Genomic DNA, 72,089 nt, shown 5'->3' on the forward strand with positions numbered 1-72,089 from the left:
TTGCAGGGACGAGGAAATCTTTCAGGTGCTTTGGCTTCTGGATCTTTCTTTGAGGGAGATAGTTGTAGCAAAATATGGTAAGATTGTCTGAGAGACATTGTTAGGAGTACCTGAATATTTCTCATGTTCAAATGGCTGATGCCATGAAGTTAGTCTTTACACTTTAGAGATAGTTGTAGCTGTGTGTGTGTGTGTGTGTGTGTGTGTGTGTGTGTGTGTGTGTGTGTGCATGTGAGTGCCATTCCATAGGCTTGAACGTATTCCTGAGCTGCTTTTTCTTTTCTTTCCTTTTCTTCTTTTCTTTTATTTTCCTTTCTTTTGTTGAAGGCTAGTGCTCTATTGCTTGAGTCATACATTTGCTTTTATTTTGTTGCTTAATTGGAAATATGAATTTCATGTACTTTCTTGAAGGTTGGGTGTCTTAGAATTGCAATCCTCAGATCTTAGCCTTCTGAGTAGCTAGGATTACAGGCATGGGCCATTGATGCTGGTGGGTCTAGTTCTTCTGGAGAGATCAATTCTTCTTTTCTTCCCTTCCTTTAATCCTGATGGCTGCTGTTTTGATCCTATTCCTCATTTTTTTTGTCTCATTTACTTCTCAATTTTAAACCCAATCATTTCCTGGATTCCTTTCTTTCCCAATATTAAGTCCATGATAACTTGTTTCCAAAACTCAAACACAGAGGCCAAATACCCAGTTTATTTCTTCTGTCCCTGCACCTTGTTCACCAGCTGAATGAACTTCTGTGGTCAATTTCAAACAAACATACATCCCTATTCTGCCTCCTCTTATCCTGTTCTTTTTTTCAGGTCTTTCAGTCATACTTTCTTTTAAAAATAATTTTTGAATTATGCAATTTAATCACTAAAAATGTGTGACAGCATTTCTATTAGATTTCTTCATCTTTGGTCAATTTTCTCTTTAGTTTATCCTTGGGCACCTCAGTCTAATATTGTTGTAGGAAGAAAGTGAGAATCTTAGATTTACTATATGTTGAATTCCTATTGTAGTATGTCATTAACATGGGTATTTTAGTGTATAAAGAAGACAAAAGACAAAGTCATCCTAATAATATTTCCCTATTGCTATCTGAACTCTAATGAGATTTACCTCCTGAAAATATATCAGTAAACCCAAGGTGGGCATTCTAAATTCTTTCTTATATAAAAGCTTTTCAGTTGGGTGCTGGTGGTTCAACCAGTAATCCTTGCTACTTACAAGGCAGAGGTCTGAGAATTGTGGTTGGAAGCCCTTCCAGGTAGGAATGTCTGTGAGAATCTAATATCAATTTAATCCCCAAAAGGTAGAACTAGAGCTGTGACTCAAGTAGCAGAGCACTTTCCTTGAATGAAATAAGCTATGAGAGAGTTCTCAAGTCCTGAGTTCAAGATGTAGTATCCGTACACACACACACACACACACACACACACACACACACACACACACACACACACACACACACACACACACACAGACATACACACATCTCTTTTGATATTTCCTGTAAATATATAAAATATATAGTCATTGGGGTGGGGGTTTAGCCCAGTGGAAGGGCGCCTGCCTGGTGCATGCAAGGCCCTGGGTTCGGTTCTCAGCCCTGGAAAAAAAATATATATAGTCATTTTTAAGACTTTGTTAAAACTTATACATTTATTTATTTAATTATGTCTGGGACTGGATTTAAACAACTGTAAGTATGAAAACAACCTTGAATACAATGAAGGTAGTTTGAGTAGAAATGGGTACTAGATAATAGGAAATGCTAGAACTCAGGGCCTGGGTACTGTCTCTGGTTAGTGTACTACCAGTTAAGCCACAGCTTCACTTCTGGCTTTTTGACAGTTAATTGGAGATAATAGTTCCATTGATTTTCCTGCTGGGGCTGTATCTCAGCTTCCTGAGCATTTAGAATTACAAGAATGAGATGCTAAAAAAAAAAAAAAAAAAAAAAAAAAAGAATGAGATGCTACTAGATGGGAATTACTTTTAAGCGTCAAGTGGTATGGCTGTTATTGAAAAAATCATCATCAGTTAACAAAATAGTGATAATTGGCTTAAATACTGTGTGTGTTTGTGTGTGTGTGTGTGTGTGTGTCTGTGTGTCTGTGTGTGTGTATGTAGGGTTTTAGAGTCAATTTGGATCAAACAGGTAGGCAAAACGAGGTTGCAAAATGTTAATTGTTGACATTGGGGGTTATTGTACTATGTACTGTGTTTATATATAATTAAACATTCTATAAAGTATTAAAACGAAAGAAATGATATATCTCACATTGACCAAAGAACTTGTTCTGAAGTCAGTTGCAGTTATAAAGCTTTGTCAGCAGATGGCAGAATAGGATAAGTCATGTGCCCACTTGGGTCATAGCTCAGCTTGCTACCTACCAAGAACAGCGATTATATCGCTACCATCCAAGTACATCTATTGTACATCTCTATCATTTTATCTCTGCATCTTCCTATCTCACCATCTATCATCCACACACACACATCACACAGGCTTATTGAAAGGTATACTAAATAGGGAGGTTTCATTAAGTAGCTGAAGAAGAGAATACCATGAAATATTCAGGCAGGAGTAGAAGTTTATTTACCTAACTGCTGTCCTGGTTGGGCTTGGCAGAGAGGCATGGGTGAATAGGAAAGAGGTGGGTGGCAAACGTTCCTGGGCCAGGGCTTATCTAGGCCAGAGACAGGAAGAGGTGTGGCCAGGTGGGGGAAAGGTGTGGGATCAGGATGTGACCTCAAGGTCTAGGACCCTCCTAAGTTCAGATGGGAGGCATCTGACCAGAGGTGGCCCAGATTGTGACCTAGCAGGAGGGGAAGGTGAGTGCTTTCAGGTCTGCAAGTTACCTAGGAAGCAGATACTGGGCAGAGACTTAGCCAAGAGGTAGGGAGGTATCCCTGTGCAGACCTTACACATATATTTATATATGTATATTTCCACCTATCCACATTTAGAAAATTTTGTATTTATTCATTTAGTATAAGATGTTCTTTTCTGACTACAATAACAAGTAATGTTTCATGGCAATCAAATGTTTCCTTTCCCAATACCATTGTGCTTTAACATAGGTTATCTAAGGTAGCTTTAAGGAATAGTTGTGGAATTTGGTGTGTAAGAAAGAACTAAAGATCTGTCACTCCTCGAACGTAGAGTATAATCCTTTTTTCTTGTAATCTTGGCTAACAATACTACCATTTAAATAGTTAATACAGTATGTAATATGTATAGCCTAGAATAGTCATGAAGTCTAAACTAAGTCAGTGGAAAAGGGAATGTTTCCTTTCTCAAAAGGATCACACTACCATGAAATTTGTGTCTACCCTGCTGTGAATGGTGGAGTTTACTACTCCTTCCAAGGTACACAATCTTACCCCTGTGGTATAGCCCAGAGCAAAACCTCTCTGTGAATGGAAGCCAAGATGTCCCCATGTGTTTCTTGTCTGGGAAACCAGTAGAAGAGTTGTTTAGTTCAGTATTCTGGACTAGCTGTGGATAGAATTTTAGCATGTACTTAAATGAAAATGTTATGCAGTATTTACGTTTAACATCTACTCATCCTACTATATATTCAGATCATCTTGGGATACTTATGATGCCTTCTATAGAGAAGTGTTAAACTGATAGGTGTTTTACTCCATTGTGTACAGTACAGATTTTTTTTTTGTGTCAATCGTGGGGTTTAAACTCTTGGCCTGGGTGCTGTCCCTAACTCTTCCTTTCAAGGCTATTGCTCTACCATTTGAGCCACAGCACCACCTCTGTTTTCTGAGTGGTTTATTGGAGATAAGAGTCTCCTGGACTTTCATGTCCAGGCTGGCTTTGAACTGTGATCCTCAGATCTCAGCCTCTTGAGTAGCTAGGATTACAGGCCTGAGCCACTAAGCCTGGTTACAGCACAGATCTTTAAAATATTTTTCAGCATTTCTTGAATATTGGCATCAATTAGTTGTACAGGAGGTTTTATTTGGGTGGATCCATCACTGTAAGCAGTGGGCCTTGGTAGACTCTCTCCCTGCATCACTGTCCCTCCTTGCTCCCTTCCCAAATCAATCTCTGTGTCATTGTTCCATTGTCAAACATGTACATAAAGTATTTCCATCATATATTCTCTCATTCACCCTCTCCATTCACCTCCCCTCTCCCACTTGTAACTACTATTTCTATTACTGTCATTTAAATTCTTAGTGTAGGCTAATATTCAAATGGGCTTTAACCTGATATTTTTGCATATGTACTACCCCGATGGGATTGCACCTCTCACTTGTTGTCTTGTTCCCTAACCCTACTACCCTATTATTGAAGACTTCAGTGAGCCCCATTTTGGTCTCTTTATCCACAGATGAAGTAGATTTAGATATTGTTCATCCTTTAATCTTTGCTTTTCCATATGTAATCCTCTCCAGCAATCCTACTATGACATGTTTATTACTTATGTTCATATATGATAAACATGTTATATGTCTCCCATATTTCTTTGTGCATTTACATGCATATTTATCTTTTAGGCTTAGCAAGCAGACATGAGAGAAAGCATGTGAATCTGGCTTGCTTTGCTTAACATGAAGGCCCCAGATTTACCCATTTCTTTGCAAATGACACAATTTCCAGTTAAGCCAGGCCAGGATCTAGGGAAAAATAATTATTAGACTTCCCAAAGGCCTCTTGAGTCCCACACAGGTCAGGCACAGAATTCATTCAGGAAATCAGCAATGTCCACCCTTCTGAGGATGTTGAGTTTACTATTGCTTCCAAGGTACACAATATCTTACACCTGTGGTACCACAGGGCAAAACCTCCCTGTGAATGGTGGCCAAGGTGTCCCCATGTGCTTCTTGTCTGCGGACCAGCAGAGCAGATGCTCTGAGCCTGTGTTAGGACAAGGTTGGGGAACTCACAATATCAAGCTGCAGCTGAGTTCTGTCCCACAAGGGCCTTGGCTCTACTCAATCACTTAGAAAAAGCCAACAGCAAGAATAGCAGCAGCAACAATAATTTCTAAAAAACTGCTGGTGAGAATGAACTTTTGGCCTGTCCTGCGTTTGAATCATGATTCTCCTGATCTCTACCTCCAAAGGCTAGGATTAGAGGTCCAAGTCATCCCTATTGGCCACATACTCATTTTAAACCCCACAAGATATTCCCCTGTTGTGTGGGCAGCCAGTGTTAGTTTACAGACAACTATTCATTTACACATTCCAGCATGCATGTCTCCATATCTTCCTTCCTAATTGAGGAAACACAATCTTTTCATCAGTACCACTCATATAACAGTGGAACCTGTGATTTTTATCTTGTTTTGAAAATAGTATTTTCTTCTGCCCCATTTTTTTTCTCTTCCACATTGTGGGTCCTCTCCCTTGGACAAAGCACTGATACTATTTTGATGTGCTTGGGTCCTAAATCTTGAGAGCATTCCCCGCTGACCTTCCCATCTTGAGTTTTGCCTTCTGTGGTACTCCTGGCCTTTCAGGGCCGCAAGGTCTGTCATGCATGTCATTCTCTAACATGTCATCCACAGGGTATGATGAGGGCACAGACACATTTTGCAAGCTTGCTTATGCCCTCATAATAGATTGGTAACATGTGATTTAATCGAAGGTGCCAGTCAGTGACGATTCAGAGGACTTGGTGTTAGGCAACCCTTCCCATGGAATGTGCAGTGATGGAAAGTACCATCCAGAAGGGAAGTCTTTACTTCTCTTGTCTTTTCTTCCTCCTTGGTACTGAGTTTTGATCTCAGGGCCTGCTGCTCGCTAGACACTCTACCACTTGGTCCAAGCTACGGTCAAGTTTTTTTTAGGTAAAGTCTTTCATTATTGCTCAGAGTTGTGGAAGATCCTTCTACCTGCAGCTTCCTGCATAGCAGCAACTACAGATATGTGTTATCCAGACAGTTTGTTTGCTCAGATGGAGTCTTAACAACCTTTTCCCTGGGTTGGACTTTAATTGCAATCCTCTTAATCTCAGCCTCCAGTGTAGCTGGTATTACTGGTGTGAACCTACTCTGAGAGGCCCTCTGTGAGTTTTCTAGCGATGCAGGCCAGCCCTCCAGGGGTGATGGATAGGAAGAGCAGAGTCTGTAGTGTCACATTATCCCCACTGGATCCTGAAATAATGAGAACTGTAAGTTTAAGTGCAAACATTATAAGCCATTTTCATGATTTTCCTTCTGCTACTTTCCCCCAGTGAAGTCATTTGTGTATGTTTGTGATTTAGTTTCTATTTACATTTGAAAAAACAACTGAATGAGCAAGGCACATAGTCTCCTCTAGACATCATCTGTACCACCTTCCTATTTCTGTGAGAAATTCTTCATAAGAAAAGAGGTCTTTAAACTTTCTGGAACCTTCCTTTGACTTAGTCTTGTCTATTTGCTTAGAAGTAACATACAGCATGTGTACATTTTTGTTACAAATGCGGTGGGGAATGTGTTGTAGCTGACCATGAATGGGGCTTTGTTGAGTATAGCTAAGGCCCCAGGGGATGGAGACCTCACCTGCAGTTTGTGTCTCTGAGTTTCCCAACCTTGTCCTTGCACACAGACTCAGAAAATCTGCTCTGCTGGTCCCCAGGCAAGCAGCACATGGGCACAGCTGGGCTGCCCCATGCAGTGAGGTTTTTGCTCTGGGCTGTAGCACAGTGTTAGGGAGGTTTGTACCTTGCGCGCAGTAATAAACCCCTTCATCCTCAGGCTTCACGCTGCTGATTGTCAGTGTGAAATCTGTGCCTGATCCACTGCCACCGAACATGTCTGGGATCCCAGTAAATCAGTTGGAAACTGTATAGATCATGGGTTGGGGAGACTGGCCTGGCTTCTGCAGGTACCATTTCAAGTATGTGTTTCCATCGCGATACAGGAGGCTCTCACTGGACTTGTAGGAGATGGAGGCTGGCTCTTCAGGTTTGATGGACAGGGAGAGTGGAGTCTGCGACATCACAACCTCTCCACTATATCCTACAAAGAAATAAGTTAAGTAGGAGTTATATAAACATTTTTGGCTGGTTTCATAAGTTTCCTCCATTGTAGTAAATTATTAATTTAAATTTTATTTGGATTGTAAATATTCAATTTCAAACCAGGAAGTTAAGATTTGCACAAAGAGGTCTTTTTCTTTACTATCTCATTCTATAGAACAATTTTCAGCAGCTTCTATGTCCAGATGCTCTTGAATCTTCTTGCCCCCTATAGCTCTAAGCAACCTGCACTCCGGAAGTATGAGATCCACACACTTCACATGTGGACAGTACACACAACAGCAGCAGTGGTGTGCCCAGACTCCAACCTCAACCTCATCTCCTCCATCTCTCTGTGTCTTTACCAGAGATCCAGAGTATCAGTAGCCCCAGGAGCTGAGCAGGGAACCTCATCTTGAGAAATTGAAATGTGGTGTCCTGAACTTAGCATGAGAGCTGAGCTTTTATCTTAGCCTTAGCAAGGAGGCTCCACCCTAGGGAGCACTATGCAAATTGAATATTGGGTGCAGCAATGTGGCAAGACTTAAAGGATATGGAAAGAGGCGTCTTAGTTGAGTTAAACAATTTCTGTATTGAAAATAGGCCAGCAAAGATAAATTCCATGGTCCTGCCTCAGTGGGCAATAGGAGGCCATGTGGAACATTTGGATGTGTTTGTTGGGGAAGAAGGAGGAGAGAAGGTGCATATGGACCAACCTCTCTAAGACAGGGAAGAGACTCAGTGCAGTGCAGGTGTGGGGACTGGTCTCTTGGAGGGGAGCAGTGCCAGTGTGCTTCCATCCCAGCTAAGTATATAAACAACTTTGCCCTCCCAAGTATTGCCCTTCAGTTTCCTACCTTGACAGCACAGACTTGAGCTATGCTGATAGTTGCCAACTAGACAAACATGTTAGAAAGAAAGGTTGGCAAGAGCTTTTCCTTGGACTGAGTGAATAAAATTCTCTGATGCTCATGTGAAGAAAACTTAGCAATGAGGAAAATAGGTAATTCTGTTTCAGCTAAATAGCGAATTTCCCAGTTCAATACAAGAGCAAAGGTTGGAAATTATCCTTTATTAGGAAATACAAGATTTGTGGGGAATAGATTTACAAATTGGCAAACATTCTGTCATACTTATTTCTAGATATATCAGATTCACTATTTTGGTAGTGGGATTTGGTTTGAAGGGATTTAAACTTGCTATGTTGACACTCTACCACTTCATCCAGGCCTTACTTCCTGCTTTATGCTGCTAGTTCAGAGATGGAGTCTCATATATTTTTCAGCCCAGGTAGGTTTAGAATCACAGTTCTCAGGATCTCAGCTGTATGAGTAGTTAGGAGCCACTGGTACCTAGCAAAAATATTTCTTATTTATTTTTACTTATTGTGCCAGTACTAGAGTTTGAACTCAGGGCCTGCGTACTTCCTCATTCATGGTTGGCACTAAATATATGGAGCTATACCTCCATTTCTGGCTTTTTCCCGGTTAATTGGAGATAAGAGTCTTATGTATTATCCTGTCTGGGCTGGCTTACAACCATATTCCTCAGATCTCAGCCTCCTGAGCAGCCAGGATTACAGGTATGAGCCACTGGTGCCTGATCAAAAATATTTCATAAGAGAAAAAAATCTTGATTTCATCAGATGTAATGAATACTTATGGCATTTTTTCCTGCTCTGAATGAACTTAGAAAAATCCTTCCCATACGCCAGTCCTTTCCATTGTCATGGATATTAGGCAGGTACCAGATTTGAGAAAGAGACTCATTAAAAAAAATCGTGGAATACAGTCCTTTATTGTCTCAGGGCAATTTGAATCAAAGACTGGGCTTCCAAGATAGTCACAGTGGTGACAGTGTTGGGTCAGAGCTGGGAGGACATTAATTCCTGACTTCCTACCTTTAGAGCTGTGAGAGAACAATTTGTGCTGTGATTTGTAGGAGGACGGAGCAATTATGGAGTCTGTCATATTTCCTTTTAGTGTAGAAGTAACTCTGTGGATGGCTTTCTCCAGAAGATAAAGAAGAGTCTCTAAACATTGTGAAAAGCAGTTTTGTTTATAGCTGACATCTGCCCTAGGAACCTAAAGACAAAATGGACAGACCATGACCTTCTTCACAGTCAGCCTGTGGGGGGTCATATGTGTTATCTTAGCTACATGGGTGGTATAAATAAGAGGATTACAGTTCATTTCAGCCCAAGAAAAATATAAGACCTTATTAAAAATAATACTTGGAAATCTTATATCCTCAGGACACTGTTTACAGGGTCAATGTCATGGAAATGGTGAAGATAGAAGTTTCAGGTATTTGAAAATCATATGTATTCTTGTAGTCTCTGGTATGAGTTCTAGACTAGGTGAGGTGAGTAGTACATTTTCCTTGCATTCAATGTAGGGTTGTGCTTGGTGAATAAGGAAATGTCAGTGGATGCTGTAGAAGGGTTCATGATTATTATATCAGCACACAGGGAGCTCTGAAATTTATGAGCACCTAAGCTATATGGTGAATTCTGTTAAAAATAATCAAGCAAACAAAACCAACATAAGGAAAGAAAACAAGAATGTCACTGGCGAGTGTATTATGGGTTTACCGTTTTTGACCTATAATTTGACTTGAAACCATTTGTTTTGTTGTCTTTCTGGTACTGTGTGTAGTTTCTGGATGACAGCTATGCCATCAGCCTGCAGGGAAAACCCTAGAGTACTCGCCATATATAACATGGCTTCTGAGGAGTCTGTGACTATAGGTGGAAGTAGGTGGTGGAATGGTGGATCCAAATGATGGGAAGAGCATTAGAAATCAAGTTTGATGAACTAGGTAAATTTTCTGAGTGGACCTTTTTTATTATATGAAAATAATGAGACAGGTCCTTCACCGATTTGATACTCTGAGTTGCTGAAAGAGGTTATTGTGCTAAACAACTTATGAAGGGCAAAATATGCAAGGTATTTTGAAAGAGGAAAGATGAGGAACAATAATCTCTGAACCCCAAGAAAAGGACTCAAAGGCTTTTCTTTCTTGCTATTGTTTCTAACATATTTATAAGATGATTTCTTTGTTGCTTTGTATGTCCCTCTCCCATGGTATAATCCCTGTTTTCACTCTGTTTGTTGTTGGTATAATTTGGGGAGGGGAAGGGAAAAAACAAATTGTTTGAATAGGGATACAGCTGGACCCATTGCATAAATGAGATGTATAAGACCTTATGTTGAAAATGGGCATTTACCCAAATGATCACAAACAAGACCATACTAAAGCTACCGGCACAGCTATATTTATTGCAGCATTATATACCATAGCTAAGATATGGAACCAACCCAGATGCCCGTCAGTAGATGCATAGATCAAGCAAATGTGGTATATATACACAATGGAATTCTATGCTTCTATCAGAAATAATGATATTGTCCCATTTGTTAGGAAATGGAAAGACTTGGAAAAAATTATATTAAGTGAAGTAAGCCAGGCCCCAAAAAACATAGGTCCCATTTTTTCCCTTATTTGCAGTAACTAGTATGTGTCTGAGACAAGCAGAAAAGGTCAGGTAAATTGATGTTAGGTGAAATGAACCCCAAGATAAGTATTGAAATGTGTTTTCTTTCATGTGATTGTTTCTAACATATTTATAAGATGATTTCTTTGTTGCTTTGTATGTTTCGCCCCAACGATATAACCCCTGCTCTCACTGTATTTGATGTTGGTATAATTTGTGGAAGGGAGAAGGGAAAAATCATTCAAATAGGGATACAGGTGGACCCATTGCAAAAATGAGATGAACAAGTTGTTATGTGGAAAAATGAACTTTGCAACTTTGGCAGGAAGGTGGAGTGGCTGGGGGGGGGGGGAAGGAGGAGGTGTTTGATGGGAAGGGTTGGGTAGGGGAAACAAAGGAGGAGGCAACAATACTTGAAAAGAAATGAACTCATTAACTTGCTCCCTCTGTACAGTATTTTCACAATAAAGAAACATTAGTAATAATTAAAAAAGAAATGATGTTTAAAAAATTCTCCCTAGAGTTTGATGTTCATAATGCTGACCAGCAGGGGCAGCAAGAGACAACATTCCCCAGCCACTGCTCTCTCTCCCCCTCCTGTGCTGGGGTACAACTCAAGTCCTCTTTTTTTTAAAAAAAATCTTTTATTTTATTTTATTTGAGAACATACTGTACAGAGGGGTTACAATTACATGGGCAGGATAATGCATACATTTCTTACCAAGCATTGCAGCCTCCTCCTTTGTTTACCCTTCACCTCCCTTCCCAGCCTCCCCCCTCCCCCCCACCCAATCATACCCCCCTCCACCCCCCCACACCGACATTGTAAAGCTGGTTTTGACATAACATTTTGTACTTCTCATTGTTGCAACAGGTCCACCTGAATCCTTAAATGACTTGTTTGTCCCCATCTCCTCCACATGTTATACTGACATCAAATATAGTGAAAGCGGGGGTTACACTGTGGGGGAGGGACATACAAAGCAACAAAGAAATAATCTTATAAATGCGTTAGAAACACATGCATGAAAGAAACGAAAACATTAAAATACATATTTAAGGGTTCGTTTTCCTAACATCACATTATCTGACCTTTTCCGCTTGACTCATACCTATACTAGATATTGCAAATAAGGGAAACCATGGGACCTATGTTTCTTTGGGCCTGACTTACTTCACTTAATATAATTTTTTCCAAGTTTTTCCATTTCCTAACAAATGGGGAAATGTCATTCTTTCTGATGGAGGCATAGAATTCCATTGTGTATATATACCACATTTTCTTGATCCATTCATCTACTGAGGGGCATCTGGGTTGGTTCCAGATCTTAGCTATGGTAAATAATGCTGCAATAAACATAGTTGTGCTGGTAGCTTTAGTGTGGTCTTGTTTGTAAACATTTGGGTAAATGCCCAAAAGTGGGATTGCTGGGTCATAGGGGAGTTCTATGTGAAGTCTTTTGAGGAACCTCCATACTGCTTTCCAAAGTGGTTGAACAAGTTTACATTCCCACCAACAATGAAGTAAGGTTCCTTTCTGTCTACATCCCCTCCAGCATCTGTTGTTGTTAGAGTTCTTGATTTTTGCTGTTCTAACTGGAGTGAGGTGTTATCTTAATGTTGTTTTGATTTGCATTTCTTTTATGGCTAGGGATGTTGAACATTTCTTCATGTGTCTATTGGCCATCCTTCTTTCTTCTTCAGAGAAGCTTCTCTTTAAGTCTTTCGCCCACTTATTTATTGGGCAGTTGTTTCTTTGAGGATTTGTTGTTGGGGGGTTTAATTTTTTGAGTTCCAAGTATATTTTAGATATGAGACCCTTGTCCGTTGTATGGCTAGTAAAGATCTTCTCCCAATCCGTGGGCTTTCTATTGATCTTGCTAGCTATGTCATTTGCCCTGCAGAAGCTCTGCAACCTTATGCAATCCCATTTGTCCAACCTTTCTTTGATTTGTTGTGTTTCCGGGTCTCTATTCAGAAAATTTCAGCCTGAGCCAAGGAGACCTAGGGTTTCTCCTATTCCATCCTGTAATGTTTTCAGAGTGTCTGCTTTGAGTTCAAGGTCTTTGATCCATTTGGAGTTGATGGAACATTCCTCAATACAATAAAGGCTGTATATGACAAACCTACAGCCAGCATTATACTCAATGGTGAAAAACTAAAGCCATTTCTTCTTAACTCAGGAACAAGACAAGGATGCCCACTCTCTCCACTTCTCTTCAATCTAGTATTAGAATGCCTAGCTACAGCAATAAGACAAGATGCAGACATAAAGGGGATCCAAATAAGGAAAGAAGAAATAAAACTCTCCCTCTTTGCAGATGACATGATCTTGTATTTAAAGAATCCCATAGACTCCACTCCCAAATTACTCAAACTGATTCAAAACTTTGGCAAAGTAGCAGGTTATAAAATTAACCCCCCAAAATCAATGGCTTTTCTTTGTATGCCAACAATGAGAAAAGTGTGGCTGAAATTAGGAAAGCAACTCCATTTGTAATAGCCCCACAAAAAATAAAATACCTAGGAATTAACTCAACTAAAGAAGTGAAGGACCTCTATGATGAAAACTTTAACATCTTGAAAAAGGAAATCAACACAGAACTTAAAAAATGGCAAAACCTCCCATGCTCCTGGATTGGCAAGATTAACATTGTGAAAATGGCAATACTTCCCAAGGCTATCTACAAATTCAACGCGATACCTATCAAAATTCCACCCTCATTCTTCAAGGAAATAGAAGAGGCAATCCAAAAATTCATATGGAACAATAAAAGACCCAGAATAGCAAAAACGCTCCTCAATGGAAAGAACTCTGCTGGAGGAATATCAATACCAAATTTCAAACTCTACTACAAAGCCATAGTAATCAAAACACCTTGGTATTGGCATAAGAACAGACCTCAGGACCAATGGAATAGACTTGAAAACCCAGAAATGAACCTACAGACCTATAGCCATCTAATCTTCGATAGAATGGAAGAAAGACAGCCTCTTCAGTAAATGGTGCTGGCAAAATTGATTAACTACATGTAGAAAACTAAAGCTAGATCCTTATATATCACCCTGCACCAGAAACTCAAGTCCTCTTGTGCTGCTCTTCTCTTACTTGGCTTTTCAGTTGAGGGCTGGCACTCTGCCACTTGAGCCATGCCTCCACTTCCACCATTTTCCTGTTTCCTTTGAGATCAGTGAGTTTCAGATTAGTTTACCAGGACTGGCTCCAAACTGTGCATTCTCAAATCTCAGCTTCCCAGGTTAAACCACTGTTTTCTCCCCTATTGGCTTTTATAATTTTTCTTGTAAAGTTTTTATTTTGTGAACCATTAGCTTTCCAAACCTTTTAAAAATTGTTTAGAAAATACTTTATTAATTTCTCTAATCAAACCCACGTAGATACGACCTTACATATTTAATAGAGTGTATTTACTCCTGTAGAAATAACTTTCTAAATCTTTGACTTGCTCAATGAGATTGTGAACCTTTTCCTAAAAATATGTGGACCATTAATTATCAGTCTTCCATGAAAAAAAATTTTCTTTATTCAACACATTAATATTACATTTCAAAACCTGCTGCAAAGGCGTTTTTTTACAAACAGTGTCTTGTCTCTGGGACATCACTCAGAGTTCATTTCCTATGGAGTTAGTTGCCCCTTCCCAGCGTTCCTGCTAGTTATTCCTTTTATTTTCACTTCTCAATATTGTATAGCTCCCAAAGCCCAGCCTGCTTTCATTTATATACAATATGTCTAATGATTGTTCTGTGTCCCAATTTTGTACCCCAGTTCTGACTGGTTCCTTGAATTTCAGAATTGCACATTAACAGACGCTCAAGGTATATTTTCAGTTGGATGTCTCAAAATTCTAATTAAAATCCAGATTCTCAGCTGTCTTTCAAATTTTCTTTCTGTTGGCTTCCCTTTTCCAGTAAACATCGTTCTAAATTCTGTGTTTTCCAAGTTCAAACACATGCAGTGATCATCTTTGATTTTTTTCTTTTGGCACTTCATCTCCAATATGCCAGTAAATAATTGTATTTGTTTTACTTTCAAAGCATGATGAGTTCTGATTATCTTTCAGCACAGTCACCCAGGGGTTAAAAGCCTGAGTAGGCAGATATATTTTAATGTGCCTATGCTTTTCAAGGAAAGTTAATATGGGACATATATATATATATATTCAAAAGGGACATATATGTATATATATTCAAATGGATATATACATATATATTAATCTTTTTCATAGTCCCCAAATTATTTGATAAGTATATGGTGTCCCTGTGATGAAACTCTTCACTCTCTGTCTTCCTACCCTGCATTTTAGAGGTAGTCATGGCCCTTCAAGATTTCCAGAATTAAGAAACATGTTTTCCTACTGAAGTTTCCACATGTCATGAGGGTGGGGTTGAATTGATGACTACATTGTGTAACTCTTGAACTAGTATATTTTCTTTTGCATGCATAAGTTAAAGGACCAAACGGAGCATAAACCCAATAGATGCTGGAGAATCATCATGAAGAATTATCCATATGTTTATTGGTGGATTACCATTCATTGCTGTGAGTTAAATCTCTGAGCAGAGTCCTATCTCCTTACCATGGTAGTTATGGTAGTGGATTCAGGAGTATCGTTTTTTCTTTTCAATTTTAATTACAGTTATATGAGCAAGATAATGAGTGCATTTCTTATCCAGCATTGTCAGAAGTATCTTGATCACCACATTGTATTTCTTTGCATGTGGATGATGTGTGAGTCAGGGATCTTGTCACAAGTCATAGAAACCAGCCCCAGCAGATATAAATATAAGAGAAATTTGTTAGAAATATGTTGGAAAAAACAACAGAAATGGAACTAGGTACATGGAGTGCATGAGTGGAGAGAGATGGGGACAATGATGAAATGGGAGACATTGATCAAAATGCACTGTTAAGCTGACATGTTAAATTGAAACTCCCTATACCACCCCTTCAAGATGATAAATAAACAGAAATAGAAAGAGAAACAGTGAAGTACAGTTATACTTGTTAGTTCTCATGCTTGTTGGGTTTCTGTTACAGTGACTAACACCATTTGTGAAGAGTTAAAAAGGTCTATTTTGCTCATGGTTTTGGAGGTTCCAGTTGGCTGGTTGCACGCAAGAGGGTGATGGGAGACTGCAAACAAATGGGGAAATGACGTTCAACCCTGAAGTGATTTTCCAAGTGTCTTAAATTTATGTTTTCATTATTCAGTGGGAATTTTAACATATCTCATTGTAACTTACAAGACAGGGATATCATGGGAAATGGAAAAAAAAATCACAGACACTTTTCACTCCTTGCACTCAAGTTTTGTCTTGTGCATTCATGTTTGAGGTTCTGATAAATCATATAATTTCTTCAAATGTCATAGCTTAACACCAATGTATCTTGCTCTTGCAGCATTCTGGACAAGGAGTTGACCACAGGTTCCAGGAATGGGCTCTGCCCCAAATTTTCTTCAGGATCCAGTCAGAGTACAATAACTTTGTATTTGTGATATCTGCCAAACAAGAGCCCCTCAGGTGCTGCTAATTATCCTTCCTTCCCTTCCTTCCTTCCTTCATTTGTTCCTTACTTCCCTCCCTCCCTCTCTCCCTCCCTCCTTCCCTCCCTCCCTCCCTCCCTCCCTCCCTCCCTCCTTCCTTCACTCCCTCCCTCCCTCCTTCCTTCCTTCCCTCCCTCCCTCCTTCCCTCCCTCCCTCCCTCCCTCCCTCCTTCCTTCCTTCCTTCCTTCCTTCCTTCCTTCCTTCCTTCCTTCCTTCCTTTCTTTCACTTCTTTCTTTCTGTGCGTGTCATTCCTAGAACTTGAACACAGGCCTGTCCAGTATTCCTGTTGAGTCATACCTCCACTTTTGGTTTTTTGGTGGTTAATTGAAAATAGGAGTCTCATGGAATTTTCTGCCTAGGATGGCTGGGTTTGGTCTGCAAACCTCATATCTCCACCTTCAGAGTAGCTAGGATTACAGGCCAAATTACTGGCTCTGGTGTCTTTAGTGTGTCTGGATAGATTAATTCTTCTTGTCCCCCTGACTCTCTTTAATTCTAGATGCTTCTATTTTGATCCTGTTACTTTTCTGGTCTCTTTCATTTTCCAGTAGTAAACCCAATTATTTTCTGAATAAATTTCTGTTCCACTATTAAGCCCTTGATCCCTTATTTCAAAACCTCAAACACAGAAGTCCCTATTCCTTGTTAGGATCTCCTTTCCTGCACCCTGTTTTCCAGATGCACTGGGTTTAGATAATGTTCACCATTTAAATTCCTGTTTTCTTCTTTAGTTTACCTATACCTATTAATTTATACATTCCAACGTTCATGTCTTAATACATTTCTTTCTAGATGAGGAAATGTAATCTTTTGGTTAGCACAGCTCTCCTTATTCTTTTATATAATAGTGGAAACTGTGATTTTGTTTTACATTGTTTTGCAAAGAGTATTTCCTTCCTTCTCTTTATTCTCTCAGGTGCTTTCCCTGTGACAAGGTACTGATGCCATTTTATGTGTCTGGTCCTAAGTCTTGGATTCATTTCTGACCCTATGTTTTGTTTCCTGCCGACCTTCTCGGAGTGCGAGCTGTCTTCTGTGGTACTCCTCAACATCAGGGGTCTAAGGCCTGTCTTCTATGCCCTTCTCTCCCACTCCATACACAGTACATAACGAGGGAACTGTGGCCAGCTTGCTTAAGCACTAATGGTGGATTAGTGACATGTGGTAGGACTTGGTGACTGTGCCCAGCGTCTTTAGGAATCATTGAGTCAGTGAAGATTGAGAAGCATTCATATTGGCAACCGTGTCCCATGCAATGTGCAGTGATGGCCAATGCCACCCAGAAGAGATGACTTCACTTCTGTTGTTTATTCCTCCTCTGACATGTTTGAACAAGGGCCTCCCTCCTTGCAGATACTCTACCACTTGAGCCATGCCACCCTGCTCCCTTTTATCTTTAGGTGTATTTTTGGTAAAGTCATTTGTTTTTGCTCAGAGTTGGCAAAGATCCTCTTACCTACAGCCTCCTACATTCCTGGAACTACAGATGTGTGCCTTCATACCAGCTTGTTTGCTAAAATGGAGTCTTGATAAACTTTTTCCTATGTAGGGATTGAACTATAATCTTAATCTCAGCCTCCTGAGTAGCAGGGATTATAGGTATGAGCCACTATGGGAGGCCTTCTGTAATTTTTCTTGAGATACAGGCCACCTTTCTAGGGGAGATGGATCAGAAGAGCAGAGTCTGCAGCATCACATTATCCCCACTGGATCCTGAAATAAGGAGAACTAAATTTAAGTGCAATCATTATAAGCCATTTTCATTACTTTTACCCAATAAATCATTATTTTGTGTTTGTGGTTTAGTTCATATGTCAATGTGAAAAGGAACAGAATTGGCAAGGCACAAAATGCCTTTTAGAAGTCAAAGATACCACCTTCCTGTGTCTCTGAGAAAAACTGAAAAAGATTTCTTCAACTTTCTGGAAACTCCCTTGAGTTAGTCTTTTCTATTTACCCAGAAGTGATATAGGGCATCTGTACTTTTCTGTCACAAATATTATGGGCTGTTTGTTACAGCTGACCATCAATGGGGTTTCATTGAATATAGCTGAGGCCCCCATGGGACAGAGGCCTCAGCTGCAGTTTGTGTCTCTGAGATGCCCAACCTTGTCCTTGCACACAGACTCAGAGAATCTGCTCTGCTGGTCCCCAGGCAAGCAGCACATGGGCACAGCTGGGCTGCCCTATGCAGGGAGGTTTTTGCTCTGGGCTGTAGCACCATGTTAGGGAGCTTTGTATGTTGCTGGCAGTAATAAACCCCTTCATCCTCAGGCTTCACCCTGCTGATTGTCAGTTTGAAATCTGTGCCTGACCCACTGCCACTGAACCTGTCTGGGACACCAGTAAATTGATTGGAAACCTTATAGATGAGGAGTTGTGGAGACTGGCCTGGCTTCTGCAGGTACCAATGCAAGTATGTGTTTCCATTGCTATGCAGGAGACTCTCACTGGACTTGCAGGAGATGGAGACTGGCTCCTCAGGGTTGATGGACAGGGAGAGTGGAGTCTGTGTCATCATGATGTCTGCACTGGATCCTAGAAACATGAAAGTGAAATGGGGAATCAAATAAAAATTTTTATCTGGTTTCATAATTTTCCTCTATTTTACTGAATTATTAGTTGAATTTTCATTTGAATTGTAAATATTGTTTCAAGATATGTGCCCAGAGGGCACATCTCACTCTATAGAACAATTTTAAGCAGAATCTAGATCCTTATGCCCTGGATTCTTCCTCCCCCTCAGAGCTGTAAACCGCATCTGCCATTCTGAAGTATGAGATCCACACACCTCACATGTGGACAGAACACACAACAGCAGCAGTGGTGCATCAGACCCCACCCTCACACGCCATCACTTTCTTCATTTCTTTCATCTCTCTGTGTCCTTACCAGGGATCCAGAGCATCAGCAGCCCCAGGAGCTGAGCAGGAAATCTCATCTTGAGAAACTGAAATGAGGAGTCCTGATCAGTCAACTTAGGGTGAGAGCTGAGCTTTTATCTTAGCCTTAGCAAGGAGGCTCCTCCCTAGGGAGCACTATGCAAATTGTATGTTGGTGCAGCAATATGGAAAGACTTAAGGGGCATGGAAGGAGGCATCTTAGTTGCACCAAATAATTTTTGTATTGGGAAGAATCCAGTAAGAATAATTTGATGATGCCTGCCCCAATGGGCAGTAAGAGGCCATGTGGAAGGTCTGAATGTGTTTGTTGGGGCAGAAGGGGGAGGTGAGGTGCATATGGACCCACCTATCTAGGACAGCAAAGAGACCCAATGCAGTACAGGTGTGGGGACTGGTGTCTTGGAGGTGAGTAGTGCCCATTTGGTTCCTTCCCAGCTAAGAAGGTAAACAACTTTGTTCTCCCAAATATTTCCTTTCAGTCTCCTACCATTGACAGCATAGACTTGAGCTATGCTGGTAGTAGCTAAGTAGACAAAGCATGTTAGAGACAACAGCTAGCGAAGGCTTTATCCTTTGTGTTAGTGAATTAAACTGTGTGATGCTCATGTGAAGAGCACTCTGAAGGGAGGGAAAAAAGAATTTCTGTTTTAACTAGAGAGCTAATTGTCAGGTTGAAGATAAGCACAAAGGTGGGAAATTATACTTTTAGTAGTATATATAAATATTCTAGGAACTAGTTTTTATAAACTGGTGAACATTCTCTCATTGTTATTTCCATATATATACCTATATATCTATAGATTAATGTCAGATTCATGCAAACATTCCCTCCAAAATTAATTGTGCTTGGTTTGAAATTAGGTCTTCAAACTTGCTAGGCTGGTATTTTTCCACTTGAGCCATGCATTTCAAACTATTTTTTGCTTGCATTGTTGGTTGTTGAAACTTATGGACTTTTTAGCCCAGCTTGGTTTATAATCACAATTCTCTGGATTTCCGTTTTCTGAGTAGATAGCTAGAAGCCACTGGTACCTGAACAAGATTTCTTTTTATTTATTAATTAATCTTCATATTTTAACTTATTGTGTCAGAACTGGGGCTTCAACTTAGGGCCTGAACAATGTCCCTTAGTATTTTTATTCAAGATTGGCATCCTACTCCTTGAGCTATACCGGTATTTCTGGCTTTTTTTCTGGTCAATGGGAGAGAAGAGTCTTATGGGCTTTCCTGCCAGGGATGGCCTAGAACCACATTCCTTAGATCTCAGTCTCATGGGTAGCTAAGATAACAGGTGTGATCCATTCTTGCCTGGCCAAAAGCATTCTAAAGAGGATAACGTCTTGATATTATCAGGTGTAATGAACACTTATGGAAATTTTTTCCCTGAATGGTCTTAGAAAATTCCTTCCTATGTCTATTCTTTCTTGTCAAGCATATTATGCAGTCACAGTCATAATTCCACAGTTTAGGGCTGGATGATGCCTCAGTGGTAGAATGCTTGCCTCACATGCATGAGGCCCTGGGTTTGATTCCTCAGCACCGCATACACAGACAAAAGCTAGAAGTGGCACTGTGGCTCAAGTGGTAGGGAGCTAGCCTTGAGCTGAAGAGCTGAGGGACAGTGCCCGGGACTAGAGAAATATTGTAAGCTTGTCTGAGCGACATTGTTAGGAGTTTTTGTGTGACAGGTACCTGAATGTTGCTCATGTTCAAGTGGCTGATGCAATGAAGTTATTCTTTACTCTTTAGAGATAGATTTATTAGTAGTAGTTTTTCATGTGTGTGTGTGTGTGTTTGTGTTTGTGTGTGTGTGTGTGTGTGTGTGTGTGTGTGTGTGTGTGTGAACTCAGGGCATAGGTACTGTTCCTGTGCATTTTCTTTCCTTTTGTTGAGGCTAGTGCTCTACCACTTGAGTCATATGTCTACTTAATTGTGGTTAATTTAAGAGAAGAGTCTCATAGACTTTATTGCTGGCAGGCTGGCTATAATTGACTTGCAAGCCTTAGATCTCACCCTTTTGGTAGGTAGGATTATGTGCAGGAACTCTTGGTACTGGTAAATCTAGTGCTTCTGAATAGGTCAATTCTTCTTCTCTACAAACTCCTTTAATCTTGGATGCATCTATTTTGACCCTATTCCTTTTATTCTGGTCCTTTACTTCCCAATATTAAAACCAACTAGATATCTTCTGAATTTATTTACTTCCCAATATTAAGCCTTTGATCTCTTCTTTCAATACCTAAAGCATAGAAAATCATATTCCTAGTTCATTTCTTCTGTCCCTGCACCCTGTTTTCCTGCTGAGCTTCTGTGGTCAACTTCAAACAAAATGCATCCCTGTAGTAACTGCTTACATCCTGTCCCTTCTATGTCCCTTCATATCTTTCAGTCATCTTTTCTTTCAAAGGTCAATCTTGCATTGTGCAATTCAATCACTAGAAATGTGTGACAGCATTTCCCATTAGGTTTTCTCATCTTTTGTCAATTTTCTCTTTAGTTTGTGCATGGGCACCCAAGTCCAATATTGTGTTAGAATGATATTGTGGGTCTTAGATTTAGTAAAACTTGGGTTCCTTATGCAGTATGTCATTAACTTGGGCATTTAATTGTTGTAGAGGCAAAGTGAAAAATCATCCCAATGTTACTTCTCTATCCCTATCTGAAATCTGTGTGCTAATGATATTTAGTTTCTGAAAAGGTATCAGAATCTGAAAAGATAACCCAAGTTATGCCATTCTGAATACTTTTTTTTTTTGTTGGTCGTGGGGCTTGAACTCTAGGCTTGGGTGCTGTCCCTGTGCTTTTCAGCTCAAGGTGAGTACTCTACCACTTGAGCCACAGCGCCACTTCCAGTTTTCTAGTGGTTTATTGGAGAAAGAGTCTCACAGACTTTCCTGCTCGGGCTGGCTTTGAACCATGATCCTCAGATCTCAGCCTCAGGAGTAGCTAGGATTACAGGCATGAGCCACCGGCACCCGGCTCTGAATACTTTTTGACATTAAAGTTTTTTAGCCAGGAGCTGTTGGCTCATAGTTTACTACTAGCTACTCAAGAGGCTGACATTTGAGAATAATGGTTCAAAGACAGCATGGGTGGGAAAGTGTGAACCTCTCATCTCCAATTACCCCCCCAAATGCTGAAAGTGGATCTGTGACTCAGATGGTAGAATGCTAGCCCTGAGCACATAAGCTAAGGATCAGCACTCAGGCCTTGAGTTATAGTTCTAGTACTGGCACAAAAACACACAAAAATTTTGAGGGTGAATGATAAATATTTAAAATACTGATATGAAGAAAGCCATGCCATTTGTTTATTCAGAATGTTTATGGAGTACTTACTGTGTGTTGAGTTAAAAATACCAAATTTTTATCTTTGAATAAATGCCCCAGGATGTGCCTATGTTTAGTTTCTGAGGAATTGTCAAAGTGCATTCCACAGTAGGTGCACCAGTACCCACCCACAGTGTGTTAGTCTTCCTTTCTTCCCACATCTGCATTGGCTCATGTAATTGTAACCCCTGTGTATGGTATTTTCACAATTAAAAATAAAAAGAAAATGGACTCTGGTAGAGGAGGCCTCTGGACACATCGTCAGTTATAGTGAGGAGGCGCGAGAAGAAGAAGGAGTTTGGGTCCAGAGTGAATGTTTTGAATCAAATTTCTCACCCTGGCCCCATATTAAGCTGTACCCATGTATGGCTTGTTGGGGACCAGCAGGGAGATTGTCTGAGCTTGTGTGTGAGGACAAAGTTGATGAACTCGGAGCAAGGTGCTGCTGATGATCTGTACCCCAGGCACCACGGCTATACTCAAGTACTCAGCATAGCCACCATCCAGAACACCAGCCACAGCAGGTGCTGGTAGGGATGTGAGGAAGATATACCCTTCTAAACTGTTGATGAGAATGAACTCTCTGATTGGCTGTGTTGGAATCATGATTCTCCTGTACTCCGTGTACAAAAGCTCAAGTAACCCCACATGGCCACATTCACATCTTCAACCCTTTAATATAGTCTCCATGTTGTCTGTGTAGCTGGTGTTAGTTTACATGCATCTTTTCATTTACACATTCTGGTGTGCATGTCTGCATATTTTCCTTTCAAAGCAAGAAAACATATTATATCCATCAGCACCACTTTCCACAGTGTTTATTTTATATAATAGTGTAAACCAACTGAAAGTTTTGGTTCATTTTTTTGTAAAGAGTATATTTTCAGTTTCATTTTCTTTTTTCTCCATTGTCTTGATCCTTTCCCTATAAAAAGGCACTGATGCCATTTTTATGAGCATGAGTCCCAAGCCTTGGGTGCCCTCCCTGCTCTGTATTTTGGTCACTGCTGACCTTTCCACCCCAGTGCTGCCTTCTGTGGTCCTCCTTGCCAACAGAGCTCTAAGGTCTGTCTTGAATGCCATTCTGTCCGAGGTCATCCACAGTATAGAATGAGGGCACAGACACCTTTGACCAACTGGCTTATGTGCTGATGTTGGATTGGTAACATGTGATTGGATTTAAGGTGCCAGTGGGTAGGATCTTTAGTAATCATTGAATTAGCAAAGTTTCAGAGGCATTCATGGTGGGCACCACTTCCCATGGAATGTGCAGTGATGTCAGGTACCAACAAGAGAGGATGTCTTCACTAGTGTTGTCTTTTATTCCTGGGTGCTGGGTTTGATCTCAGGGCCTCCTGTTTGTTAGACACTCTACCACTTGAGTGGAGCTACCCCTAGTCATGTTTTGCTTTAGCTATTTTTTAGGTAAAGTCTTTCATTTTTGATCAGATCTGACAAAGAGCCTTCTACCTACAACCTCCTGCATAGCTGGAACAACAAATGTGTGTGTCATCCAACCAGTTTGTTTGCTCAGATGACATCTTGCTAACCCTTTCCCTGGGTTGGGCTTTAACTACAGTCCTCTTAATCTCAGCCTCCTGAGTAGCAGGTATTAGAGGTGTGTGGCACTATGAGAAGCCTTTCTGATTTTTCTTGAGATGCAGGCCAGCTCTTTAGGGGTGATGCATAGAAGACCGATTCTGTAGCATCATATCCTCTCTAGATCCTGAAATAATGAGAATGGAAGTGAAAACAACATGTCATTTTCATGAATTTCCTTGTATTAACTTTTAAAAATGAAATAAGTTTTGTGTGTTTCTGATTTAGTTTCTATCTCAAAAAGAAAAGCATTGGCAAGACACCAAGTCTTTTGTAGAAGTCACATGTTCCTTTGTTTGTGGGAAAATCTTCCCAAGAAAACAGGTCTTCAAACTGTCTGCAAATTTTCTTCACTTAGTCCTGTCTACTTACTCAGAAGTGACTTGTGGAATCTGTACACTTTTGCCACAGATGGTTTGGGGTAATCTGTTGCAGCTCACCAATAATGGGTTTCCTTGAGTGTAGCTTAGGCCCCCATGGGACAGAAACCTCAGCTGCAGTTTGTGGCTCTGAGTTGCCCAACCTTGTCCTTGCACACAGACTCAGAGTATCTGCTCTGCTGGTCCCCAGGCAAGCAGCACATGGGCACAGCTGGGCTGCCCCATGCAGAGAGGTTTTTGTTGTAGGCTGTAGCAAAGTGTGAGGGTATTTTGAACCCTGTTGGCAGTAATAAACCCCTGCATCCTCAGGCTTCACCCTGCTGATTGTCAGTGTGAAATCTGTGCCTGACCCACTGCCACTGAACCTGTCTGGGGCCCCAGTAAATCGGTTGGAAACTGTATAGATCAGGGGTTGTGGAGACTGTCCTGGCTTCTGCAGGTACCAATTCAAATATGTGTTTCCATCACTATACAGGGGACTTTCACTGGTCTTGCAGGAGATGGAGGCTGGCTCTTCAGGGTTGATGGACAGCCAGGGTGGAGTCTGTGTCATCACAATTTCTCCACAAGATCCTAAAACATGACAGACAAGTGCCAGGACAATTTTTCAGCAGGTTTCATATTGTTCCTCTTGCACATTATAGGCTAGATAACTGTTGGAATTTTGATTTACAATTTAAAAATTCATTTTTAAGACAGGAGGTAAGATTTTCACCCAAAGGGCCTTGTCAGTACCATTTCACTCTATTTTTAGCAGCATCTAGGTCTAGATACTCTGGAATCTTCCCCCCTTCACAGATCTAAAGTGCCTCTGCCATCCTGAAGTGTGAAATCCACACATCTCACATGTGGACAGAACACACAACAGCAACAGTAATTCCCCCATGGCCTCACCCTCACACCCCATCTTTTTTCTCCTCTCCTTCATCTGTCTGTGTCCTTACCAGGGATCCAGAGCATCAGCAGCCCCAGGAGCTCAGCAGGGCATCTCATCTTAAGAGACTGAAATGAGGAGTCCTGATCAGTGAACTCAGGGTGAGAAGTTAAACTTAGCAAGGAGGCTCCTCCCTAGGTAGCACTATGCAAATTGTATGTTGGGTGCAGCAATGTGGCAAGACTTAAAGGGCATGGAAGTAGGCATCTTAGTTGTGTCAAATGATTTCTGTTTTGGACGGAAGCAAGTACAAATTCCTTGCTGTTTTCCTCAGTGGGCAGCAGGAGGCCATGTGAACATTGTGGATGTATTGTTACAGAAGTGGGATTGGAAATGCATTTGGACCAACCTCTCTAAGACAGCAAGGAGACCCAGTGCAGTAGAGGTGTGGGAAGTCATCTCTTGGAGGGGAACATTTACCTGTTGGCTCCTTCCCAGCTAAGATGATAAACAACTTGCCCCTCCCAAGTATGTCCCTTCAGTTTTCTACCATTGACAGCAGAGACTTGAGCTATGCTGATAGTTTCTTTTTTTTCATGTTTTTTATTGTGAAAATATTGTACAGAGGTGTTACAATCACATGAGTAAGGCAATGAGTACATTTCTTATCAAGCATTGTTGCTTCCTCCTTTGTTTTTCCCCTACCATCCCTTCCCTCATCTCCACAACTACATTTGCTCCCGCCAGCCCCCATCCTCCATACCCCCACCTACATTTTAGAGTTCATTTTTTGACATAGCATCTTGTACATCTCATTGTTGTAATGGGTCAACTTGCATTCCTATTTAAACAATTTGTTTTTTTCCCTTTTGCTCCCCAAATTATAACAACATCAAATACAGTGAAAACAAGGGCTATCCCATTGGGGGAGGGACCTACAAAGCAACAAAAAAATCACGTGTACCTTATAAATACGTTGGCAACAATAACAAGATATATATAAAACCACTTGTGTCCTTACCTTGGGGTTCATTTCCTTTAACATCCATCACCTTATCTGACCTTTTCTGCTTGTCTAAGATATTTACTAGTTAATTAAATAAGGGAAACCATGAGACCTATGTTTCTTTGTGGCTGGCTTACTTCACTTAATATAATTTTTTCCAAGTCTTACCATTTCCTAACAAATAGGGCAATGCCATTCTTTCTGTACACTGGTAGTTTCCAAATGGACAAAGTTGTTAGAAAGAAAGTTTAGCAAGACCTTTTCCTTGGACCTAGCAAGTTAAACTCTGTGATGCTCATGTGGAGAGAAGGGAGGAATACAAGAATTTCTGTTTCAGATAAAGAGTTACTTGCCCAGTTTAAAACAAATGTAAAGGTTGGAAATTTTACTTTCAATACTGAATACAAAGTTCTTGTTAACTACATTCTGTTCTGTGCACATTCTGTCATACCTATTTCCAATTATGTCAGATTCATGAAAACCTCCCTCCCAGCAGCACAACTATATTTATTGTAGCATTATTCACCATAGCGAAGATATGGAACCAAACCAGATGCCCCTCAGTAGATGAATGGATCAAGAAAATGCATATATACTTATATGTATATATGTATATAATGGAATTCTTTGCCACCATCAGAAAGAATGACACCACTCCATTTGTTAGGCAATGGCAAGTCTTGGGAAAATTATATTAAATGAAGTAAGCCAGACACAAAGCAACATAAGTCCAATGGTTTCCTTTTTTTGCAATAACTACTATAAGTCTAGGATAATCTTACTAAACAAGCAGAAAAGGTCAAAAGCTAGGTAATATGACCATATAAGATGATGTTAAGCAAAATGAACTCCAAGATATGGACACAAGAGGTTTTATCTTTGTTTTTCTTTTTAAAGTACTATGTGAATTTTTGGGTTTATTTTGTATGTTTGTGTAATCCCAGTTGTCATTATATTTGATTTTGGTATCCTGGATCTTGTATATACATTTATCCATTTTGAGGAGGGGAAGGAGGATAACAAAATGCTGAAACAAGGACACAGGTTGACCTATTGTGACAATGAGTACAACACAGTATGTTGAAAATGAACTTCACAACTTTGGGGGGGGGCAGGGAAGGGATAGTAGGAGAAAAGCAAAGGAGGGTAACAATGATAAATAAGAAATGTACTCACTTAACTGTAACCCCTCATTACAGTATCTTTTTTTTTTGTTTATGTCGGACGTGGGGCTTGAACTCTGGGCCTGGGCGCTGTCCTTCAGCTCAACTCAAGGCAAGCACTCTACCAATTGAGCCACAGGACCACTTCCTATGTACAGTATCTTTACAATCAAAACAAACAAAAAATCCTTTCCTACCTTGGGGCTGGGAAGGTGGCTCAGTGGTAGAGCACTTGCCTTGCAAGCCTGAGGCCCTGGGTTCAATTGCTCAGCACCACATAAGCAAAAAGAAAAAAGCCGGAAGTGGCGCTGTGGCTCAAGTGGTAGAGCGCTAGCCTTGAGCTGAAGAGCTGAGGGACAGTGCCCAGGCCCAGAGTTCAGGCCCCACAACTGGACTCCCCCACCAAATAAAAAATCCCTTCCTCCTTTTCCCCTTTAGGCAATACTTGGTTTGAAGTCAGGGATTCAGACTTGAGACGCCTCTGGTCCTGCGTTATGCTGGTATTTTTGGAGATGGAGTATCATGGACATTTCAGTCAATATTTACAATTAAAACTGAAGCTCTGGTACTCCGCCATCTAGTGCTTTGTAGTTTAGGTTGTTAAGAATCATCTTAGAGCTTCTAAATTGATTTACTTTCTTTTCTAGTTGCACAGTTACACTTCAGTTGCCGCTGTTTTTGGCTGTTGATTTACATCAGATGATTTCACCGTCCATTGCTCAGGTGAATTGCTCAGGTGAATTGCTTTCTCCTATGCTGATTGCTTTGCTTAGGCCTCTCCAGGCTGCTTCTCCGCTTTGATAAATGAGTGCTTTGAATTGGGAACTAAGCTGCATCAGGTGGACAGGGACAGCAAGATGGTGTCTTAGATCCAAGTTCTTGTGGTCCTGCTACTTTGGATGTTTGGTGAGATATTTGAAAATGTTGCCATAAAAATTCTACTGCATTCCCACTTATAGATTAATATCTGTATAGAGATAAATACACTGACATAATACTACAGTGTTGATTTTGATGAAGAATTTCAATATTTATATTCATGTTATAAAGTCTGTGTGTATATAGGTATGATCAGTGTACATTTCTGAATGCTGGTGCTTGTAGGAACATTGTGGATTCTCAGTCTCCAAGGTCCTGTGCTGTGTCTGCAGGAGAGAGGGTCACCATCAACTGCAAGCCCAGTGAGTGTCTGTTATAGAGCAAGGATAATGAGAAGGACTTGCCTTGGTATCAGCAGATATTGGGGGAAGCTCCTCAGCTGTTCATGTATTGCACATCCACTCAGCCACCTGGAATCCATTAACAGTGGATCTGGGGCAGACTACACTCTCCCAATCAGCAGCATGCAGGCTGAAGATGTGGCAGATTATTACTGCCAACAGAATTATAACTTCCCATTCACAGTGCTTCAGCCTCGATCACAAACCTCCTGTCCAGGCCATGGGTCAGTGAGCCTTGCTGTGTGAACAGCTGCCTTCCCACACAGCCCTGAACTGTGCTTCAGCCTCGATCACAAACCTCCTGTCCAGGCCATGGGTCAGTGAGCCTTGCTGTGTGAACAGCTGCCTTCCCACACAGCCCTGAACTGGCATCCTTCCTCCCTGTGTGAGAGGAAGCATTTCTCCATTGAGCCCTGGTCGGGTTTGCAAGGACCAGGAAATCTTTCAGGTGCTTTGGCTTCTGGATCACTTATTGAAGGAGATAATTGTAGCAAAATATGGTAAGGTTGTCTGAGAGACATTGTTAGGAGTTTTTGTATTACAGGTACCTGAATATTTCTCATGTTCAAATGGCTGATGCCATGAAGTTAGTCTTTACTCTTTAGAGATAGATGTAGTTTTGTGTGTGTGTGTGTGTGTGTGTGTGTGTGTGTGTGTGTGTGTGTGTGTGTGTGTGTGTGTTTGTGTGTGTGTGCATGTGAGTGCCATTCCTTAGGCTTGACCTAAGGGCCTGGGTGGTATTCCTGAGCTGCTTTTTCTTTTCTTTTCTGTTCTTTTCTTTTGTTGAAAGCTAATGCTCTACTGCTTGAGTAATACACTTGCTTTTATTTTGTTGGTTAATTGAAGATATGAGTTTCATGGACTTTCTCGCAGACTGAGTCCCTTAGAAAAGCAATCCTCTGATCTTAGCTTTCTGAGTATCTAGGATTACAGGCAGGAGCCATCGGTGCTGGTGAGTCTAGTGCTTCTGGATAGGTCAGTTCTCCTTCTCTCCCCTTCCTTTAATCCTGGAGTCTTCTATTTTGATCCTATTCCGTATTTTTGTCTCATTTACTTCTCAATATTAAACCCAATCATTTCCTGGATTCATTTCTTTCCCAATATTAAGTCCATGATACCTTGTATCAAAACCTCAAGCATAGATGACTGTATACCTAGTTTATTTCTTCTGTCCCTGCACCTTGTTCACCAGCTGAATGAACTTCTGAGGTCAATTTCAAACAAACATACATCCCTATTCTACCTCCTCACATCCTGTTCTTTTTTTCAGGCCTTTCAGTCATACTTTCTTTCCAAAATAACTTTTGAATTGTGCAATTTATTCACTAGAAATGTGTGACAGCATTGCCCATTAGATTTCCTCATCTTTGGTCAATTTTCTCTTTCGTTTATCCATGGGCACCTCTGTCTGTCTAATATTGTTGTAGAAAGGATCTTAGACTTGCTATATGTTGAATTCCTTATGTAGTATTCATTAATGTGAGCTTTTTAGTGTAAAAAAGACAAAAGAAAAAGCCATTCTAATATTATTTCCCTATCGCTATTTGAAATCTAATGAGATTTACTTCCTGAAAAGATATCAGTTAATCCAAGGTGGGCACTCTAAATTCTTTCTTACATAAAAGCCTTTCAGTTGGGTACTGTCGGCTTAACTAGTAATCCTTGCTACTTACAAGGCTGAGGTCTGAGAATTGTGATTCGAAGCCCCTCCAGGTAGGAATGTCTGTGAGAATCTTATCTCTATTTAATCCCCAAAAAGCTAGAACTGGAGCTGTGGCTCAAGTATTTCCTTGGATGAAATAAGCTATGAGAGAGCTGGTAGGTCCTGAGTTCCAGATGCAGTTCCAGCGCGCGTGCGCGCGCGCACACACACACACACACACACACACACACACACACACACACACACACACACACACACACACACACATACACACACACACACACACACACACACATGAATATCTCTTTTGATATTCCCTGTAAATATTTAAAATATGTACTCATTTTTAAGACTTTGTTAAAACTTATACATTCATTTATTTATGTGTGGGACTTGATTTAAACAATCTTAATTATGAAACTATCCTTGAATTCAGTGAACGTAGTTTGAGTCGAAATGGGTACTAGATAATAGGAAATGGCTTTATATTTCCAGTCCTGGGGCTAGAACTCAGGGCCTGGGCACTGTCCCTGGTTAGCGTACTACCACTTGAGCTACAGCTTCACTTCTGGCTTTTTGACAGTTAATTGGCGATAATAGTTCCATTGATTTTCTTGAGCATTAATAGTTCCATTGATTTCTCCTGAGCAGCTAGAATTAGAAGAATGACATGTTACTAGATGGGAATTCCTTTTAAGTCTCAAGTGGTATGATTGTTATTTAAAAAGTCATCATCAGTTAACTTTGTAATGATAATTGGCTTAAACACTGTGTGGGTTTGTGGGTGGGACCATGCATGCATGCATGCATATGTGTGTGTGTGTATGTAGGGTTTTAGAGGTAATTTGGATCAAACAGGTAGGTGAAACAAGGTTGGAATGGTTAATTTGTGACATTGGGGGTAATTATACTATGTTCTGTGTTTATATATAATCAAACATTTTGTAAAGTATTAAAATGAAAGAAATGAAATATCTGGTTTTTATTGTGAACATACTGTACAGAGGGGTTACAATTACATGGGCAAGATAATGAGTACAAGAAATGAAATATCTTTTTTTTTTTTTTTTGGGGTCTAGTAATGGGGCCTGGACTCTGGGCCTGGACACTGTCCCTCAGCTCTTCAGCTCAAGGCTAGTGCTCTACCACTTGAGCTATAGCACCATTTCCGGCTTTTTTTTTTCTTTTTGCTTATGTGGTGCTGAGGAATCGAACCCAGGGCCTCTGGCATGCAAGGGATGCGCTCTACCACTGAGCCACCTTCCCAGGCCAAGAAATGAAATATCTTATGTTGACCAAATAACTTATTCTGAAATCAGTTGCAGTTATAAAGCTTTGTCGGCAGATGGCAGAGTAGCATAAGCCATGTGCCAACTTGAGTCAGCTCAGCTTGCAATGGACCAAGAACAGTGATTATATTTCTACCATCTATGTCTCTATCACCTTATCTGCATCTATTCTACCTGTCTATCATTCTATCTCTGTATCTTTCTATCTCACAATCAATGACTCACATACACTCTGACATCACACCTGCATATATTTACATATGTATATTTCCATCTATGTAAAATGTTTTATTTAAAATTTTATTTTATTTAAAATTTTTTATTTATTCATTTATTATAAGATGTTCTTTTCTGACTATAATAACAGTAATGTTTCATGGCAATCAAAAGTTTCCTTTCCCAATACCATTGTGCTTGAACATGCTATCCTATGTAGCTATAAGAAATAGCTGTGGAATTTGATGTGAAAGAAAAAACTAAAGATCTGTCACTCAGCCAGCTTAGGGTAGAATCCTTTTTTCTTGTAATCTTGGCTAACATTACTACTTCTGAAACCATTTGAACATTTACCACAGTCTGTAATATGTATATCCTAGGAAAATCAAGAAGTCTAAACTCAGTCGTGGAAAAGGTAAAGTTTCCCTCCTCAAAAGGATCACACTACTGCAAAATGTGTGTCTATGTTGTTTAGCAATATCTACCCTACTGTGAATGATTGAATTTACTAGTGCTTCCAAGGTACACAATCTTACCCCTGTGGTACAGCCCAGGGCAAAACCTCCCTGTGAATGGTAGCCAAGCTGTCTCCATGTGCTTCTTGTCTGGGGACCAGCTGAACAGTTGTTTAGTTCAGTATTCTGGACCAGCTGTGGATAGAATTTTATCATGTGCTTAAATAAAAATGTTATGCAGTATTTACATTTAACATATACTCATCCTACTATATATTCAGATCATCTTGGGATTACTTATGATGTCTACTGTAGAGTACAGATTTTTTTTTGTCCGTCGTGGGGTTTGAACTCTGGGTCTGGGCATTGTCACTAAGCTTCTCAGCTGAAGGCTAGTGCTCTACCACTTGAGCCACAGTACCACTTCCATTTTCTGAGTGGTTTATTGGAGATAAGAGTCTCATGGCCTTTCCTGCCTGGGCTGGCTTTGAACTGTGATACTCAAATCTCAGCCTCCTGAGTAGCTAGGATTACAGGCATGAGCCACTATGCCTGGCTACAGTACAGATCTTTAAATTATTTTTCAACATTTCTTAAAAATTGGCATCAGTCAATTGTATACGAGGTTTTATTTGGGTGGATCCATTACTGCAAGCAGTATACCTTGATAGATTCTCTCCCTGCATCCCTGTCCCTCCTTGCTCCCTTCCCAAATCAATCTCCGTGTCATCGTTCCATTGTCAAACATGTAAATAAAGTATTTCCATCATATTTTCTCTCATTCAGCCTCTCCATTCACCCTCCCCTCTTCCACTTGTAATTACTATTTATATTACTGTCATTTAAATTCCTAGTATATGGTAAAATTCAAATAGGCTTTAACCTGATATTTTTGCATATATACTACACCAGTGAGATTGCTTCTCTCACTTATTATCATATTCCTTAACCATACTACCCTATTATTCCAGACTTTAGTGAGCTCCATTTTGCTCTCTTTATCCACAGATGAAGTAGATGTAGATATTGTATATCCTTTAATTCTCGCTTGTTCATATCTAATCCTCTCCAACAGTCCTACTATTTAAGGTTTATTACTTATGTTCATATATTAAAAATATGTTATATGTCTCTCCCATATTTCTTTGTGCACTTACATGCACATTTATCTTTCAGGATTAGCAAGCACACATGAGAGAGAGCATGTGAACCTGGCTTGCTTTGCTTACCATGAAGGCCCCAGATTTACCCACTCCTTTGCAAATGGCCCAATTTCATGTTCAGCCAGGCCAGGCTCTATGGCAAACAAATTATAAGACTTCCAAAAGGCTTCTTGAGTCCCACACAGGTCAGGCACAGATTTCATTCTGGAAATCAGCAATGTCCACCCTGCTGAGGATGCTGGAGTTTACTATTTCTTCCAAGGTACACAATACCTTACCCCTGTGGTACAGCCCAAGGCAAAACCTCCCTGTGAATGGTGGCCAAGCTGTTCCCATGTGCTTCTTGTCTGGGGACCAGCAGAGCAGATTCTCTGAGCCTGTGTGTGAGGACAAACTTGGGGAACTCACAATATCAAGCTGAAGTTGAGGTTTCTGTCCCACAAGGGCCTTGGCTATGTTCAACCACTTAGAAGAAGCCACCATCAAGAACAGCAGCAGCAAAAATAATCTCCTAAAAATTGGTGGTGAGAATGAAATTTTTGCTTGGCCTGTGTTTGAATCAGGATTCTTGTGATCACCACCTCCAAAGGCTACGATTTTAGAGGCCCAAGTTATCCCTCTTTGCCACTACACATCTTCAACCCCACAAGATATTCTCCCTGTTGTGTGGGCAGCCAGTGTTAGTTTACAGACAACTATTCATGTACATGTTCCAGCGTGCATGTCTCCATATCTTCCTTTCTAACTGAGGAAACACAATCTTTCCATCAGCACCACTCATATAACAGTGGAACCTGTAATTTTTATTTTATTTTGGTTTGCAAATAGTATGTTCTTCTGCCTCATTTTCTTTTCTCTTCAACCTTGTGGATTCTCTCCCTTGAACAAGGCACTGATGCTATTTTGATGTGCTTGGGTCCTAAGTCTTGAGAGCATTCCCCGCTGACCTTCCCATCTTGAGTTTTGCCTTTTGTGGTACTCCTGGCCTTCAGGGCTGCAATGTCTGTCATGCATGTCATTCTCTAACATGTCATCCACAGTGTATAATGAGGGCACAGACACCTTTTGCAAGCTTGCTTATGCCCTCATGATAGATTGGTAACCTGTGATTGAATCGAAGGTGCCAGTCAGTGACGATTCAGAGGACTTGGTGGTAGGCAACCCTTCCCATGGAATGTGCAGTGATGGAAGGTACCATTCAGAAGGGATGTCTTCACTTCTCTTGTCTTTTCTTCCTCCTTGGTTTTGATCTCAGGGCCTGCTGCTTGTTGGACACTCTACCATTTGATCCAAGCTACCCTCAAGTCCTTTTTAAGTAAAGTCTTTCATTATTGCTCAGACTTTTTGAAGATCCTCCTACCCTCAGCTGGCCGCATAGCTGAAACTACAGATATGTGCCACCCAGCCAGTTTGTTTGCTGATATGGAGTCTTGCTAACCTTTTGCCTGGGTTGGACTTTAACTGCAATCCTCTTATTCTCAGCCTCCAGTATAGCTGGTATTACAGGTGTGATCCCTTTCTGAGAGGCCAAACCTCCAGGGGTGATTTATCAGAAGAGCAGAGTCTGTAGTGTCACATTATCCCCACTGGATCCTGAAATAATGAGAACTGGAAGTTAAAGGGCAAACATTATAAGCCATTTTCATGATTTCCCTTCTGTTACTTTGCACAAGTGAAGTCATTTGTGTGTATTTGTGATTTAGTTTCTATTTAAAGTTGAAAAAAGAACTGAATTGGCAAGGCACAAAGTCCCCTCTAGAAGTCATCTATACCACCTTCCTATTTCTGTGAGACTATCTTCATAAGAAAACAGGTCTTCAACCTTTCTGGAACCTTCCTTTGAATTAGTCTTGTCTATTTACATAGAAGTAACATACAGCATGTGTACATTTTTGTCACAAATGCTATGGGGAGTGTGTTGTAGCTGACCATGAATGGGGCTTTGTTGAGGGTAGCTGAAGCCCCATGGGACAGAGACCTCAGCTGCAGTTTGTGCCTCCGAGTTCCCCAACCTTGTCCTTGCACACAGTCTCAGACAATCTGCTCTGCTGGTCCCCAGGCAAGCAGCACATGGGCACAGCTGGGCTGCCCCATTTAGGGAGGTTTTTGCTCTGGGCCGTAGCACAGTGCATGCAGTAATAAACTCCTGCATCCTCAGACTTCACCCTGCTGATTGTCAGTGTGAAATCTGTGCCTGACCCACTGCCACTGAACCTGTCTGGGATCCCAGTAAATCGGTTGGAAACCATATAAATCAGGAGTTGTGGAGACTGGCCTGGCTTCTGCAGGTACCAATACAAGTATGTGTTTCCATTGCTATGCAGGAGACTCTCACTGGACTTGCAGGAGATGGAAGCTGTCTCTTCAAGGGGCAACCATCAGGGCGAATGGAGTCTGTGTCATCATGATGTCTCCACAAGATCCTCAAACATGAAAGACAAGTGCAATATCATGTATACGATTTTTCAGCAGGTTTCATATTGTTCCTCTATTACACATTATGGGCTAGAATACTGTTGGAATTTTGATTTACAATTTAAATATTCATTTTTAAGACAGGAGGTAAGATTTTCACCCAAAGGGCATTGCCCATACCATCTCACTCTATTTTTAGCGTAATCTAGGTCCAGATGCTCTGGGATCTTCCTTCTCTTATAGATCTAAACAGCATCTGCCATCCTGAAGTATGAAATCCACCCATCTCAAATGTGGAAGAGCATATAACAGCAATAGTGATTCCCCCTAGGCTTCATCCTCACACCCCATCTCCTTCCTCCACTCCTTCATCTCTCTGTGTCCTTACCAGGGATCCAGAGCATGAGCAGCCCCAGGAGTTGAGCTGGGCACTTCACCTTGAGAAACTGAAGTTAGGAATCCTGATCAGTCAACTTAGGGTCAAAGCTGAGTTTATCTCAAATGTAGCAAGGAGGCTCCTCCCTAGGGAGCACTATGCAAAATGTATGTTGGGTGCAGCAATGTGGCAAGACTTAAAGGGCATGGAAGGAGGCATCTTAGTTGTATCAAATAATTTTTGTATTGGACAGAAGGCAGTAAGTATAAATTCCATCCTACCTGCCTCAGTGGGCAGTAGGAGGCCCTGTGGAAATTCTGGGTGTGTTGGGGAAGAAGGTGGAGGTGACATTCATATGGACCAACCTCTCTAAGACAGCAAGGAGACCCAGTGCAGTAGAGGTGTGGGAATTCATCTCTTGGAGGGTAACAGTGCAGTGCAGGTATGGGGACTGGTCTCTTGGAGGGGTACCGTCACTTGTTTGGATCCTTCCTAGCTAAGAAGATAAACAACTTTGTCCTCTTAAGTATTGCCCTTCAATTTCCTACTGTTGACAGCATAGACTTGAGCTATGCTGGTAGTTGCCATGTGAACCAAGCATGTTAGAAAGAAAGCTTATCAAGACTTTCCTTGGACCTAGGGAGTTAAACTCATGTGATGCTCATGTGAAGAGATCTTTGAAGGGGTGGGGAGTGGTGAAAGAATTTCGGTTTCAGCTAGCATGGTAATTGTTTAGTTGAAGACAAGAGCAGAGTTGCGAAATTATACTTTTAGTAGTGAATTCAGATTTCCTGGGACCTAGATTTTACACACTAGATTTTACTGGTGAACATTCTGTCTTTTTCTAGATATATCAGATTCATAAAAGTACCACTTTGGCAGTACTTGGTTTGAAGTCAGGGATTCGGACTTGCTAGATTGGCATTCTACCACTTGAGACAAGACTGTTGTCCTGATTTATGCTTGTATTTTTAAATATAGCTTCTTATGGACTTTACAGCCTAGGTTGATTTATAATCACAGTTCTCTGGATCTCAGCCTTCTGAGTAGCCAGACACTACTGGTACCTGAGAAAATATTTTTTATCAATTAATTAATTAACCTGTTTTTATATTTTAATTTATTGTGCCAATACTAGGACTTGAACTCAAGGCCTGGGCATTGCACCTTAGAATTTTTCTAAAAGGTTGACACTCTACCCCTTGAGCTACACATCCAATTTTGGCTTTTTGTTGGTTAATTGGAGACAAGAGTCTCATGGACTTTCCTGCCAGGGTTGGCTTTATACCATATTCCTCAGATCTCAGCCTCCTGAGTAGCTAGGATTATAGATGTGAGCTGCTGGTGCTTGGCCAAAAACATTTCTCAAGTGAAGAATATCTTGATATTATCAGCCGTAATGAACATTTAGGAGTTTTTTCTTCTGTATGGTTTTAGAAAATTCCTTCCCACGTCTATTGTTTCTTGCCATGGATATTATGTCTTCCCAATCTTAATTCCATAGTTTACAAAGAGATTTTCTGTTTTAAAAAAAGAAAAAATATCAGCCTTTTACTATCTCATGACTATTTTAATCAAAGACAGGGATTTTCCTGGGGCTTCATCCAAGATGGTCACTGTGGTGAGTGTGTTAAGTCAGAGCAGGGAGGACATTAATTCCAGGCTTCCTGTCTTTAGAGATGAATCTGTATTGTTTTCATCAACAAGTTTATGGTCTTTTACAAATTCAAGCAATGTAATACATCCACTGCACAGTGGAAACTTGATTTGTGTGAAAATGAACAGCTAAGTCATCTGCCATGTCTTCTCTTAGTGTAAAAGCATCTCTGTGGTTTTCTTTATCTAGAAGATACAGAGAAATTTCTCAACACTGTGAAAAGCAGTTATGTTTATAGCTGACAGCTTGGAATTCTAGAACCTTATTTTGTATCTGTCTAATCTGAACGAGTACTAATAAAGTAATGAAAGAAAACAACTTTTAGCTCATTGGAGCAATGACAAAGCCCTACTGAAGTCAGAGGATAAAAGAACTTGTTAGAACTGTTTGGGGAAAAGTTACTCAGAGTTCATGTTCTTGTTCTTGGAAATTGGGAACATCCTCAGTCATTGTATTGTTTGGTTTTCTAGTATTGTGACAGACACACTAACATTTCTAAGTTAAACTTTGAATCTTCTAATTCTTTTAAAACTTGAAAAAAATGATATGTCTAGGACAAGCAGAAAAGGTCAAACGCTATGTCCATATGACCATGTAAGATGATGCTAATCGAAATGAACCCCAAGATAGGGACACACAAGGTTTTATCATTCTTGCTGTTGTTTATAATGTACTTATAATGTACAATGTGACTTTCTTGTTTCTTTTGGTATATTCTTCCCCCATGGTATAACCCCTATTTTCACGTATTTGATTCTGGGGAGGGCAAGGGAAACAACAAAATGCTGAAATAAGGATACAGAATGACCCATTGTAATAATGAGATGTACAAGACACTATGTTGAAAACGAACCTTAAACTGTTTTTTTGTGGTGGGGGGGAGGTGTTGGGGAGGTGGGGAGGAAAGGGATGTTAGGGGAAAACAAAGGAGGGGGTAACAATGCTTGATAGGAAATGGACTCATTGCCTTACTCATGTAAGTTTAACCCTCTGTACAGTATCTTTACAATAAAAATATATAAAAAGCTTGAAAATGATCGCAGATACTATTTGAAGCAAAATAAGAGGGGGGATCATATTGATTAAGTGGAGGACTTAAAATGCACATTGAGTTGTCAATAATATTCCTGGTTTTATGTTTCAGGTTTCAGATCAGTTAAATTCCTTTAGAAAGAAAATACCTTGAAGCCAAGTACCAGTGGCTCACACTCTGATGTTATCTACTCAGGAGACTGAGGTTTGAAGCCAACATGGGCAGAAAAGTCTGTGAGACTTAAACTTCAAATAACCATGAAAAACTTCAGTTGGGGCATGGCTGAAATGGTAGAGCTCCACAGGAGCAAACATGTGAAGCAAATGTGAGCCTCTGAGTTCAAACTCCCCACTAAATTTATCACTGTTTTAGTCTTTTCTTATCTTTTCTTTGACATATTTTTCCTTCTTCTTTCCTCCTTTTTTCCCTCTTTATCACATTCTTTAATGTTTATTGTTATTTCCTACCATGTTACTTTGTTTCACTATGATTACCTGATTGAGCTAATTTGTCTATCATTTCTGTAAAACTCAATTCATTTAAATAATATTCAATTAACCCTGAGACTCTTATATTGCTCCATCTAGTGGTTTGTAGTTTAACTCTTCCAGACTGATTTTAGAACTTCTAAGCTGACTTGTCTGTCTTTTCTTTCTTTCTCTTAATACGTTTTTTTTTTTATTGTAAAAATACTGTACAGTTGCATAATTCCACTTCATTTGATAATAATTTTGGCTCTTGATTTACATCTGGTGTTTTAAGAACCCACTTCTCAGGTGATTTGCTTTCTCCTATGCGGATTGCTTTGCCTAGGCCTCTCCAGACTGCTTCTCAGCTTTGATAAATGAGTGCTTTGAATTGGGAACTGAGCTGCATCAGGTGGACTGGGAGAGCAAGATGGCGTTACAGATTCAGTTCCTTGTGTTTCTGTTAATTTGGATGTCTGGTAAGATATTTGAAAATGTACATTAAAAGTTCTACTGCATTCCCATTTGTAGACTAATATCCATGTATAGATAAACATACTGACATAACATTAGGGAGTAGATTTTAATGAAAAATTTTAATATTTATACTCACTTTGTAAAGTTGGTGTATTTGTCAGTATGTATGATCAGTGTGCACTTCTAATTGTAGGTGCTTGCATGGATATTGTGGTTACTCAGTCTCCAAGTTCCTTGGCTGTGTCTGCAGGAGAGAGGGTCACCATCAACTGCAAGTTCAGCCAGAGTCTTTGGTTGAACAATAAGAATGACTTGTCTTGGTATCAGCAGAAACCAGGGGAATCGATAGGAAATGTACTCATTACCTTATTCATGTAACTGTTACCCCTCTGTACAGAATTTTACAATAATTAATAAATAAATACTTATACATACATGCATATATACATATATATGTATATATATATATATATATATATATATATATATTTGTGTACCAGGAGAAGCTCCTAAGCTGCTCATGTATTGGGTGCACACTCAGGCATCTGGAGTCCTTGATTGGTTCAGTGGCAGTGGGCTGAGACTGATTTCAGATTGACCATCAACAGCATCCAGTCTGAAGATGTGCCAGATTATTACTGCCAACAAAGTTACAGTACACCTTCCACAGTACTTCTTCTTTGAACAATAGCCCCTTTCAGAGTCTAGCCAGCTGCTTGCACCCCACATAGTCCTGGACTTGTCCACTTCCTCCATCTGCCTGAGAGCCTGTGTACCTGCCCTGACTTCTGGACAAGCAAGCTTTCAGTGCTCAACAGAAAATGAAGAGGAACATATATGTCTCTTATGTCCTTTTGCATGGAATGTCCCTGTAGGAAAACTCAGTAAGCAGTCTCTGTATTGGCTTACTGTAGTAATTGACCAATGCCTCTGTGTCATCAAGAAGAAAATGGGAAATTAATAGTTCTGGAGGTCAGAAGTCTAACACAGGACTCAGTGTATTGGCAGACTGCATTCTCATTTGTAGAGTGTCAGAGAGAACATGTCTTGTGCCTTTCCCAGCTCCTAGAAGGTAAACTTCCATCTTTGACAGTATTTCCTTCTCTTCCATGTTCACAGTAAGTAGCCTGCCAGTTCTGACCTTTCTGATTCACACTCCTTCTGAGATCTCTCTATATGCTTTCTAAATGTGCACCAAGAAACACCACTCTACATTCATGTGTGCTAAGTAAGGAAGTGATTTTGTGTTCCATAGACTTTGCCTTCTAGTCTTTATAGATCATAGTCATTAATAAAATGTAATGTTTGGAGAAAACTTTATGCCAATCAAATTGAGCAAGTGAGCCCAGGAGCTGCATGTGGTCCTGAGGGTAAGTCTATGGAGAGCTTTGTATTGGACCATCAGCAATGCATGGGGATCAGGCCTGCTGGACCTATGGTAGCATGGACATGAATATGGGCATGGGTGGGCAACGGCACTGTGTCACCTTGCCATGTAAAGCAATCCCAAGGCAAGGGGGAAGTTTTCAGAACATGCCTGGAGACTAGGTTTCTTGTTGTGGTCCTGTGGTAATTATTATGACACAGCCAAGTTGCATAATTCCCAGATGACCCCCACACCCAGTGTACTCATATTTGCCAAGCCATACCCACAACTCAGCCACGATGATGCACAGAGAATCCCTTGCCTACCCTGAATGACCATGTCAGCACAGAACCACACAATGCTGAATTTTATAGACTACAGTGTTGGTGGACAGGGCATGGATATTCATGCTGAGTAGTAGGAGGGAAGATAAGAGAAAGGAAATACATGTAACATCATTAAGGCTTTCTTAACTTGGACCAGATGTTGACATTTAACATGAAATTCCAGAGAATTGTGCTTATTTTTCACTTTTGTCATTTCTCATCAGGTAACAGAGGACTAATATGACAAGAATACAAATGTGAAAGAAACCATGGGCTCATTGAGACAATTCTGTCATGTAAAATCCTCTGGAAAAGATTCCTAGAGTTAGAATTACTGTAATGTAAACAAAGGAACTAAGTTAAACTCATCATTTCTGTTGGTCACTCCATTATGCTGCCTCAAAGAGTTGAAGATAATATATCCTGTGTAAACAAGATGAGACAACACACAAATCAGAGGCTGTCTGCTAGCACAAGATATTCTCCCCATGTGCCATTCAATCTCACTGGTCATTCAGTCATGACCAGTAAAGACAGACTGCAAGCTATATACTATCTATTGCTGAGAATGACTGCAGATCAAACCAATGTGGAAATGGGGAAAATACCTTCGAGTTACTCTCACAAAGATGAGGGGCTCAGGTATGCATGCACCACCTACATTCTCATTACCACTGAGGAAATTCTAAGGGTACTCATTCTTGACACAGTGGTCTTTTGTGGTATATAGGCAGAGACCTTCTCTCTTGCTTCAAGATGACAGTGAGACACAGGATGGTTTTTTTTTTTTGGTCCGGTCATGGGGCCTGAACTCTGGGCCTGGGCACTGTCCCTTAGCTCTTCAGCTCAAGGCTAGCACTCTACCACTTGAGCCACAGTGCCACTTCCAGCTTTTTTCTTAATGTGGTGCTGAGGATAAACTCTCTTTTTTTTTCCATAAACACTTTGTATGAACACAAAGCATTTGTTTTCCCATAAGAATTGTTTGAGGAAGTGGAGGTATAGCTCACTTGGTAGAGAACTAAACTGGAGCAAATAAGCTTAGAGAAAGCGTTCAGGCCCTAAAGATCAAGCCACATTATCAACACAAAAACATAAAAATAAAAACAACAGAATTATTTGAGAGTTAGTTAAAAATCGAATAGTTCATACTCAGACTATTCTTTGTGCTCCCTACAAACAAGGATATGTTCCTGCATTACATCACACTATTAGATAACTTACTCCATCTAATGCTAATATATTATGCACTATGATTACAGTCTTCCAAACATCTACTGTACTGAAAGGGCCTCTGGGAGAAGGGCACTGCCTGCAGAACACTGCCTGCTCTGGAGCATCCTGCTATGTGTAGGAGCACCTGGCCAGTGCTGAATTACTGAAGTGAGCCAGCCCTGCAGCTGTGCCCAGTCCTGCCCAGTCCTTGCATTTGCATTTGTATTTGCATATGCCCAGAGCACAGCACACTGCCTGAGTATTTCTTCATAGTCTGCTCACACCCTGTGCAGGAGTCACTCCCAGTCAGTTCACAGCATGGACATGAGGGCCTCAAATCAAATCCTGGGACTTGGAGTCCTTCTGCTCTGGCTTCCAGGTAAGGAAAGATAGCAATGGAAATTTCATCAGTTCAATGTGGTCAGTTCTATCTGGCTCTCTGTGAGATCCTCATGAAACATGCATATTTATGAGTACATTTGATTCTATGTTTCCATGTCAGGTGCCAGATGTGACATCCAGATGACCCAGACTCCTTCTGTCTGCATCTCCAGGAGACAGAGTTTCCATGTCTTGCAGGGCCAGTCAGGACATTAGCTATTACTTAAATTGGTACCAACAGACACCAGGGAAAGCTCCCAAGCTCCTGATCTATGGTGCTGAGTATTTATCATCTGGGATCCCCTCCAGATTTAGTGGCAGTAGATCTGGGAAAGAGTTCACCCTTACCATCAGCAGCCTGCAGCCTGAAGACGCTGCCATTTATTACTGTCAACACTATTATGGTACATTCCCACAGTGATAAAAGCCATAACATAAACCTCCCAGGGAAGCAGAAGTGAGAAGCTGGGCTGCCCCAGATGCTCCTTCTGGTGCTTCCACCTGCTGAAACAGCTTCTCACATGCAGCCTGGCTCTTAACACTGCTGTATTTTTTTTTGGTTATGTGGTGCTGAGGAATCGAACCCAGGTCCTCGCAAGGCAAGTGCTCTACCGCTGAGCCACCTTCCCAGCCCCTACTGTAAGTATTTTATAAAGCTTTCTTCAAATGCTCCTCTGTATCTGTGTCTCTTTTCTCCTCCCCTGCCCCAGAAACATGCCCATGAATCTTCTGATATGAAGGCATCCTTTAGTATTCACACAGTAAAACTAAAGCCAGCCATGATTCTCCAAGCAGGAATTGTTTTAATACAGGAAATGAGTCTCAACACCAGACTCCTAACTCCTGAAGTAACCAGTGAAGTTGGAACTAGGAGTGTGGGATTCTCTGATTTCATGAAGCTGCCCTAGGGTCTGGGCTGCATAATCCTGTGATTCTCTACCTTGTAGAAAAGCCATGGGAGGCTACTGATGCTCTCACCTGACCCAGCAACCTCTCCAGGTGATGCTGTAGGCCTCAGAACTGGTCAGGTGTCAGCCTGCTTATGTCAATAAATACCAAGGTCTTTCCTGTTTTTCAAATATAAGGAAAGGACCCCATGTGATGCAACTTTCAGGAAACCAGAGATGGGATAAGGATTCCAAAAATTCCGCAAGCAATCCTAGTAATCATAATGATGGATTGAGATAATTGACATCCAGGTTGGCCACTTTTCCCAAACTCTTAGAAATATTCCACCTAAGTGCTGGCCCTAGAATTCCCTTAAACTTGATTCTACATTTTGTATGTCAATCTGGAATCATAGGGAAAAAACTTCATTATGTCTTGGGGGAAACTATTAGAAGTTGAAATTTGTGTGAAACATCATAAGTGGGTGATGATGTTACACTGCAATAAACAATTGAAAGAACTTTCTTATTTTTTCTTTTCTATTTTTTCCCCAGGCATGTGGCTTGAACTCTGTGCCGGGGTGCTATCTCTGAGCTCCTTTTGCTTGAGGCTAGTGTTCTATCACTTGAGACACAGCACTACTTCCAACCTTGTATGTGATTAATTGAAGATAAGAGTCTTACAGAATTTCCTGTCTAGGCTGGCTTCTAACTGTGATTCCCAGATCTCAGCTTCCTGTGTAGCTATGATTACAAGTGTGAGGCACTAGGTGCTAGGCCAAAGATTATTTATGTATTTATTTATATTATTTATCTTTACTATTTATTTATTTTGCTGGTCCTTAGGCTTGAACTTTCAGCCTGGGTGCTGTCCAGGAGTTCCTTTTGCTTATGGACAGTTCTCTATCATTTGAGCGATATTGCCACTCCTGAGTGAACTTTCTTAGTAGAACAAGTCATTTGCAAACTAATACCACAAGGCACAAAAAAATGGAAAACAAATTACTTGGTTTAAGAATTATTTTCCTGGATGACAATGACTCAACCCTGTAATCCTAGCTGCTCGGGAGGTTGAGATCTGAGGAGGAAGTTTGAAGCAAACCCAGGTAGGCAAGCCTGTGAGACTCTTATTTCCAATTAACTATCAAAAACTCAGAAGTGAAGATTGGCTAAAAGGGTAGAGTGCCTTGAGCAAAAATGAAGATCAGAGACCGTATCCAGACTCTGAGTTCACACCCTAGTACTGGCACAAACATGTGTGTATATATGTATGTATATATATATATGCATATAAATTCACACACTCATTTACCTACTGATATGCAGAAACATTTACATTTGATGCAGTCCCATGTGTCATTTCTTGCCCATTATTTCCTGGGCAACAAGAGTCCTATTTATAAATAACTACCTGTGCCCTTATCTTCAAGGATTTTTTTCCTATAATAGTTGCAATGTTTCACATCTCACATTAATAACTTTGATCCATTTTGGATTGATTTTTATAATGGTGGGATAAGGGAAGTAGAAACAGTCTTCTATATGTAGTCATCCATGTTCCCATCACCAAGATTTTATGAGACTCTCTTTTCTCACGTGTATGTTTTAAAGCTGGTATAGCTTTCTGGGTTTATTTGTAGGAGGGTCTTCTTTTCTGTTCCACTGGTCTCCAGGTAGCCCAAGATTGTCTGCAAATGGAATTCTGGTGAAATGAATCCTAGTGAAATGACTCTCCAGGTGGCCCTCTTTGAGCTTGTTACCTGGAGGAGATCTTTTCTCAAGGGAAAGTTTCCCCGTGAATTCTCTCTTTCATGATCTTGCAGCCTTTCCATGGGTGTTTAGATAATTCTTGAGATGCTCTCAGTGTATCTTTCCCATTGCCCTGACACAAAACTTCATGTTAATGGTAATAATCCCTCAAATTGTTCCAAATTGTCATCTTCCTTATCTCTATCAATCAAAGTACGTGGCCTTGCAGTTATGAGTCACTACACCCAACATAGATACATTATTAAAGTCCCAAAATATAAGGCATAATTCTATATAACATTGAAGGTGATTTCCATACTTTCCTCTTCCAGTCAGTATGGACCTTTAATGATCTGCCTCTAGAACGTTTCCAGAAAACTATTTCCACCTTCAGTTTGACTACAAGAGTCAGAAGTTAAGCCCTTGCTCTTCCCAAAGGGCTCTTCAGTTAAAGACTGTTAAATATTATGACTTCCCATTCTGTTCTTATATCATTCTAGCCTTTGGTAAGTCAAGCAAATAAGTTCTTAGTGATATAAACAAGACCTGCCACTGGGAAAATCACAAAATTAGCCTGGAACCAAGTCCTGACCAGTCTTTGCTTGCTGAGTCTCATTGTGTTGATCTTAGGGTTGCAATGTCCAACTTCAAATGCAAGTCAATGCAAATGTTGCAGTTGCTTCATATAGGAATCAGATGGTTCCAGGTAGGAATTAAATAGTCAAACAGCCTTGACGAGAAAGATGTAGTGTTGAAAACAAAGATTTGCATGTTTCCCAGCTATTTGATTCTCTGTCAGCACTGAGTGGTATGGCAGAATTGTTTCTGTGAATCAGAGCATGAGGCTGGATTGTAATATGTGGGACAGAACCCTGAGTTCACTGTAGTACCCCTCACTGTTACTGAGGACCCCCTCATTTTTACCAAAATCTTAGGCATCTCATAGGGAACACACATCTAAGGCTACCAACTACCCTGTGGCCACTCAATTCTCACAATTCATTGTGAACTAATAGGGTTTTCCTTAAACTGCTATGAAATGACTGAGGATTCATTTGAATTTCTTACTGAATTTGGCCTTGCAACAGATGGAATAGGACCAGCTTTGTGAATACTGGAGGAAAGATTCACAGTCTAGATCCTGGTAAGCCAAACTGAAAATCTTAAAGAGTGCTATGTCACAAGATGGCCACCAGATGGCAAGCCAACCTCACAATCTGCAAAGCACCTGAGTCCAGATCTAGAAAGACACCGCGGGCAGGAATGATGCTGCCTCATTGTTAACAGGAACCTGGAGCTGGCAAGCTTGCTGCACAGCTATCATGATGCACACATGCCTGACACACTACTCACACTGCCATGATTCTCTAGGTGTGTGTTTCTGAATATTTTATACTTTATTTGATCTGTAACAAGCACACCCTGACTGATGCTCTGAGAATGGAGTAAGAACTCCAGTTCAATGGTGGACCCAGATATGTGAGAGCAAGCTCTGTCCTCTGTGGTGGGACAAGCCATGTCACATGACTTGGCTTTGTGAATTCTCAGTACAATGCAGGCCTACCTTCTAAGAGATTCAGGTGAGAGATAATTGAATGTATGTGGAAGGAATTGGAGATGGAAAGAATTTGAACTTTTAGTGGTATCCTAGAACCCGCTTGTCAGAATTCTCTGCAATGAGCAAGAAACACAATAGATTTAAAATTCACACATTTGATCGACATGTCTTTCTTAGGTTCTAAGGAGAAGACACAATTTCTGAGAGAGACTGTGGATGAGGGAGATTTGCTGAATTTCCTCATGAGAGAACTGCAGGGAAGTCAGCCAGTCCCACAGAGCAGGCAAAACTCTGAGTTCCTGATGACTCAGTCTCTCAGTCTCTCCCAGCCATTCATCTGGGTTCAATTTCAGTGAGTGGTGAGTATATTCCTTCAATAGAGACCACCACAGGGCAGGGCCTATGTTACCCCAGGTTCTCAGCTCCATCTCTCTGGAGGGTGATTGCTTATTTTATAGCCCAGAGCAAGAGTGTCAGACCTGGACAGAGGCTCCTGATCCAAATCTCTGTAGTTTAATCCAGTGCCTGAAAGTTGAGGTCAGCCTTCACATCTCCACACTTACAGAAACCACCTGCATAATCAGAAAAATGATTTTATATTTACAATTTGGTCCTGACCAACTTCACCACAGTAAGATGTCCATGGCTTCTGCTTTCTTCATTCAAAATAGATGTATTGTGGTGTCACTAAAACTCTCAAAATTCCTAGACTCTTGTGAGTATATGATGAAGGTTCCTCTCGCTGTGAAACTAGCTTGGGGTGTCCAAGAAAAGGCATGATATGATATCTAATTGATCAAATTTCTGTTCAGTACATTTTTACAGGCTTGAGATCAAGTCTCTCTCTGTCTCTCTGTCTCTGTCTCTCTATCTCTCTGTCTCTCTGTCTCTGTCTCTGTCTCTGTCTCTGTGTCTGTCTCTCTATCTCTCTCTCCTCCCCCCTGGAGATTCAAACAGTCATACTGGTTTCTAGTTAAGCATGATGTTTCTACTCATTGAGAAAGGATAAAAGACAAGGGCATGAATTTTTGGGTGACAGTGAATTTTGTTGAAGTGCTCATGTCCAGCATCAATACTTACCACTTCATGCTAATAACATATAAGAAGTAATACCAAATGGCACAAAGGTGACAAAGCATGAAAGATCTCAGAATAGGATAAAGTCCTGTTTAGATACCAGGGAAGTATTTAAGGAAGTGATTTTTTATCCTACAGATGTTGACTTCTAGTCTTTTTACTTTATTTTATTGTACAGATGCTGTATAGAGGGGTTAAAGTTCCATTAGTAAGGCAATGAGTACATTACTTGTTGGTCATTGTTACCCTTCCCTTGCTGTTGTCCTACTATCCCTTCCCTTCTTTACCTCCTACACTCCTGCCCACCCTGCCCCATCCCCCCAGCCATAAACCTGAAGTTGTAAAGTTTGTTTCCAATATACTGTCCTGTGGGTATCCTTGATGCAATAGGTAATCCTGTGTCCTTGTTTCAGTGTTTTGTTATTTCCCTCCCCCTCCACAGATTAGAGAAATGTATATACAAGATGCAGGGTATCAAAATCAAGTACAGTGACAACAGGGGATATACCATAGGGGAAAGAACATACAAAAGAAACAACAACAACAACAACAAAAATAAAATCACATGACTTCCAGTCTTTATAGATCATAGTCATTAATAAAATGTAATGTTTGGAGGAAACTTTATGCAAATCAAAGTGAGCAAGTGAGCCCAAGAGCTGCATGTAGTCCTGAGGGTCAGGCTATGGAGAGCTTTGTATTGGACCATCAGCAATGCATCGGGATCAGGCCTGCTGGACCTATGGTAGCATGGACATGAATATGGGCATAGGTGGGCAACGGCACTGTGTCAGCTTGCCATGTAAAGCAATCCCAAGGCAAGGGGGAAGTTTTCAGAGCATGCCTGGAGACTAGGTTTCTTGGAGGTGGTCCTGTGGGAATGATTATGACACAGCCAAGTTTCATAATTCCCAGATGACCCCACACCCAGTGTACTCATATTTGCCAGCCATCCCCACAACCCAGCCATGATGATGCACAGAGAATCCCTTGCCCACCCTGTATGACCATGTCAGCACAGAACCACACAATGTTAAATTCTGTAGACTACAGTGTTGGCGGACAGGGCATGGATATTCATGCTGAGTAGTAGGAGGGAAGATAAGAGAAAGGAAATACATGTAACATCATTAAGGCTTTCTTAACTTGGACCAGATGTTGACACTTAACATGAAATTCCAGAGAATTGTGCTTATTTTTCACTTTTGTCATTTCTCATCAGGTAACAGAGGACTAATATGACAAGAATGCAAATGTGAAAGAAACCATGGGCTCATTGAGACAATTCTGTCATGTAAGATCCTCTGGAAAAGATTCCTAGAGTTAGAATTACTGTAATGTAAACAAAGGAACTAAGTTAAACTCATCATTTCTGTTGGTCACTCCATTATGCTGCCTCAAAGAGTTGAAGATAATATATCTTGTGTAAACAAGATGAGACAAACACACAAATCAGAGGCTGTCTGCTAGCACAAGATATTCTCCCCATGCGCCATTCAATCACACTGGTCATTCAGTCATGACCAGTAAAGACAGACTGTTAGCTATATACTATCTATTGCTGAGAATGACTGCAGATCAAACCAATGTGGAAATGGGGAAAATACCTTCGAGTTACTCTCACAAAGATGAGGGGTTCAGGTATGCATGCACCACCTACCTTCTCATCACCACTGAGGAAATTCTAAGGGTACTCATTCCTGACACAGTGTTCTTTTGTGGTATATAGGCAGGGTGGAGAGGTATGGCATCACTCATCATACTTTCATGATGATAAGTGGAATCATCATAAATGGCAGAAGATATGCAGAACATAGAACTATCCTGATTAAGAAAACTGTGTAGCCCATTTAATACAGAACAGGAAAGACACCTACAGCTCTATAGATGGTGGATTGGGAGTTAATTTTAACAGTTATGCTTTTTCGTCTTTTCCTATGACTTCCTCCAAGGAATTATCATCTTAATTTAAAAGAGTTAGACTGTTTTAAATCCACAAACACATTGTTTTTTTTTTGGTCCGGTCATGGGGCCTGAACTCTGGGCCTGGGTACTGTCCCTTAGCTCTTCAGCTCAAGGCTAGCACTCTACCACTTGAGCCACAGTGCCACTTCCAGCTTTTTTCTTAATGTGGTGCTGAGGATAAACTCTCTTTTTTTTCCATAAACACTTTGTATAAACACAAAGCATTTGTTTTCCCATAAGAATTGTTTGAGGAAGTGGAGGTATAGCTCACTTGGTAGAGAACTAAACTGGAGCAAATAAGCTTAGAGAAAGCGTTCAGGCCCTAAAGATCAAGCCACATTATCAACACAAAAACATAAAAATAAAAACAACAGAATTATTTGAGAGTTAGTTAAAAATCGAATAGTTCATACTCAGACTATTCTTTGTGCTCCCTACAAACAAGGATATGTTCCTGCATTACATCACACTATTAGATAACTTACTCCATCTAATGCTAATATATTATGCACTATGATTACAGTCTTCCAAACATCTACTGTACTGAAAGGGCCTCTGGGAGAAGAGCACTGCCTGCAGAACACTGCCTGCCCTGGAGCATCCTGCTATGTGTAGGAGCACCTGGCCAGTGCTGAATTACTGAAGTGAGCCAGCCCTGCAGCTGTGCCCAGTCCTGCCCAGTCCCTGCATTTGCATTTGTATTTGCATATGCCCAGAGCACAGCACACTGCCTGAGTGTTTCTTCATAGTCTGCTCATACCCTGTGCAGGAGTCACTCCCAGTCAGTACACAGCATGGACATGAGGGCCTCAAATCAGATCCTGGGACTTGGAGTCCTGCTGCTCTGGCTTCTAGGTAAGGAAAGATAGCAATGGAAATTTCATCAGTTCAATGTGGTCAGTTCTATCTGGCTCTCTGTGAGATCCTCATGAAACATGCATATTTATGAGTACATTTGATTCTATGTTTCCATGTCAGGTGCCAGATGTGACATCCAGATGACCCAGACTCCTTCCTTCCTGTCTTCATCTTCAGAGGACAAAGTTTCTATCACTTGCAGGGCTAGTTGGGGCACTAATTTTTTAGCGTGGTATCAGCAGAAACCAGAAAAAGTTCCAAAACTTTTGATATACAGACCATCCAATTTAGTATTAGGTGTCCCATCCAGGTTCAGTGGCAGTAGATCTGGAACAGAGTTCACTCTCACCATCAGCAGCCTGCAGCCTGAAGATGTTGCCACTTATTACTGTCAGCAGGGTAATAGTAGTCCTCCCACTGTGATACAAGTCATAACCTAAACCTCCAGGGAAGCAGAAGTGAGAGGCTGGGCTGCCCCAGCTGCTCCTCCTGGTGCTTCCACCTGCTGAAACAGCTTCTCAGATGCAGCCAGGCTCTGAATAGCACTTGAAGATTTTGGTAGAAGCAGCTGAGCTTAATTCTCTCTACTGTAGCTCTCTGTCTGCAGCAAAATAAGCTTGGCAATACCTGTCCTGATTCAACAGAGCACACAGTCATGGCATGGGAGCAGTATATTAGAGCATTAATTGTGGTTCTTTTGGAAAGTAGAGATATCTAGTTAATCCAAGCAGGTTTTTAACTGTAAGATATAAGCTAATTGTTTTTTTTAATTGTGAAAATACTGTACAGAGGGGTTACAATTACATGGGCAAGATAATGAGTACATTTCTTTTTTTAAGATTTTTTTTATTTTGAAAATATTGTACAGAGGGGTTACAATTACATGGGCAAGGTAATGAGTACATTTCTTATCAAGCATTGTAGCCTCCTCCTTTGTTTCCCCTTTCAATCCCAGCCACTCCCCCCCCAACTCAACCCTCCTCCCCAACCCCCCAAAGTTGTAAAGTTCCTTTTTGACATACAACTTGTACGACTCATTGTTGCAATGGGTCCATCTGTATCCCTAGTTAAACGATTTTTTCCCCTTCCCCTCCACAAATTATACCAACATCAAGTACAGTGAAAGCAGGGGTTATACCATGGGGGAGGGGCATACAAAGCAACAAAGAAATAATGTTATAAATGTGTTAGAAACAATTACATGAAAGAAAAAAATTGAGTACATATCTTAGGGTACATTTCCCTACCATCAACATATCTGACCTATTCTGCTTGTCTCAGACATATACTAGTAATTGCAAATAAGGGAAACCATGGGACCTATGGTTCTTTGGGCCTGGCTTACTTCACTTAATATAATTTTTTCCAAACCTTTCCATTTCCTAACAAATGGGGCAATGTCATTCTTTCTGATGGAGGCATAGAATTCCATTGTGTATATATACCACATTTCCTTGATCCATTCATCTACTGAGGGGCATCTGGGTTGGTTCCATATCTTAGCTATGGTAAATAAGGCTGCAATATACATAGTCGTGCTGGTAGTTTTAGTGTGGTCTTGTTTGTGAACATTTGGGTAAATGCCCAAAAGTGGGATTGCTGGTTCATAGGGGAGCTCTATGTGGAGTCTTTTGAGGAACCTCCATACTACTTTCCAAAGTGGTTGAACAAGTTTATACTCCCACCAACAATGCAGTAAGGTTCTCTTCTGTCTACATCCCCTCAGGCATCTGTTGTTATTAGAGTTCTTAATTATAGACATTCTAACTGGGGTGAGATGGTATCTCAATGTTGTTTTGATTTGCATTTCTTTTATGGCTAGGGAGGTTGAACATTTCTTCATGTGTCCATTGGACATCCTTCTTTCCTTTTCAGAGAAGTTTCTCTTTAAGTCTTTAGCCCATTTATTTATTGGGAAGTTGTTTCTTTGAAGATTTGTTGATGGGAGATTTACTTTTTTGAGTTCCAGGTATATTTTAGATATGAGACCATTGTCCATCATATAGCTAGTGAAGATCTTCTCCCAATCCATGGGCTTTCTATTGATCTTGCTAGCTATGTCCTTTGCCATGCAGAAGCTGTGCAATTTCATGCAATCCCATTTGTCCAACCTTTCTTTGATTTATTTTTCTGGGTCTCTATTAAGAAAATTTCAGCCTGTGCCAAGGAGACCTAGGGTTTCTCCTATTCCATCCTGTAATGTTTTCAGAGTGTCTGCTTTGACTTCAAGGTCTTTGATCCATTTGGAGTTGATTCTGGTGCAGGGTGATATATAAGGATCTAGCTTTAGTTTTCTACAAGTAGTTAACCAATTTTACCAGCACCATTTACTGAAGAGGCTGTCTTTCTTTCATTCTATTTTTTTAGCTGCCTTATCGAAGATTAGATGGCTATAGGTCTGTAGTTCATTTCTGGGTTTTCAATTCTATTCCATTGGTCCTGAGTTCTGTTCTTGTGCCAGTACCAAGCTGTTATTATTACTATGGCTTTGTAGTAGAGTTTGAAATTTGGTATTGATATTCCTCCAGCAGTGTTCTTTCTGTTGAGGAGCGTTTTTGCTATTCTGGGTCTTTTATTGTTCCATATGAATTTTTGGATTGCCTCTTCTATTTCCTTGAAGAATGAGTTTGGAATTTTGATAGGTATTGCATTGAATTTTTAGATAGCCTTGGGAAGTATGCCATTTTCGCTATGTTGATCTTTCCAGTTCAGGAGCATGGGAGTTTTTTGCCACTTTCTAAGTTCTGTTTTGATTTCCTATTTCAAGTTTTCAATCTAGAGGTCCTTCACTTCCTTGGTTAAGTTAATTCCTAGGTATTTTATTTTTGTGTGGGGCTATTACGAATGGAGTTGCTTTTCTAATTTCAGCCACACTTTTCTCATTGTTGGCATACACAAAAGCCATTGATTTTTGAGGGTTAATTTTATACCTTGCTACTTCGCAAAAGTTTTGAATGAGCTTGAGTAATTTGTGAGTGGAGTCTATGGGATTCTTTAAATAAAAGATCATGTCATCTGCAAATAGGGAGTGTTTTACTTCATCTTTCCATATTTGGATCCCCTTTATGTCATCCCAAGGTTCCTTATAGTGTTGAGTAAGGAATGTCAGAGAAAGGAGATGATGGTGGAAGTCTGGGTCATGATTGATAAGTGTGCACAAAGCTAAGAATGTGACAGCATGTCTGAGCTAAAAGAGGTCAGAAACTGGATTACTTCTCTTAGAGACAAGAAAAGGAATATAATACCCCTGAGTCCTTAATTTCTATCTTTCAGAGTCTGTCCAGCTGATTGCACCCCACACAGCCCTGGACTTGTGCACTTCCTCCATCTTCCTGAGAATCTGTGTGCCCTGACTTCTGGGCAAGAAAGCTTGCAGTGCCCAACAGAAAGTGAAGAGGCACATACATGTCTCTTAGATCCTTTTGCATTGACAATTCGTACAGGAAAACTCAGTAAGGAGCCTCTGTGTTGGTTTTATGTAGTAATTTACCACAGTTTCTGTGACTTGAAGAGGAAAATTGGGAAATTAAGAGTTCCAACAAATCCAACACAGGACAGCCACAGTGTGACATTGGAGCTGGACATTTTCTTTGCATACACTATAGGATTGTATTTAGTCAATGAGGAAATATCAGTAAGGGTGTTGAGGCTAGTTCAAACTCTAATATCAGCACTCATGAAGATCTCAAGTTTAAGGGCACCCTAAGGTATATAGTGGTTTCCAGTACAAGTAAAGGAGCAAGCAAAACCAACAAAACAAGGCAAAAATGTCAGTTGGGACTGTTTTGTACCGTGGCTCTACAGTATTTGAACTCTAATTTAATTCTGAGACTTTTGTTTGGCTGTATTTTTGGTACTGTGTCTAGTTACTGGCTAGGTTGACAGCTGTGGGATAAACTTTGAACGAAAACCCTGGAGTACCAGACAGCAGAGGTGCTGCCATGTACAGAGCAGGTATAGCCTGTGACTATAGGTTGAAGGAGGTGTGTGGGAGAGTGGATTTGAATGTTGGGAAGAGTACTAGAAATCAAGGTGAATGAGCTAGGCAAAAGCTCTGAGTGGCCTTTAAATATGAAAATGGTAGGAAAAGTTCTTCAAAGACTTTATACTTGAGTTTTTGAATGCAGTTCTGAAGTTACTGTACTAAATGAGTTGTGGAAGACGGAATATTGAAGGCATTTTTGAAAGAGGAAAGAGGATGAGCAATAATCCTCCCTAGACATTGAGGGGGCAGCAAGGGACAACGTCCCACCACCCCCACACCCCTCACCTGTGCTGGCGTTCAACTGAAGACATCTTATTGCTCAACTCTCAGTTGGCTTTTCAGTTCAGGACTGGCACTCTACCACCTGAGCCATGCCTCCTATTCTACTTTTCCCCTGGTTGTTGGGAGATAAGAGATTTTTATTTGTCTGCCAAGACTGGCTCCAAACTGTTGATTTTCAACTCTCAGCATCTAGAGCTAACTCTAGAGATACTATGAAAAAATTTCTCTTCATTTGACACACTGATGTTACATTTCAAAATTGAAAAGATATTTTTCAAATAGCGTCCTGGTTCTGAAACATGACTCATAGTTCAATTCCTGTCCCCTGCCTTTTGACTTCTAAATAGTGGACTCCTTCCAGGGACCAGCAGGCTTTCGTTTATGTATAATGTTGCCTAAGGATTACTCTGTGTCCCAGCTTTGGACCTCTAGTTCTGACTTCTTCTTTGTCCTTCAGAATTTCACATTCACAGCCATTTAAGGAACATTTGCAGTCAGTGATCACAAAATTCGAATGGTTTCCTCTTGAAGTCCTGATTCCTATTTGTTTTCCAAATTTGCTTTCTGTTGGTCTGCCCTTTCCCAGAAATATTCTAAATTTTCTGGTTTCCCAGGTTCAAGCACATGCAGCAGTCATCTTTGATTTTCTCTTCTTCTGGCACCTCACCTCTAATATGCCAGCAAATAAATATATTTGCTTTGTGTTTAAAACGTGGACAGCTCTTGCCTTCTTTCTGCACAGTTATTCAGGGGTTTATAGCCCGGAGTATTCTGATGTATTTTAACGTGGATATTCTTTTCAAGGGAAATTAAAATGGGACTGTTAATTCATTCAGTAAACTTTTTCACAGTCCCCAAATTGTTCAATTAGTATACAGTGTCCCTGTGATGAATGTTCCTACTCTTTTCCTACCCAGTGGTGGTCCTGAAAGATTTTCAGAATTAAGGAACCAATTTCCTTGTTCAAGTTGCTAGATATCACGAAGGTTGGTTTGAGTTGGGGACTATACTGCTTAACTCTTGGACTAGTAAATTTTTTTTCAATGCAGAAGGTAAAGGGCTAAGTGGAGCATAAACCTAAGAGATGCTAGTGAGTCTTCATGAAGAATTATTCATGTATTTCTTGGTGACTGTCATCAATTGTTGTGGGATGAATCTTTGAAAGACTCCCATCCCCTTTCCATGGTCATTATGTTGGTGCATTCTGGAATATTCTGATCACTAAATTGTATTACTTTGAATATAGCTGATGTGTGAATCAGGTGTTACAAGTCACAGGAAAACCAGCCCTAACAGATGTAACTATAAAAGAAATTTGTGAAAAAATGTATTGGAAAATAAGAATCAAAATGAAACAGTAAATTGAGAGGATGAATGGAGCCAGATAGGGAGAATTATGAAATGGGTGACATTGATCAAAACGTACCGATAAACTTACAAGCTAAATTGAACCTCCCTTATACAACTACTGACAGATAATAAAATAAATAAATGGAAAGAGAAAGAAAAATAAAAAGTAATAGTTATTGTGATTACTTCACTGTTCTTGTTAGCTTCTGTTAAGATGACTAAACACCAGTTATGAAAACAAAGTCCTAATTTGGTTCATGGATTTTGAGGTTACAGTTCCTCTTTCACAATTAAGAGGGTGTTGGGAGATTGCAAATAAATGGGGATAAAACATTTACCCCTGAAAATGTTTTATTTTTCAAATATAATAAAGGTATGCTCTCATTTATTCCATGGAAAATTAAACATTTTCCATTATAACTGACAAGATAGGGGTAGCATGGGAAGTGGGAAAAAGACACTTTCCACTCATCTCATTTGAGTTTTGCCTTGTACATTTGTGTTTGAGGTTAGGATAAATTATATCATTTCCCCAAATGGGATAGCTGTGCATCAACAAATCTTGTTCTTGCAGCATTGTGGACCACAATGGCACAAGTATGTTGTGCTCTACATTTTCTTCAGAATACAGTCAGACACGGTGAGATAATCTTGTATTTGTGATACAAGACCCAATAATTTGCTGCTAGGCACTAACTTTTCTTCTTTCCTTGCTTCCTTCCTTGCTTGCTTCCTTCCTTCCTTCCTTCCTCCCTCCCTCCCTCCCTCCCTTCCTTCCTTCCTTCCTTCCTTCCTTCCTTCTTTCCTTCCTTCCTTCCTTCCTTCCTTCCTTCCTTCCTTCCTTCCTTCCTTCCTTCCTTCCTTCCTTCCTCCTCCCTCCCTCCCTCTCTTCCTTCCTCTCTTCCTTCCTTCCTTCCTTCCTTCCTTCCTTCCTTCCTTCCTTCCTTCCTTCCTTCCTTCCTTCTTTCCTTGCTTCCTTCCTTCCTTCCTTCTTTCTTTCTTTCTTTCTTTCTTTCTTTCTTTCTTTCTTTCTTTCTTCCTTCCTTTCTTTCTTTCTTTCTTTCTTTCTTTCTTTCTTTCTTTCTTTCTTTCTTTCTTTCTTTCTTTCTTTCTTTCTTTCTTTCTTTCCTTCTTTCCTTCTTTCCTTCTTTCTTTCTTTCTTTCTTTCTTGCTTTCTTGCTTTCTTTCTTTCTTTCTTTCTTTCTTTCTTTCTTTCTTTCTTTCTTTCTTTCTTTCTTTCTTTCTTCTTTCCTTCTTTCACTTTCTTTCTTTTCTTTCTCTCTTTCCTTGAATCTCTTTTTCCTTCTTTGCTCCATTCTTGCCTCTTTACTACAATTAGTAAAAAAAAAAAAAAAGCATTACTTTGTGGGAGGTGAGGCAGGAACGGATAGTGGGATATCAACAAGGGAAGGAGTAACTGTACAGCATATTTACAATAAAATAAAATTACAAAACCAAAAAAAACACAAAAAAGCATTACTTTATTGGCCACAACAGTGTGCATGTACATTGCAATTCAATAATACAGAAGGCCAACAGAAGAAGTGGGCTTTTTCTCTGACCCCACAATGAATAATCTCATCTACTTGCAGATATCAGCATCCATCACTCTAGATTCAGGTTTTCTACTCTACAGTAGAAAATCAACATGGTCATTGTCCTGGTCTGCATGGATTCCAGGCTCTATTTTCCTGCTTCTCCAAACCGTGAGTATTGGGTAGCCATGCTTTCTCCAAGGTCATCTCCATGTGGAGTTGGAGTAGCACTTCGCATCTTGTCAGTGGCTCAGGTCATCATTTCTTTCCATCTGTTTTATTCACCTTCATAAAACTTTATTAGTATCATTTTAATTCCACAATTATCTTTATACCCTATCTTTGTGACTATAGATGAAAAGAACTTCATTTTTTCTCTTCCTCACATTGTCCAAATTTGTCATATTAAAGGAGAAATTCATCTTATTCTCCTCCTCCACTTTTTCCTCCATGTTTACCTCCTCCTCCTTCTCTCAAAGACTCCATTTTTGAGCAAGTGAAATATACTACACAAATGGAAAGCCATTTTAAAAATACATGATTTTAAAATAATCTGTTAAGCCATATAATTCACCACTCTATCAAGATTAGAAACAAGGTAATATGAGTACAGTAGTTGAGAATATTTCTAAAAGTCAACAGCTATTCATGATAATTCAAAAGCTACTCATGTCTAAGGAAGACAGAACTAATGGGAAAATACTTTAGTGGTTTAAAGCATATGTAAAAATCTATGACAAATGTCATACTCAGTGGTGAAATATTTCACATTATTTCTTATCAGTGATATTAAATACTGAAAGGTTACTATCACTTCCTCACTTACAAAAGTATACAGGATGTCCTCCTCCAAAGGCTATAAAACAAGAAATAAAAAATTAAATTGAGAATTGAAGAAGAAAGCACATTATTTGCTGATGAAATCTGTACCAATATTTTGAGGACTAAAAAGTAAATTAATTTATTTCTTACAATTTATTTCTGTTTAGATTAACTAGCATGTCTCCACTTTCCAAATGAACCCCAATTAATGCTCTCACAGACTCCTGCCATGCTGTGAGTTTTGTCATCTATTGAATCAGGTAAGGCTTTAGCATGTTGATACTGCTGCAGAGAGTTAGAGTAGAGAGAATTCTGCCAAGCTACTTTGACCAACATCTTCAAATGACATTCAGAATCTAGTTGCATCTGAGAAACCATCAACAGTTGGAGGCACAAGGAGGAGCAGCTGGGGCAGCCCAGCCTCTCACTTCTGCTTTGTGTTTCTGGTTTGTGTTATGACTTGTATCACTGTGGGAGGAAACTTATCATACTGCATACAGTAATAAGTGGCAAAATCTTCAGGCTGCAGGCTGCTGATAGTAAGAGAGTAATCTGTCCCAGATCCACTGCCACTGAACCTGGATGGGACACCTGATCCTAAATTAGATGCTTTGTATATCAGCTGCTTAGGAGCTTTCCCTGGTTTCTGCTGAAACCAGGCTAACCAACTGCTAATGCCCTGACTGGCCCTGCAATTGATGGTGACTGTGTCTCCTGGAGATGCAGAGAGGGAGGATGGAGTCTGGGTCATCTGGATGTCACATTTGGCACCTGGCAGTGGAAACATAAACACAAATATCTACCTTGATAATCATGTTAAAAGAGGACTTCCCTGAAGTGCCAGACAGCCCTGATGCACAAAGCTGAGTTAATCCCAGTACTGCCCTTCCTTACCTGGGAGCCAGAGCAGCAGGAGCCCCAGGAGCTGTGCAGGGGCCCTCATGTCCATGCTGTGTGCTCACTGGGACTGAGTTCTACACAAGGTGTAAACAACCTTTAAGAGCAGTCCACTGTTCTGGGCAGTAGGCTGAGCTAATGGTACATGCAAATCAGCAGGGTGGGGAGGGCAGGCTCAGCTGCAGGATTGGCTCATCTCTCAACACAGGCCTTGCTTCCACAGATGTCCCAGACCATTCAAAGAAATATAAATTTGTCTGCAGAGCATATGTTTCTCGCTGGTGATCTTTTGACTGTAGAAGACATTTTAACAGATTATTTTCAAAAGGTATAATGCCCAGAAGCAACTGGTATAACAGCATATTTCAAAAATATATTGGACCATACATTTGAGTCTTTTTAGATCTTTACTTCACTCAATAATTCTTACTGGAAAAAATCATCTTGTGTTCTTTTTACCAAGTGCTTATACTTTGAAAATATTATTTTTCTTTCTTTGTCTTTCTGTCTCTCTCTCTCTCTCTCTTTCTTTCTTTCTTTCTTTCTTTCTTTCTTCCTTCCTTCCTTCCTTCCTCCTTCCTTCCTTCCTTCCTTCCTTCCTTCCTTCCTTCCTTCCTTCCTTCCTTCCTTCCTTCCTTCCTTCCTTCCTTCCTTCCTTCCCTCCCTTCCTCCCTCCCTTCTCTCCCCTCTCTCTCTCTTAATTTCTTTCTTTTTCTTTCTTCCTTTTTCCTCTCTCCCTCCTGCTTTTATCTATCTCACTCTCATTCTCTTTCTTTTGTTCTTCTTTTCTTTCCTATTTCAGTTCTTTCTTTCTTTTTCCTTTCTTTTATTTTCATTTAGTTTTTTTTTTAAATTTTATTTTATTTTATTTGAGAACATACTGTACAGAGGGGCTACAATTACATGGGCAGGATAATGCATATATTTCTTACCAAGCATTGCAGCCTCCTCCTTTGTTTACCCTTCACCTCCCTTCCCCGCCTCCCCCCTCCCCCCACCCAATTATACCCCCCTCCCCCCACCCAATTATACCCCCCTCCCCTCCCCACACCGACATTGTAAAGCTGGTTTTGACATGAGATTTTGTACTTCTCATTGTTGCAACAGGTCCACCTGAATCCTTAAATGACTTGTTTGTCCCCATCTCCTCCACATGTTATACTGACATCAAATATAGTGAAAGCGGGGGTTACACTGTGGGGGAGGGACATACAAAGCAACAAAGAGATAATCTTATAAATGCGTTAGAAACACATGCATGAAAGAAACGAAAACATTAAAATACATATTTAAGGGTTCATTTTCCTAACATCACATTATCTGACCTTTTCTGCTTGACTCATACCTATACTAGATATTGCAAATAAGGGAAACCATGGGACCTATGCTTCTTTGGGCCTGGCTTACTTCACTTAATATAATTTTTTCCAAAGCTTTCCATTTCCTAACAAATGGGGAAATGTCATTCTTTCTGATGGAGGCATAGAATTCCATTGTGTATATATACCACATTTTCTTGATCCATTCATCTACTGAGGGGCATCTGGGTTGGTTCCATATCTTAGCTATGGTAAATAATGCTGCAATAAACATAGTTGTGCTGGTAGCTTTAGTGTGGTCTTGTTTGTAAACATTTGGGTAAATGCCCAAAAGTGGGATTGCTGGATCATAGGGGAGATCTATGTGAAGTCTTTTGAGGAACCTCCATACTGCTTTCCAAATTGGTTGAACAAGTTTACATTCCCACCAACAATGAAGTAAGGTTCCTTTCTGTCCACATCCCCTCCAGCATCTGTTGTTGTTAGAGTTCTTGATTTTTGCTGTTCTAACTGGAGTGAGGTGATATCTCAATGTTGTTTGGATTTGCATTTCTTTTATGGCTAGGGATGTTGAACATTTCTTCATGTGTCTACTGGCCATCCTTCTTTCTTCTTCAGAGAAGCTTCTCTTTAAGTCTTTCGCCCACTTATTTATTGGGCAGTTGTTTCTTTGAGGATTTGTTGTTGGATGGTTTAATTTTTTGAGTTCCAAGTATATTTTAGATATGAGACCCTTGTCCGTTGTATGGCTAGTAAAGATCTTCTCCCAATCGGTGGGCTTTCTATTGATCTTGCCAGCTATGTCATTTGCCCTGCAGAAGCTCTGCAATCTTATGCAATCCCATTTGTCCAACCTTTCTTTGATTTGTTGTGCTTCCGGGTCTCTATTCAGAAAATTTCGACCTGAGCCAAGGAGACCTAGGGTTTCTCCTATTCCATCCTGTAATGTTTTCAGAGTGTCTGCTTTGAGTTCAAGGTCTTTGATCCATTTGGAGTTGATTCTGGTGCAGGGTGATATATAAGGATCTAGCTTTAATTTTCTACATGTAGTTAACCAATTTTGCCAGCACCATTTACTGAAGAGGCTGTCTTTCTTCCATTCTATTGTTTTAGCTTCCTTATCAAAGATTAGATGGCTATAGGTCTGTAGGTTTATTTCTGGGTTTTCAATTCTATTCCATTGGTCCTGACGTCTGTTCTTATGCCAATACCAAGCTGTTTTGATTACTATGGCTTTATAGTAGAGTTTGAAATTTGGTATTGATATTCCTCCAGCAGTGTTCTTTCCATTGAGGAGCGTTTTTGCAATTCGGGTTCTTTTATTGTTCCATATGAATTTTTGGTTTGCCTCCTCTATTTCCTTGAAGAATGAGGGTGGAATTTTGACAGGTATTGCGTTGAATTTGTAGATAGCCTTGGGAAGTATTGCCATTTTCACGATGTTAATCTTGCCAATCCAGGAGCATGGGAGGTTTTGCCATTTTTTAAGTTCTGTGTTGATTTCCTTTTTCAAGATTTTAAAGTTTTCATCATAGAGGTCCTACACTTCTTTGGTTAAGTTAATTCCTAGGTATTTTATTTTTTGTGGGGCTATTACAAATGGAGTTGCTTTCCTAATTTCAGCTCCACTTTTCTCATTGTTGGCATACAGAAAACCATTTATTTTGGGGGGTTAATTTTATAACCTGCTACTTTGCCAAAGTTTTGAATGAGCTTGAGTAATGTGTGAGTGGAGTCTATGGGATTCTTTAAATACAAGATCATGTCATCTGCAAAGAGGGAGAGTTTTATTTCTTCTTTCCCTATTTGGATCCCCTTTATGTCTGCATCTTTTCTTATTGCTGTAGATAGGCTTTCTAATACTAGATTGAAGAGAAGTGGAGAGAGTGGGCATCCTTGTCTTGTTCCTGAGTTAAGTGGAAATGGCTTTAGTTTTTCACCATTGAGTATAATGCTGGCTGTAGGTTTGTCATATACAGCCTTTATTGTATTGAGGAATGTTCCATGGATTCCTAATTTTTCCAGAACCTTCATCATAAAGGGGTGTTGGATCTTGTCAAATGCTTTTTCTGCATCTATTGAGATAACCATGTGGTTCTTATTCTTGCTCCTGGTGATGTGATGAATAATATTAATTGATTTGCGTATGTTGAACCAGCTTTGCATCCCTGAAATGAATCCTGTTTGATCATGGTGTATGATTTTTTGGATGAATTGTGGAAGTCGATTGGCCAAAATTTTGTTGAGGAGTTTTGCATCAATGTTCATCAAAGAAATGGGTCTATAGTTCTCTTTCTTTGATGAGTCCCTGCCTGGTTTTGGGATGAGGGTTATGATGGCTTCATAGAATGTGTTCGGTAGTGAGCTTTCTCTTTCAATTTCATTGAAGAGTTGGAGGAGTATTGGTGTGAGCTCTGCTTTGAAGGCCTTGTAAAATTCCGCTGTAAAACCATCTGGTCCTGGACTTTTCTTAGCTGGGAGGTCTCTTATTGCTGTTTCTATTTCAATGCTTGATATGGGCCTGTTAAGCTGGTTTAACTCATCTTGGTTTAGTTTTGGCATGTCAATATTTGCTAGGAAAAGGTCCATTTCTGTCAAGTTCTCAAACTTATTAGCACAAAGTTTTGAGAAGTATTCCCTTATAATGTTCTGAATCTTGGTTGTTTCCGTGGTGATGTTTCCATTCTCATCTCTGAGTTTATTAATTTGGGTGTGTTCTCTCCTTTTTCTGATAAGGTTTGCTAAGGGTCTGTCAATTTTGTTAAGTTTTTCGAAGAACCAACTCTTTGTTTTGTTGATTCTTTCTATAGTTTTTTTGGATTCTGATTCATTTAATTCTGATTTAATTTTGATTATTTCTTTCCATCTACTGGATTGGGGTTTATCTTGCTGCTCTTTTTTAAGGAGGTTTAGATGTGTCATTAAATTGTTAGTTTCCGATCTCTCCAATTTGTTGATGTAGGAGCTCAGAGCTATAAACTTGCCTCTGAGTACTGCCTTTGCTGTGTCCCAGAGGAGCTGGTAATTTGTGTGTTCATTTTTGTTGAATAGCATGAACATTTGAATTTCCTTTCTAATCTCTTCCATGACCCACTCATGATTCAGCAGTGTGTTGTTCAGCCTCCATTTGATACCGGACTTTCTTTAGTGGCTTTTGGTGTTGAGTTCTAATTTTATTCCCTTGTGGTCAGAGAGAATGCAAGGTATAACTTCAATGTTTCTGAATTTAGACAAGTTTGTTTTGTGGCCTAAAATGTGGTCTATTTTAGAAAACGTTCCATGTGCTGCTGAGAAGAACGTGTATTCTGATGCTGCTGGGTGAAATGTTCGGTAAATGTCTGTTAAGTCTAGTTGATCTATGCAGCTGTTTAGATCTGCGGTTTCTCTGTTGAGTTTTTGCCGAGTTGATCTATCTAGTGGGGAGAGTGGTGTGTTAAAATCCCCAACAATTAATGTCTTTGGATCTATGTGGGATTTGAGGGAAAGTAGTGTTTCTTTGATAAATTTGGGTGCTCCATTGTTTGGCGAATAGATATTTAGAATTGTAATATCCTCCTGAAGGAGAGATCCTTTAATTAGTATGTAGCGACCTTCTTTATCTCTTCTCACGAATTTTAATTTGAAGTCTATTTTATCTGATATTAGGATTGCAACTCCCGCCTGTTTATGAGGGCCGTTTGCTTGGTAGATTTTGTTCCAGCCTTTAACCTTGAAAATGTGTTTGTTTTTACGGGCAAGATGTGACTCCTGCAGGCAGCAGATAGAAGGGTCTTGTTTTTTAATCCAACTAGACAGTCTATGTCGCTTAAATGGAGAGTTCAGTCCGTTAACGTTAAGAGATAGGACTGAGAGGTATTTGGGAGTTCCTGTCATGTTACCCACCTTCTTGGGGGCTGTGAAAACTGGGTTCTTCCTAAGGTACTTGGATTCTCAGTTTGGGTGCAGTTTCTTGGCCTTTGTTGCGTTCTTGTTGGTTTTCTATGTGTAGAACATCTTTAAGAATCTTTTGCAGGGCTGGTTTGGTGGAGATGTATTGTTTCAATTTTTCTTTGCTATGGAAGGTTTTTATTTGGCCTTCAGTTATGAAGGAGAGTTTAGCTGGGTACAGTATTCTTGGTTGATAGTTGTTTGTTTTTAGGGCATAGCATACGTCATTCCAGGCTCTTCTTGCTTTGATTGTCTCTGCTGAGAAATCTGAGGTAATTCTAATTGGTTTCCCTTTATAGGTGATTAACCTTTTCTCCTTGACAGCTTTAAGGATCTTTTCCTTGGTCTGGGTTGATCCTGTGTGGATTGTAATGTGACGGTGGGATGTCCTATTTTGGTCTGGTCTATTTGGGGTTCTAAAAGCTTCTTGTATCTGAATAGGCCTATCTTTTTGTATGTTTGGGAAGTTCTCTGCTAGGATCCTGTTAAACAAATTTCCTAGACCATTAACTTCTGTTTCTAGGTGCTCCTCTACACCCATTATCCTTAGATTGGGCCTTCTGATGGTGTCTTCCAGGTGTTGGATAGACCTCTCATATTTCTTGGACTTGTCTTGGATGGTTGTATGTTCTTTCTCTATAATATCTAGGCTGTCTTCAATCCCTGAGATTCGATCTTCTGCATGGTCTAACCTGCTGTCAAGACTCTCTACTTTGTTTTTTTTATCTCTTTTCCTTCTAATTGGTCAGCTTTGATGGCTTCAAGTTCTTTGTTGAAGCTCTGTTTTAGGTCTTGTATGAATTTCTTTACTTCCTTAATTTGGTGTTCAGTGTTTGTTCTCAAATCACTTAGTTGATTGGTTATGGTTTCTTTGGACTCCCATTCCTTCTGTTGGGTTCCATTCAGCATTCCCTTTGTGGTCTCCCTGACTTCCTTCAGCTCTTTGTTAATGGATTCCATGAATGCCTTTAGTGATCTTTGTGTATTCTCTACCTGGTCTCTTAATTCGTGAATTACTCTTTGATTAGTTTCCTCCCTTCTGTGGGATTCCTGCAGTTCTCTTTGAGTGTTCTCTGCCTGCTCACGCCATTCCTCCCTTTCTCTTTGAGTATTCTCAAGTTGTTCACGCAAATCCTGTATCAGTTTTTGAGAAGCTTCCTCACGCTTATGATATTCCTGTATAAACTTCTGGGATGCCTCCTCTCTCTCCCTATCACGCTCATACAGAGTCCTTTGTACATTGTCAAACTTTTCATTTATCATGTTTGCTATTAGTGTTTGTAGAGCTATTTGGGAACTCTCCTCTGGATTATTCTTTATCTGTTCTAATCCCTGATTATCAAGGTTGGGAATTCAGATACCCGAATTTGCCATTTTTCTTGTGTTTTTCCGGCTTACTCGGCCCATTTGAGATAAAGATTGCACCCGTTTTGTGCTAGAACACTATCTTAAGGCAACCATCAACCAAAGTTTGCATTTGTACAGTCAATAGCAAATCAATTAATATTATTTATCACATCAACAGGAGCAAGAATAAGAACCACATGGTTATCTCAATAGATGCAGAAAAAGCATTTGACAAGATCCAACACCCCTTTATGATGAAGGTTCTGGAAAAATTAGGAATCCATGGAACATTCCTCAATATAATAAAGGCTGTATATGACAAACCTACAGCCAGCATTATACTCAATGGTGAAAAACTAAAGCCATTTCCTCTTAACTCAGGAACAAGACAAGGATGCCCACTCTCTCCACTTCTCTTCAATCTAGTATTAGAATGCCTAGCTACAGCAATAAGACAAGATGCAGACATAAAGGGGATCCAAATAGGGAAAGAAGAAATAAAACTCTCCCTCTTTGCAGATGACATGATCTTGTATTTAAAGAATCCCATAGACTCCACTCCCAAATTACTCAAGCTGATTCAAAACTTTGGCAAAGTAGCAGGTTATAAAATTAACCCCCAAAAATCAACGGCTTTTCTATATGCCAACAATGAGAAAAGTGGAGCTGAAATTAGGAAAGCAACTCCATTTGTAATAGCCCCACAAAAAATAAAATACCTAGGAATTAACTTAACCAAAGAAGTGAAGGACCTCTATGATGAAAACTTTAAAATCTTGAAAAAGGAAATCAACACAGAACTTAAAAAATGGCAAAACCTCCCATGCTCCTGGATTGGCAAGATTAACATCCTGAAAATGGCAATACTTCCCAAGGCTATCTACAAATTCAACGCGATACCTATCAAAATTCCACCCTCATTCTTCAAGGAAATAGAGGAGGCAATCCAAAAATTCATATGGAACAATAAAAGACCCCGAATAGCAAAAACGCTCCTCAACGGAAAGAACACTGCTGGAGGAATATCAATACCAAATTTCAAACTCTACTATAAAGCCATAGTAATCAAAACAGCTTGGTATTGGCATAAGAACAGACCTCAGGACCAATGGAATAGAATTGAAAACCCAGAAATGAACCTACAGACCTATAGCCACCTAATCTTCAATAAGGAAGCTAAAACAATAGAATGGAAGAAAGACAGCCTCTTCAGTAAATGGTGCTGGCAAAATTGGTTAACTACATGTAGAAAACTAAAGCTAGATCCTTATATATCACCCTGCACCAGAATCAACTCCAAATGGATCAAAGACCTTGAACTCAAAGCAGACACTCTGAAAACATTACAGGATGGAATAGGAGAAACCCTAGGTCTCCTTGGCTCAGGTCGAAATTTTCTGAATAGAGACCCGGAAGCACAACAAATCAAAGAAAGGTTGGACAAATGGGATTGCATAAGATTGCAGAGCTTCTGCAGGGTAAATGACATAGCTGGCAAGATCAATAGAAAACCCACCGATTGGGAGAAGATCTTTACTAGCCATACAACGGACAAGGGTCTCATATCTAAAATATACTTGGAACTCAAAAAATTAAACCACCCAACAACAAATCCTCAAAGAAACAACTGCCCAATAAATAAGTGGGCGAAAGACTTAAAGAGAAGCTTCTCTGAAGAAGAAAGAAGGATGGCCAATAGACACATGAAGAAATGTTCAACATCCCTAGCCATAAAAGAAATGCAAATCAAAACAACATTGAGATATCACCTCACTCCAGTTAGAACAGCAAAAATCAAGAACTCCAATAACAACAGATGCTGGAGGGGATGTGGACAGAAAGGAACCCTACTTCATTGTTGGTGGGAATGTAAACTTGTTCAACCACTTTGGAAAGCAGTATGGAGGTTCCTCAAAAGACTTCACTTAGATCTCCCCTATGATCCAGCAATCCCACTTTTGGTCATTTACCCAAATGTTTACAAACAAGACCACACTAAAGCTACCAGCACAACTATGTTTATTGCAGCATTATTTACCATAGCTAAGATATGGAACCAACCCAGATGCCCCTCAGTAGATGAATGGATCAAGAAAATGTGGTATATATACACAATGGAATTCTATGCCTCCATCAGAAAGAATGATATTTCCCCATTTGTTAGGAAATGGAAAGGTTTGGAAAAAATTATATTAAGTGAAGTAAGCCAGGCCCAAAGAAGCATAGGTCCCATGGTTTCCCTTATTTGCAATATCTAGTATAGGTATGAGTCAAGCGGAAAAGGTCAGATAATGTGATGCTAGGAAAATGAACCCTTAAATATGTATTTTAATGTTTTCGTTTCTTTCATGCATGTATTTCTAATGCATTTATAAGATTATTTCTTTGTTGCTTTGTATGTCCCTCCCCCACAGTGTAACCCCCGTTTTCACTATATTTGATGTCAGTATAACATGTGGAGTAGATGGGGACAAACAAGTCGTTTAAGGATTCAGGTGGACCTGTTGCAACAATGAGAAGTACAAAATGTCATGTCAAAACCAGCTTTACAATGCCTGTGTGGGGGGGAGAGGGGGGTATAATTGGGTGGGGGGAGGGGGGTAAAATTGGGTGGGGGGAGTGGGGAGGCCGTGAAGGGAAGTGAAGGGTAAACAAAGCAGGAGGCTGCAATGCTTGGTAAGAAATGTATCCATTATCCTGCCCATGTAATTGTAGCCCCTTTGTACAGTATGTTCTCAAATAAAATAAAATACAATTTAAAAAAAAAAAAAAAAAAAAACTTCAAACGACTATATGTTAAAGGACTTCAAACCGCAGAAAAGAATTTGGAAAACCAGAAATTATTAGGATTAGGGAGAGATGTGTGTAAAAAATAGGAATAGATTGGTGTGGGGAGGCACAGGGAGAGTTAACTATGTCCTAATCACAGTGCAGGAAATGGGTTGGGTAGGATGCAAGTAGAGAGAGAGAGAAAAAGAAGAGACGGAAAGGGAAATAAAGAGAGACCAGAAAAAAAATAGAAACGTAAAAATTAATGTCATTATAGAGGTTAAAAGACCGTCTATTTAGAGAGGAATGTGAATATGTTCAGAGAAGGGGAGGGGCATAGAGGAGATGTGAAAAACTTTAAGGATGGGAAAGGGAGAAGAAAAGATCAGAAGTTCAGAAGATCTAGATAAAAAACAAAAGGATAATTAAGAAAGAAAGAAAAAGAGAAAGAAGACAAGAAAGGGAAGGAAAACGCTCATTCACGTATTCCTAAAATAAAAATTATAAGATGAGAAAAAAAAAAGTTACTGGAAAACAATTATTTTTTCAGAAGAGGCAAAAATTAAAGATTAATAAAAGTTTTAGAAGGGAAAAAATTTATATATATATATATATATATAAGGTAACAAAAAACAAAAAAACAAGCTAAAAAAGAAAAGAAGAAGAAGAAAAAAAGAAAAAAAAGTCTTTTGATTTTTTTTGGGGGGGGGGGAGGAGTGGGAAGAATCCTGTATCTCCCTTTTGTCTGCAACCAGTCTCTTGTTGGAGTCTCTGGTCAGCTTGAGGTCCTGTGGCTTGATTGGTTTCTTAAGTCGGTTGGTTGGAAGAGGCAGAAAAATGCTCTGCTTTACCCAAGATTTTGAGATCCCCCTCCCAGGTTAGTTTTCTGGGAGGGTGGTCTGCTTTGAGAATCACAAAAGAGGGGGATGTGGTGATGAGGCTAGGTTCTGGGTAGAGTTGAGGCCTTTCAACAAACAGTAGCTTTTCCCTGGGGCTATTTTGTGATAAAGCTCACGGCGCCCAGCCTGGAGCCATTCTCAGGGTTTCTGTTTTTCAATTGATTGTGGTGGCTGCTAGAGGGAGGGGCAGCCTCTGGCTCTGGTTACCCAGTGAGGCAAGGCACTCCAATGGTTGGCGCCTGAGCTGGGTGACTTTTCCCTGGATGGAGCTGAGTCTGGCAGGTCACTTCGCCGTTAAGTTCTTGTGACCTGCTAAATGACTCATTTTATTCCATGGCCTGAGCTGGAGCTAGCAGCTCCTCCGAGCTCTGTCGGTATCCAAGATGGAGATCACCGGTGCTGGGGGGGGAGGGGTGGCCTTCCCTCCTCTGCTCCCTGAGAAGGAGTGAGGACATCGGGCTTGTACTCAAGCCGAGTCTTGGATCCTGGGTCGTCTCTGGTCTGCAAACAGCAGGATGAAGATGTTCGCTCCTTGTCGGTTCTTGTTGGTGTTGAGTAGAATCCGCTCGTCTGCTGCGTCTGGCTCCTTCGTCCCCGACTCTCTGTTTCTCAGGTATGACCCCACGGCGGTGGTCGCCGCCGCGACCCCGCCACCGGAGCGGCAGCTGATGCGTTTCCTTGGTTTCCCCTCTCTTGTCTAACTCTCTGTCCTGTGATGGCACACTTGGTGTGATTCTCTGGCTTAGGACTGTTCACTGGAACTCTAAACCTACTTTCTATGCGAGAGCTTGTTCAGATTCCAGCTTCTCCTCCGCCATCTTCCCGGAACTCCTTCTTTCATTTAGTTTTTGTACTTGGGGCTTGAACTCAGGGTCTGGGTTCTGTCTCTTAGCTTTTTCTCTCAAGGTAATTCTCTGCCACATGATCCACACTTCTGTTTCTGGTTTTTTGGTGGTTAATTAGAAAAAAAGAGTCTCATGAAATTTCTTGTGCAGGCTGTCTTTGAAGAGCCATTCTAAGACCTCACACTCATGAGTAGTTAGGATGATAGGTATTAGCCATGGACACCTGACTAAAATTAAAATATCATTTCTGTGTGTATGTGTGTAGGAACATGAACTCAAGACCTGAATACTGTCCCTCAAATTTTGTGCTCAAGGCTACCACTCTGCTATACCATTTGAGCCACAGGTCCATTTCTAGATTTTGCATTATTAATTGGAAATAGGAATCTCATGGACTTAACTCTCTGGGCTGGCTTCAAATTGTACTCCTTGGATCCCAGCCTACTGAGTAGCTAGAATTACAAGCATGAGGCACAGGTGTCAAGCTGTTTAATTTCTTTAAAGTACAAGATAATAGGAAACATACTGAACGTATTGAAAACTATTTTGTGGTAGTTTTAGTTATGACCATTACCATGTAAGTTGAAGCAAGTTATTTTTAATTTTAAATTTTTTGTCAAGGTGATGTACAGAGGGGTTACAGTTATATATGAAGGTAGTGAGTGCACTTCTTGTGAAACATTGTCACTCCCTCTCTAGTTTTTCTCCCACTTTCACTCCTCCCCATATCCCCTGTTGTCTTGTGAATATTGCTGTTGCACTGGTTCACCTTTTGTCCTTTATCTCACCATTTTGTTGCTCCCTGTCCCTTGGCTAATTCAATAAATGCATATACAATACACGGTACCAAAATCAAACCATAGGGGAAAAAGAGAAAAATGCCAGAAAAAGAAATAACTTCACATAGTACATTAAGAACCAAAACAACAACAAAGAAAAACCCCTTGTTTCCATATTGTGGAGTACATTTCACCTAGGATCATGTTTTTTGTTGTTCTTGTTTTGTCGGCCATGG

At 40.3% G+C, this 72,089-nt stretch overlaps 1 long non-coding RNA gene across 2 annotated transcripts; it reads left to right on the forward strand.

Annotated features, from left to right (window-relative positions):
- Positions 1-19,252: 19,252 nt before the first annotated feature.
- On the forward strand, positions 19,253-40,094 carry LOC138825241 (uncharacterized). 2 transcript variants are annotated; one of them, XR_011371369.1, is made up of 4 exons: positions 19,253-19,338; positions 38,883-39,096; positions 39,585-39,717; positions 39,909-40,094. It is a non-coding gene; the product is annotated as an uncharacterized lncRNA (long non-coding RNA). The 2 variants fall into 2 exon arrangements; XR_011371370.1 differs by lacking the exon at positions 19,253-19,338 and adding an exon at positions 27,941-28,007.
- The last annotated feature ends 31,995 nt before the right edge of the window (positions 40,095-72,089 follow it).

The sequence above is a fragment of the Dipodomys merriami genome, unplaced genomic scaffold, assembly GCF_024711535.1.
Source record: "Dipodomys merriami isolate MVZ:Mamm:240054 unplaced genomic scaffold, mDipMer1.0.p SCAF_136, whole genome shotgun sequence".
Taxonomy (NCBI): domain Eukaryota; kingdom Metazoa; phylum Chordata; class Mammalia; order Rodentia; family Heteromyidae; genus Dipodomys; species Dipodomys merriami.